The following is a 72,089-nucleotide window of genomic DNA, read 5'->3' as shown; positions in this document are numbered from 1 at the left end:
AAGAGGAGGGGTGAGGAGTGTCCCTGCAGACTGCACAGAGATGTTGAGTCATCGTCATCATCTCTGCATAACCTGTATGTGACCCCGGGAAGGGGGGGTTAGGGGACTTCTGTCCATGTTACCCCCCTCTCCTATCAATCAGAGAGCATACTATACTTTTGCACTCTGATTGTCACATAGAAGGATAATGTAATGCACCCCTGAGTCTTATTAGAGGGCTATTTTTATGTAATTCCCCTCTGAGCATAACCAGGAAGTTTATCGGCGCTTTCACCCAGAAGTTTACCATTGTCCACATCGCAGCCTCAAAATAGTCGCACCAAACACTTACACAACAGATAAACAAAGTCATCAATAAAGTTTACATTTCACCCTGTCCATACCTGATATTTCTAGAGTAAAATACGCCTAAAATATCCGTTATACGCAAAGATAATAGTAATAACGATTATCGCTAGAGATGAACGTATAAATTGCTACAGTTTTATAGGGGTATAGAAAATAATGTAAATATAGATATGTGTGGTATTTATGAACTCCTCACATATTGCAGTTTTTTGGAAAGTACATTTTGTTTGCAGAAAGGGATTGCTTGAGCCGCAATTAAGTGTCAAATTTGAATTTTTGTACAATTTTGTAATCTTGTAATCTCTGCAGCAAAGTTGCATGAAGGTGGTTGTATATATGAAATATTAAGATGTGTTTTTATATATGGTGTGTTGTGCAATCTCAAAAAATTTTGAGTCTGGTGTTACAGCTTGCTAAGGGCAGTATAGATTTTTAACATATTAGTGAATAACAGCAAAATCTTTCTTGTCTACTGTATTTTTGAGAGTCTGAGCTCTTGATGTAGTTAATGTTTGCAATACATATAATATGTGAATGTAAGATTGAATATGAGTTTTAGGTGCACATATGTGTTTTATTGCATTTTTTCAAAAAATTATTTGTGTTTGTCAGGTTAAGGTGGATGTGACTATTGCTAACCTATTGAGACACATATAATCTTCAGGTTGTCTACTTTCAAAAATATATAGGGTTTAGGGGTGCATTTGCTTTTCCTGAATGAATGAGCATGTCGCTTCTTTTTATGGGAGCCGGAACAAATAGCTTCTGGAAAAAAAAGAACTGACCGACTCCCATTGATTTAAATGGGAGCCATCAATTTTGGTCAGGATTTTGAGGCGGATAGGGCCTCAAAATCCTGACCAAAAAACCCCGTGTGAACTTACCCTTAGTGATATGAATGAACTCTGAACATGCTGAGTTCTTATTTTTAGGAGGTTTGGTGCATATAATTTTTTGTTTGGTTTCCACTTTTAGCAACTAATATACTTTTATTTGCATTTTTATTATAAAACATTTTCTTTCAATCAAAATTGCACAAAGGTGCCTGTTCGCAGACAGAACCAAGTGGCATTCTGACAATGATGCAGGTGTCTACTTTAAGGAAATATATAGGTATGGGCGTACATTATTTTTTAATGTTGCAATTTAAGGGTCCATTCATACGGAGTAAACGCGTGGTCATTTTGGCAAAATACATGTGTAAAGAATACACGTGTAAAAATAAGACTCCCATTGACTTCAATTACATTTTTTTACACGTGTAAAAAATCACGTCAAAAAACGCGTAAAAAACACGTCAAAATGCATGTGTAAAATGTCATTGAAGTCAATGGGAGTCTTATTTTTACATGTGTATTCTTTACGTGTGTATTTTGCCAAAATGAGTGCGCGTTTACTCCGTGTGAATGGTGCAAAATTTCTGGAGATCCCTGCCAGTGAAAGGGTTATAAGTGACACTCGGCATCAAAATTATGGCAGAAATAAAATAAGGCAAGAAGTGGTATAACATACAGAAAAGTGTCTAATGTGCTTATGAGGAAGTGCCATGGGGTGAGCCACTCTGTGCATCTTCTGCCTGCCTAGTCTAGTTCTCAGCTGCCTAAATATCAGAAAATAATCATAAATCTGCCCCATTGTTCTGACTGCATCACATAAGTGACAAACAGGTGTGCAGACAAAAGAGAAAAAGGGTTTCCATCCAGGAAGGAATGTCACAGGGATGGGACAATATTTGTCTTTATTATAGCAATGGGCCATCTATCCCTGCAGTCCTATTTATGGAATAATGGTCAACTCTATCTAGACCATGACCTCTAAAGCTATATTGACGCGACAGTGAATTATGGCCATGTGATGTCCGTTTTTTTTTGTTTTTTTTTAATGGACATAACATGGCAGCATTAAATTCAATTCAAGTGAATGGAGATATTCACATGACCGTTATTTTGACGTCTCGTTGTAATGGATACCTCCATAGGTTGTAATGACCTTCGGGTGCAAGATGGTTGTGAAATTGTTATCTCCAAATGACTTTGGGACCACCTAACATGAATTTTACACATTTCACATTCACACTAGGCTATGCTCACATATGTGTCTGAAGCTCTATTCAAAACCACTGTCAAGGAGTCCTTCTAAAATACCTGCATGAGTGGGCATCAAATGAATCATGATGTATACCCTCATCAAACCCAAATGTGTCCAGTTACAAAAAAAAAACGGTTTCGCAGTAGAATGGCACAAAACGCTCACGGGCAGTCACTTTGCAAACCCATTCAAGTGAATGGGTTTGAAAACTGACAGCCAGGTTTCCGTCCCCTGTCCAGTTTCTCGTGGCAAAAGACATAAACCCGCCGGATTGCCTAAAGCGGACACGGGCGCTGGTGTGAACCGGTCCTTACCGGAGTACAATGGCGCACCTCTGGTGGGTAAGAACGCTCCTTTGCCCCCTCTGGACTGATATCCGTCAGATTATTCAGTCGCTGCTATTACCCTGGAGAATGACCCTGCTCCCTTCTCCTTTCTATGTTCCCCCTGTAATTTCAAAAACACACCTGTAGACTACTGGGCTTTATCCTAGTCGCAGCTAGGACTGTAATACATAGTTTGTGGAAATCCCTGTCACCCCCATCTCGGATGTCCTAGCTTCAGGAGATCCTACACATTCATAATATGGAAACCTTACTTTCAGAACAGAAGCAAGATGACAGAGTTCACCAATAAACATGGCTCCTTTGAAACCTATCACCCCATTGATTTTCAGTCTGCCTTTTCTTCTCCATCTTCCTAATCCCCCCCTACCCATCCAGTAGACCACACTCTCTACTACTCTTCAGGTATTCCTCTTTCCCTCCTGGTCTGCCCTCCCCTCCCTCTTCTTTGAGCAAACACCTCAATGGGTTTTTTTCTGTTACAATGGGATGGGCGGTCAAAGCACCCCACTTCTCTCCTTCTGAAATGCTAATATGTGTTTACCTATGTTGTTGTTATTTGCTTTTAATAATCGACTTTTCTGCGACTTAACCTTTGTTTGCTCCCTTGTCCCTCTTCCCTCCCCTTTACTCTCTGTTGTCCGCCAATGTCACTCTCCCTAACCATGATTTCTGATATACTGTATACTGTTTGCACTGTAAGTCGGTTTGATTTGTTCACTATTATTGTAAAACCTCAATAAAATTCTTAATGTTAAAATACCTGCATGTTTGCAGGACTTTTTCATCCAGTAAAATAATGATGAAAAATAACGGATACCAGGTGGACCCCCATTATAGTCAGTAAGGTCCTTGGGGATCTGAGATTGCCCATCATTAAACAGACCCATCTTTTCTTTTTACTACATTCATCTGTTTCGCTGCTGATGCCATCCAAGTCTTACTGTGAATTCCTCTACCTGGTAATAAGTGAATCTTCCTTTAGAACCATCATCCTTCTATATCTCTTCTTGTAATACATTAATATCTGAATATATCGCCCCTCCATCTTATGTTCTTGCAGCATAAAGTCTACATAACAAGCTGTAAATTGTTGTAGTTCTCTTATAACTATGACCTCAAACACCCCGTACATCGCCCATGACCTTGGTTCCACTTCTAGTTCATTAGTCCTGTTATCTTTCCTCTGCTCATGAGACTTGTGTGCAGCCTTTGTCCTAGAAAATGTACACTATACAGTGCTTCTTTAGGCCTCATGAATACAGCTATGAAAAATGTGTACCAGATCGGCTTTCTGTACAGATACATATACTGCATTTGTGAACGCCTGTATGGCACGGCACACTATTTTGGAGCATTTATTATCATGTAGAAGTATACTATGAGCTACATGTACGTACACATCAGGGCCATATGGTGTTATCTACATGTAGTGTAGAATTCTGGCTTCTTTTATATGAGTTCCATTCCGTTGATTATTTTATGAGTTCTGTGTACTATACATACTTCTATAAGTTCCTTATGGTGTTACCATGGCTACCCTATGGGTTTAACGTACTCCATGTCAATAAACATATGGTGGTCTTTACAGATACCATATTTGAGTAGCTCTGCATGAATTTGTATAGAACTGAGTGCATGAGATGTATTTTAATACATATATGTAGTGGATATGGTGTTGGATTTTTGGTATTGTAGATTTTTTACATGGTACTGCAGGCCGCTATGGTGCTTAAGATGTTTCTCACTGCTAAATCACTCACCATCGTACGTGTGTGTCTTGTCTAGTATCTAAGGCGGTGTTTAGTGCTGCTTTGTTGAATTACACTGATCATATTGAGTCATCCTACAGTGTAAAACCTCCATTCGTATAATCATTGCAGTCTAGTCTAGACCTTTCATTTCTTAAGACCATTTTGGTGATTTTACTGAAGGGGACAAACATGTAGCATCATCCCTCCACCATAGTTACAAGCAATGCCAAATTTCTCATTTGTGTACTATGTAGTCATTGTTAAATATTTACTAAATATAAAGCACCCAAAATCTTAAATTGCACCAAAAGACTGGTGTAACTGTCGTGCACCAAATTTATTAGGTGTCCAAGGTTGAGACCACATGTCAGCTAAAATACATTGTAGAAACAGATACAGCAGAAATGCAGTGGGAAAAGTGCTTGTGTTTTTCACTGCTGTTACACTACATTCCCCACCCCAAGTTTATGGGAAAAGTACAGCACTTCTGCATGTAAATTAATATACTGTGTTCTATAGAAACATGCGCATTTTGTAATACAGCATTTTATCTGCTGTTTCTGCCAAGAATCCTATGTATCTGCAAGTTGTTCTATTGTTGTTTGTTTTCATGGATCTTCCATACACTGATAGGATGAAAGACAAAAGATACACTAAAACGTAACTTTTAATAATATAAATAAAAGTATGAAACTTAAATTAAAAAGAATGTTGGAGAAAACCTCCACTAGAGATCCAACCAGCTGCCTAATGCTGGATAGCAACTGATAGTCTGGTGTAGGGCTTCTATTATAGTGAACTCATATAGCCCAGTAGTAGATGGATGATCAGCTGGGGTAAATGCAATGGTTGAGGGATAGAGTGGGGGGGGATATGTTACCCAATTGGGTCTACCCACCTACTGAGTCAGCTAATGGATATATGAATGTGTTGCATCCACAGCAAGACTCAGAAAGAACCCCCCTATCTTTTTAAAGTTATCTCTAGAACCTCGAACTGTATACTTCCCCACCGTTCACATAGTATCATTCACCCAGCACACACTAGCTATGGAGCAATTAGCTCATCATAGTTTCTATCTGTCCCATACACATAGACACATTGGTAGGTTTTCCTAGCCCGCTATTTTGCCTGACGCGTTTCTGCTGTATAAAACAACTAGTATTGCTAATACTAGTATTGCTTCCCCAAGCTAAATTCATTTGGCTTATTTGTGGGCTCTATAGTTTTTAGCCCAGTCAGCCATGGTCTCTGGCTGTAAACCCGCCCCCCGCGCGTGGCCAGCTGTATATAGCAATAGCCACGCCCCTTCACTGTGACGTAAGGGGGGGCGCGCCACTGGTCACATGAGTGAACGCACTTCATCAAACACCGGAGTTAGAGCACCGCCCATCCGGGCAAGTCCTCCCTCCTGGTAAACAAATACGCCTACCGGTGTACATGTTCACTGCCAGATCTCGCCGCAATTTTAACTATGCAGACTCCGTGATCACAAAGGACAAGTGTCCATTAGGGCCAAATACAGTACTAAAAGAGCCAGATATACTCATAAAGAGAAAGAGGTAAGTAAACAACGAGGGACAAGGATAAAGAAGGAGCCACCCTTGATACATTAACCCAAGAGGTCCATAACGTTGCCCATATATACATCAATAAATAGCAACTAGGAGAGAAGTGGGGTGTATAGGTGTTAGAGTATAACCATTATACCCATTAGACCTACACAAAGATTACCAGTAGGAAACCCTTTATAAGGCCATAGCTGTAATAGGTGATATAAAACCAGGCTAAAAATAAGGGGGAGGTGAAATAATCATACCCAAGAAAAGATAAAATAGATATTCACACCCAGAACAAAGGTGACAGTACCCCAGAATATTAGTAACCAAGGGGTCATAAAAAGGTCAGAAAAAACTCATCTCAGTTCTTCCCGCAGCACTTGGAACAGAAAGTTCACTCAGTTTTCCTCCGCGGACTTTCCGTTACCATTATATCTATGGGAAAGCCGCTGGTGTTTCCATAGATATAATTGACATGCTGCGATTTCCAAAACCGCACCGTTTTTGGAAATCGCAGCGTGTCCGTGCTGTGGTTTTAAACTCAAAGTGGGCATGGAATTCACATGAAATCCATCCACTTAGAGATACTGTAAAACGCCGCAATTTTTCCCGCGGTGATTTCAGCCCATGGCACCCTGGCCTGAAAGACTTTTTATGCTTCACTGGATAGGAAAATACCTCAACAAGGGGCAGGTTGTGAGGTATAAGGAAAAGTGTCTAACAAACCTAGCAAGATGGGCCACATAACATGAGATACTGTGATAAATTTGGTGCAATATCCGCTTCTTTAACTTTAGGATTGTATTGATAAATGCATCCCAATATTATGGCTCAGATTTCCTTTCTAAAATCCCATGGCATAACAAAATAAATTTTGTAATATACTTTTACACATTTTGTCTCCTTCCTGTAAAATCCTGCATTTCTTTATTCTTTCACTTGCTTCTCCATTGACATCTGTCACCTGCTTCTTACTCTGTATGGTGTTCAGTCTTTTATGTATGTGTTGAGGGGTCACTTCAAGCAGTTATATCTCGGGTATTATAAAATACAGAAACATGCTTCTGATTTCTGGAGATTGTCATCTTTCATATGACATTAATATTGCAGTTCTGTCTGTATTATTTCCAGAAATATCAACAGTTAAAAATATAGTCCTACATATATGCAGCTACTCCCATTCCCAATTGTGTTGTCAACTGAATCTCTGGAAATATTGCACGTAGCGGCAACCTTAGTTAGAATCTCCGCTTCTGTGTTTTATAATACTTGAGATATAACTGCTTGAAGTGACCCTCCCCTCCTTTCATCCTCATTCCAATAAATCTGAACTCTTTACACAGTGGGAAGCTGGGGACAGCATTCAATATAGCAAGGGAAAGAATAAAGAAACGCAGGATTTCACCGAAAGAAGCCAAAATGTGCTAATAAGGTAGAATAGAAAATTTATTAATGACACAAATACTGCCAGAAAATCCAAAGTTATTAGAAAATCTAGTTACACTATAACTGATTGGAATGCCACCTTGGTAGTGCCTACAGCCCATAAGCTTTCTGTACATGGCTTGGTAACAATGGCATTGTATTTATTTATGCTTAGCCATAACAACACTAGATAGGAATGAAGAGCTGTTTGTTTAAGTAGGTCAGTTATTGCGGGAGTGGTTTAGGTATTTAATAGAACATTCTATATATAGCATTTGGCTTCCCTCGATGTTACCTGTGTTTTATTAGTGAGTAGTCTGGACCAACCTGCAGTGTCATAGTCAATATGTATTGAACATTAAATGGTGGAGACCTGCTCAGACCTGTGAGGTCGAGAGAGACATACAATCACTATGGGGCAGATCACTGTCTTAGCGCTCAGTCACACAATAGGGTTTGATGGCACAACAGAATTTAATGGATCTATTCACACGACCATTGTTTTAACAGTCTGTAAAAGCATTCTGAAAAAAAAAAAAAAAAATAGAACACGTCATTTCTCGGCCATTTTCATGGATCCCTTGATAGACTCATGTCTATAAGGGATCCATGAAAACTGATTACCCTCAGGCGTACACTCGGCAGTGAAAGTACTTTTTACTTGGCCATGGCGACAATCACATTGAAGCTTTAATTTTTCGGAAGCAGAAAACAAAATAAGAGCTGTGATGTGATTGGCTGTTATGGGCAACTAAGTCAGTTTTGCTTTCAGACAGTTTTAATAAATCTGCCCCATTGTTCAATTAACTACTTAACTCCTTAAATGCTGCGAAACCTGGGAGATTAGGCTTTCCTTACTTATGCTAAAAAGTATGAACTACCCAGCACTTACCACACTGTCCAAAAGAATCCAATCAGAATCATTGATTGCTGTGGCCAAGACAGTTTCTTTGTTAGATGATTTCACATGGAAGGGACATGATAAGAATATAATTGTATTATACCTTGTATCGAAAACACTACACCTCCTGGTTCCTGACCTGGATCAGACCATAAAACAATTCTATTATACTATATACTGTATATAGTATAATAGAATTGTATTGTGCTCATGTTAAGTGGTCAGATCATGTCGGGAGGTGTAATATACTATATATATAATATACATAGTATATTACACCTCCCAACATGACGTGATCACTTAATATGAGCACAATACAATTCTATTATACTCTATACACAGTACACTCAAGGACGCTTTATTCATAGGGCAGATGATGCATCTGAATTGGGCTCTATGGTGGTTGGGGCCTCCACTACTGACCCAGATGAGAGGGATAGTCCCACATTTCAGGTGCTGTCCTGGTTTTGGGGTAGACAGGCTGCAATTTTAACGCTATATGCCTCCTTGGAACACAAATAATTGAATACAATGATGGAACATGCAGCTGTCAACTATGTATTCTGCCATTCAGGATACCAAGAGAACAAGGTTATGTGAGTATATCTTTTTTTTTTTTTTTTTTTTTTATTTGTATGTAATATATTGATTGAATGATAGCTGTGGTGGCAGGGGGTATTTTGTACTAGCTACTTTAGGGGACACTATATTGTGGGGGCCAATGAAGGAACATCGAATTAGGTGGGGAGGCCCAATTACGAAACCTTCAAATGGGGCCTACTAATTTATTAAAACTGCCCTGAATATAAAAAACATATTCCAACATGACCCAGCCATTGGATATGATGATAGTACAATTGTATCATACTGTATTCAAAGAACACTACATCTTCCAACTTGACCTGACTACTGGACACAAATAATGGTAAATAGTGAAGAGGTCACAGCACTTAATATCCTCAGTCCCACAAAACTCTTAAATATATCCATATTTAGGCAATTAAAAGTTAAACATTTTTGCAAATATAAGTAATTAATAGAGATGAGCGAGTACTGTTTGGATCAGCCGATCCGAACAGCACGCTGGCATAAAAATGAATGGACGTAGCGGCACGCGGGGGTTAAGCGGCTGGCCTCCGTCAAAGCGGAAGTAACAGGTGCATCCATTCATTTCTATGGAGCGTGCTGTTCGAATCGGCTGATCCGAACAGTACTCGCTCATCTCTAGTAATTAACTACTGTGCTGAGTTTAAAGATTTTTTCTATCTATCTTAGAGGTGGTGACAGTCTTTTGTCTTGATCAGTTTAGAGTGGATACGACCATGAATGCAAGAACTTTCTGACACTTGTCAGAAAACCAGCCATTATATTCTTTTTGTGGACAGGTTAATTATCAGGAAGGGACACTAAATGTATGAGAAGATAATCCGGCCTTAATAATGCGATCATGACTGGGTTTCAGAGTATAGAAAGTTTCTACATTCATGGTCGTATCTATTAGTGACCGATCATGGCAAACGATAGCCACCACCAAGATGATTAGAGAAAATCTTTAAAACTCTGCCAAATTTTTAATTATTTATATTTGCAAAAATGCTTAACTGTCTAAAAAGGTAAATATGGTTTATGGAAATACCCCTTTAAATGCAGTTCACTACACAGTAACATCTGGTCTTTGCTGTAAATACCACATATGATAAAAGCACCAAAGTCGGCATATGTGAACAGAAGCATACTAACTGGAGTAAAACAGTCATGTATTACCCTCAGTCAGTGTGTATGAAGGTGCTAGCTTCAAGGCTGCAGATTGCTTTCCTAAAGAGTCATATAAATAATTGTTCCTTAGCTCTGTCCTGATAATGTTCTGTGTCCACTGCAGATAAATGGCTCCAGCAGTCTAAACACTGAGAAGAGTTTAAAAACAACAGTAACACAGACCAAATACTTACAGCCTCTAAGACCAAAGAGACCTCTTACACACCAGCGGTGTCCATGTACTGCCAGTGGATTTTCACTCAGCTTCTCCATATGTACTCATACAGGGGCATAACTACCGTAGAGGCAGCGGAGGCAGCTGCCACAGGGCCCGGGACATTAGGGGTGACAGCCGCTACCGCTGCATTTTTTTTAAAAATAGGCCGTTACGGGCCCGATTTACTTGCTGATCCTGGCTGGGCCGGGATCGGCAAGTGACACCGCGGGCCCCACAAATACTATCATTATACTTGAGGGGGTCTTTGCAGACCCCTGAGTATAATGATCGGCAGACCGGGAGAGGTAAGGGAATGTAAAAAAACACTGTTACTTACCTCTCCACGATCCTGCCAGGCCTCCTTCATACTTGTCTGACGTCTCTGACATCACATGAACCCGGCCTGCTTCCCGGGTCATGTGACGTCCGACATCATTAAAGAGGGACGAGAGCGGCGGCCGACAGCATAGGAGCCAGGGAACAGGTAAGCAACTGTTTTTTTAAAATGTTTTTATTCCCCCATAATACTGTGTGCAGGGGCCACTAATGGGCATAATACTGTGTGCAGGGCTTACTAAGGGACATAATAGAGTGCGGAGGAGGGGGTTGGTTGAGGTCTTCAGCGTCGGTTGGGGGCAGGGCCCCATGTCAAAAGTTTGCCACGGGGCCCCGCCATTCCTAGTTACGCCACTGTACTCATATGTAGTCATTCAAACGTCAGGAAGCAGCCAGATATCTGTAAGATGCTTCAAGGGATTGTTTATTTTTGCAAACAACCACCTCAAAGCAAAAAAAATTAGATAACGTTGAAAATAATCTTGATGCTTTAGGACGTGCACAGCTTTTATGCAGATCAATGTGTCTGCAGACCAAAAACATTTGCAAATAAATGTTGTTGCACACACCAATTTAAAGAGGACCTTTCATCAGATCGGGCACATGCAGTTTTATATACTGCTGGAAAGCTGACAGTGTGCTGAATTCAGCGCACTATCGGCTTTCCCGATCTGTGCCCGGTGTAAAGCGCTATCGGTCCCGTTACCGTAGCGCTTTAGTGTCAGAAGGGCGTTTCTGACAGTTAGCCAGGGACGCCCTTCTGCCCAGCAGCGCCTATCGTGCTGTACAGTGTGAGCGGGGAGGAACGCCCCCTCCCTCTGCTCCTGGACTGGCTTAGGTCAGCAAAAATGCCGCCCTCCCGAGGCCCTGGCATAGCGGTCGCTTCAGGTCGCCGCATGGGAGGTGCGGCGCTGCCCTACTGTAGTTATGAGTACAACTTCATACAAAAGTCAGGACATGTTGTATTGGAGTCAATTTTGTTTTCCATTAAATATACATTAAATTTAGGGAAGAATATCTCTGACGTATGGCACCCCGTGGAGCACCATATGGCAGCACATGGAAACTCCCTTAATAGAGAATATTACAGACATATGTCTACTTAGGCTTGATCAAAGCTTATGATAGTAAAACCTCTTTAACTAAAACTGCTTTCCAGGAGTATCATCCACATATTAATGATATTTTATAATAATTTCATTAGAAATGAGAATTAAAATGAGTCTGGCATGATCAAAATGCCCCCAAACCAATAATACCATGTACCATGTAGGGGCCTTTAAAAGGAGCAAATATAGACCTTATACTAATGCAGTAAGGCAGAGATGATCCTCTTTTTATGGATTTGCAAATCAGTCTCAAGTGTATCAGGGGTGAGGCTTATTTTACCAAGTTTGACTACAGACAGCTATGATTTAGGCAGAAGCTAGAAATATTTTACATGTTGTGGCAATTGGGGGTAATTTAGCGTCAAAGGTAAGCAGATTTCCTGGATTTACAGAGGTGTTGGTGGCACTGGGGGCCAAATAAACAGCAGATCCGGAGATGCTATCCAAAATAAGTGTTTACATAGAGAGATAAACCTGGCTTTATCAGAAGCTGAGATAAGCTGCAGGCAACAGCAGTGTAATATAGTATGTGAACATAAATTCATAACAGTCATGAAGCTATGTCATTTACTGGGATAAAAAGTAGCCTATGTTTTAATCGAGGTTACAAACTATCTATGTGCCAAATTTCATTGAAATCCGTTCAGTGTTTTTTGAGTGATTGAGGAACAAACACACAAACATCCAAACACACAAATTTAGGATTAGTAGGATAGTAGGAAGATAGTAGACTCTGTAATGCGCCATTGGGATGTGTAGAATTAAACTACGATGCAGATGTGAACCTAGTCTAAGGTGTTTGTCCTTATGGGACTTGCTATATTATTGACGGTTTCTGGACAATGTTTTTGATGTTTAAGAGTAGCTCAATGTCTGGAGTTGATGGCTTGTATTGCAGAGGAAACAGAGAAATATGTAGTGTAATACAGAATAGGGATGTGTGTAATTTGTGTACTTTGCTTACACAATTCTTTATAAAGCTCTGATGTATAAAGCATCAATTGCTGTTATTTCAGAAAATGTTGTAACTAAAGGGCAGATGTGGTCAGGTGAGTGTGTTGCTATTTTGGACAATGTCACTATAGATGATATATGTCTGAGTTCCCAAAAACAGTATTCAAACAACTACTGCAGGAGATCTGGACAGAGTAGTGTTGCCGACTATGCTGTTCTTCCAAAAAAAAAAAAAAGAGACAGAAACAAGTGGAGATCGAATAACGTATGATTCCTTACTCTTAGGGGGCGTTCACACTACCGTCTGTGTCCGACAGGTAGTGTCCGCTCAAAATCTGGCACGGACATTAGGAGCGGACACTAGCTGTGTCCGTGACACCTGTCATTTATTTAAATGGGCATCGGGTGCATTCTTTTGCACTCCGTGCCCTTCCTTCCCTGTCCGCATGTAAAGATGTCTGACTTCTCAAGCGGACAGAAGAACCCTACATGTCAGGTTTTTCTGTCCGCTTGAGAAGTCGGACATCTTTACATGCGGACAGGGAAGGAAGGGCACGGAGTGCAAAAGAACGCACCCGATGCCCATTTAAATAAATGACAGGTGTCACGGACACAGCTAGTGTCCGCTCCTAATGTCCGTGCCAGATTTTGAGCGGACACTAGGAGTGGACACTACCTGTCGGACACTGACGGTAGTGTGAACGCTCCCTTAGTACACTGTTTCCCCATCAGTAAATGGATTAGTTGTGGTATACAGTGAATACTGTTTTCAGATATTCACCCAGATATTCCTGATGGAAAGCCCAATGGAGGCCTATATACCTTTTAAAGTCAAAATGCATTTGTTGCTGTCAAGGAAATCATCTTTTAATTCCTATGCAAATTTGTTGTTCAATGCTCCTCTGATGTAGGTTATTCTCTTGGTAGCAAGATTTCATTTTTATGCAAGAAAATGTATGTATAATATGGGGTATGATTTTTCTTTTTTAATTTTAGCAATTTTATTTGTATATGTCATACAATAGATACCATATATGCAAAATATCCAGGAAGTCCTAGCAGTGAAAGGGTTAAAGTGGGTGTCTAGTGAAAAACATTGATGGAAATGGGCTAAAAAAAAATTAAAAGTCCCTCACTGTTTGTCAAGACAGGGTAAAGAAATAGACCAACAGGAATATGGTAGTGTTGAATCAGGAGCAATGAAGGAGCAGTGAGGTATCACTTCTTTTATGTTAATGCCGGGGCCCCAGGGGCGGAAACACCGCGGGAAAAATTACTGCGTTTTACAGTAATTGCAAAGTGGATGGGATTCTTGTGAATCTCATGTCCACTTTGTGGTAAAAACCGCATCATGGACACGCTGCAATTTCCAAAACCGGAGCGGTATATACGCGCACTTCCCATTGAAATCAATGGGCTCTGTTTTGAAGCGCCGCGCTCGGACACGTGTATACATGTCTAAATGAGCGGCGCGCTTACGCTGTGTGAAGGGGCCCTAAGGCTAAGGCCCCACGTTGCATCAAAAAAAGTTTCCACAATGTGAGGCCTTAGTCTAAGGCCCCACGGACCGGAAATGCCACAGGAAAAATCTCGACGTTATACAGTAAATGCAAAGTGGATGGGATTTATACGAATCCCATGCCAACTTTGCGGTAAAATCCGCAGTGTGAACACGCTCCGATTTCCAAAAATGTTGTGGTTTTGGAAATCGGAGCATGTCAATTATATCTACGGACACACTGGTGGCTTTCCCGTAGATATAACTGTAACAGAAATTCCGTGGAGAAAAACTCTGCGAATTTTCTGTTTAAAGCACTGTGGGAAGAACCATGATGCGTTGCCGCTGCTACGGGTCGTCCCACGGCCTTAGCCTAAAACGATTTCCAGGCTATGTTAATTGATTGATCCTTAGAAAAAATTTTCAGTAGAAGATCAGCGGGGGTCCAAAAAGTGGGATCCCCATGGATCAGCTGTGTTACTTTGACTGCATAGGGCATGCAAGGTCACATTCATTCATTAGATGGCCTGAATTCAGCTCAGTCCCTTTCAAGTGAATGACATGAGCTGCGATATCAAGTACAGCTGCTATATGAACGTACGGTGATGTGCTTAGAGTCCGCATTGCTCACCTAAATGCTGTGGTCTTTGCAAAACAGCTGACTTGTGAACAGAAATGTAACTTGATGCTCTGGGGCCCTAATCCAAAATATGTAATAGGGCCCCCGTTTATATTATACCAGTGTATTCTTAGGGTGAGTTCACACTACGTAAACGGCAGCTTATTTTGAACGTAAAACACGTTCAGAATCAGCGGCGTATAAAGCAGTTCCATTCATTTCTATGGGAGCCGGCATATGAGCACTACCCATAGAAATGAATGGGCTGCTTCTTTCACTCCGAGCAGTCCCATTGAAGTGAATGAGAAGCGCTGCGTGTACGGCTCGGCATGAGCAGAGCTAGCCGTACACGCCAGCACTTCCCATTCACTTCAATGGGAGTGCTCGTAGTGAAAAAAGCAGCCCATTCATTTCTATGGGGAGTGCTCGTATGCCGGATTCCATAGAAATGAATGGGCTGCTTTATACGCCGCTGATTCTGAACGTGTTTTACGTTCAGAATAAGCTGCCGTTTACGTTGTGTGAACTCACCCTTATGCTGTAGACAGGCCATTGGGCCCCCTGAGGGAGCATTCACACGGAGTAACGTGGCGCTGATTCTGGCACGATAACTCGCGTAAGAATCAGCGCTGATAAAAACAGTCCCATTGACTTCAATGGGTTCCGTTTAACGCCCGTAACACATTGAAATCAATGGGAGGCTTTTTAACCCATTGATTTCAATGTGTTACGCGCATTAAAAAGTAGCCATTGAAGTCAATGGGAGTCTTTTTATCAGTACTGAGTCTTACTCTGTGTGAATGTCCCCTTAGGCTCCAGGTCCCAGTAGCAATTGCTACCTGCACCCCCTATAGCTGTGCCTCTGCTGGTGAGGATCTAGGGTGTCAGACCCCACTGATCTTTGATTGATGAACTGGTCTAAGGATAGGTCGTTAATTAATAATCCTGGGAAACCAAATTAATGGAGCTCTTAGCCACTATATTTTCCTGCTGGACACCCCTTTAAAAGTCCATACAGTTATAATGTCCTGCCTCCCGGCTTGTGTACTCTTCCCATAAATCTGTTCTGCATCCCATTGTATTTTACACAATGTCTCTAACCATGACACTGAAAGTCTTCATTTACTCTTATGTGAAGATAACATTGGTGTTCTGCAAGGTGAAGCATCACTGATGGAATCTATGTAAGACTGAGTCGTGTGTTTAGTAGAGCGAGTACATTATTAGTATTCTCTGTGGGGTACAATGGATCAGTCTTCTACTCACTGAAAGTCCCATGGAAGGCTCTGCCTGTGATTCCCCAGTCATACCAGCTGCCATCCACTGGGATCCCACTAATGTTATCTGTTATTGTTTACAAAGCTGGGCAAAGTTTCCTCCCGAATGGCCTAGAATACAAATCCCATAGATGTTGTTGTGTCTGCGGTAGTGATGGCACCTGAAGCCTTCCCTCACTTCTGTGGTATGAAATCCCTTGGCTGTAAATGGCATGTATCCTGTGGGATGTGGATGATACACCTGGTGGTTACATAATTTCACTTAAGGCCGTACTTAGCGTTCCCTCTACTAAACCTATTCACCTGCCAGCTTTGCTGGAGGCTCCCCTGGGGTCTCATTTCTTTCAATGAGTCTGTAATGTGTTCCTGTAGCGCTCTGGCTGCCATTAACCCTTGATGGGCATTCAGTGAGTTGCAATGAACTCAGCCATCTAGGTTTTGTTCTAATATTATGGGATGTGTTATGAATTTATTATCAGAGTGTTGATCATTGTAAATACTCCTAGAAGACAATAGAGTGCCTTGTGTAGGAGTCATGCAACAGTACAAGTACCTTACGATGGACAACTCTTTTTCCGCCACTGCAAGTGATATTCCCTTTAAGACCGGGGCTACATGGCAACATAAGTAACACAACCAAAGACACTTGTGCAGCTTGCAGGCAACATTTTTAATGCTGCAAATTGGGTGTAAAAACCCCCTCAGCCAAATCACAAGCACATGGAAGTCACACACAACTGTCATTGGAAGTAGAGCCACACGGGTCATACAATGAAAAGCCACGACTACATCAGCTGAGCGACTTCTCCGTTACTTACTGTCACACAATTGTTTTTAGAGACGTGACTGAAAAGTTGCATGCAACATACAACCAAGTGTTGGATTTTGGGAGAATGTCGTGTCGCTATCGCACAAAGTTGCAGGTCATAGACTAACAGTAGATGCAACTATTCTGTGACTTTTTGTCATGCACTAACGTTGCCATATAGTCTTAGCCTTAAGGATAATGTGGTATAGTCAACTGCAACCAATATTGCTGCAGGTTTCAATTGTCATTACTGTGGTCACGCCAGGTTGTAAGTGAGACCAACAAACAATTACTGGATGCAACATCACAATGCGATATGGCGAGCCTCATGTTCAGTCTATGGCTACATGGTGATTTTGAATGCGACTAAAGATCAATGTGTCGCCCTCTGACTTCTTCACTCATGTTGGTGAATGGCATCGCCCTATGGTCTCAGGGCTTCCACCACAGCTAAGTCAAGTGGCGAAAAAGTCAGGCAACATTTAACTTTAGTCATGGTCACAATGTAACTCCATTAATATGAGTGAAGGAGTCACCAGATGACCTGCGACAGAAGTCACGGCCGAGATTGGTGTGTAGCCTGGCCTATAGGGAACCATGGGGGCCGGAGAGATTTGCCAGTGCTGCAGGTGACATGTCCCTGAGAGCCAGCACTGACTCGGGGCACAGGTGAAGCTATTGGCGGGAGCTAACCATGTAGACAGGGCTCGGTTTGAAGAGGGCGCCTGCCGGAGCTCCAGGCCTGACGTCTCCTCGTCATGTGAATCGCAGCAGTTTCCCAGAGTGCAGCTTTGCCCCACCCCGTGTCTCAGCCCTCATTTCCAAGCCGTGAGAAATAGGAGCAAAATACTGCAAGGAGCAGCAGCAGCAGCGACCGCGGCGGTGGTACCCCTCCTTCCTGCCATCACCACCCAGGGACTGGGGCACCCCAACATCCCCCCCGCCCCCAGGGACACCAGCCGGGGGGGAGGAGGACAAGACCATCCACAGCAGCAGCAGCAGAAGAAGACGAAGGGGGGGTCCTGCAGCAGATCGGAAATCCTTCCTGGAGACACCCCAATAATCAGGATTATACTACTACCAAACCCCCCTTCACCTCAGTGGATTATTCTACAGGAGCTGATTTTAGGTGCTGGTGATGTGCACCCATTGACCCGGAGGACCCCGCCACACCACTCCTGACCCCCGTCCTCCTCTCTCATGGTCACCGGGCCCAGAGGCACATTACCGGGGCTCCTCGGTTTGGGGGTCCCTGTCCGGGAGAATTGATTAACTCATTGAGGGACAGGCCACCCCCCACGTTCTGCTATTTACCTGGCCGCGCCCCCTACCGGTGACATTGCGGGTTGCCCCCCTCCCCCTCTTTTCCTGATCGGCTGATCAATATCGGGGTGCTCCCCCAGTGTCCCCCCCACCGTGTGATCAGACACCGAGAGGAGGAGATACCGGGCCACCATTTTAAGACAGGAAGAAGCTGGAGAGAGGGGGAGGCACCCTGACATCTCCCCCCCCCCTTCTCCTCGCTTCTATTAGGGGGCCCACCGCCGCTGCAAATGGTTAATTTGGGGGCGTGTGACCCCCGCACAGCTGTCATTCATGATTGACAATTCCAGGGCTGATTAGCGGCCTCATTTATTGTAGCCGGGGCGGGGGGGACACAGAGGCCGCTCCGTCCGCTTTTCGGTTTTGTCGCGTTGTTTTATTGGGGAGGGGGAGATTTTTTTATCGTGTGTCGTTCTCGGTGAGCGAGAGGGGGGGAAGGGAGGGCTGCGGCCTACTTGTTTGTTTTGCTTCCTCCGGCCAGAGCGGGTTTTCCTGAGCGCGCAGGCCGGCCTGCGGGTGGCAGTGAGCGGTCAGTGACGGGCGGAGTGCTCGGTGTGCTTGCGGGGCCCTGACGAGCTGCGGCTGACAGAGGTGGAGGAGGATGGGCTGTCTGGGGAACAGTAAGACGGAGGACCAGCGCAATGAGGAGAAGGCGCAGCGGGAGGCCAACAAGAAGATCGACAAGCAGCTGCAGAAGGACAAGCAGGTGTACCGGGCCACGCACAGACTGCTGCTGCTGGGTAAGGAGGCAGGGTGGGGCCCCGGGATCAGCGGCGACCTCCTACAGTACCGGTGCTCTGGGGCCTACTAGCTCCTGACACTACAACTCCCAGCATGCTCGGGCTAGTGGGAGTTGTAGTGTCAGGACAGCTGGAGGGCCGCAGCTTGGGCTCAGTGAAGCTGGTGGTAAATGCTGTGGTACCCTGAGCATTGGGCGTCCAGTCACCTGTGTGTATGTTGTTACTTCAGGGGGAATGTTTCCATAAGAATCCTCTAATAGAGCACTGACCCTTGTGTCTATGACCCATGGGCCTCCCCTAACAGCTCATGGGTGGGTAAGTGACTGTCCATTATCAGAGCCTTACCTAGACCACAGAAAGTTGTGTGCAGTAGATTGTCATATGGGATGCCGATTCCTTGCCACTTCCCCATATGCCTGTACAATTGGCATAAACTGGTACCAGATGCTTCTGCCAATGGCTCCCAGTGAATAAAGGATTGGGCATGGGGAAATCCAGTATGGCCTGTCCTTTTTGTCCCCTAACATTGGGAGAGCTTTGACATCCCATAAACGTTAGTCCACCAAGCTGACTGGCTCTTGAAGTTTACAGTAACTTGTCAGAAGTATTTCTGAAACTCTTGCCACCATTGGCTGTGTGTTTGGCGGCTTGTGTTGTGTTGCTGTGGAATGGCTCCTCTACAAGCTCCATTGCCTGTCTAGGCGGCTAGTCTGACAGGTTTAAAGACTTTGTCCATCTCTTAGGTTCTGCTGGCATCCCTACTCCTCCAGTGAACAGGTGGCTGCCTGGTTACTTGCTGTTACGTTTCTGTAAGGTGCTGAAGTTGCTGGAGTCTCCATGGGATGTTTTATGTATCTCCTATTGCTAGAGAGCTGTCTTCTCTGCCGTAGTAATCGGGGCAGGCCACGTCTGTATGGGTGACATTGCTTGTATATTGTAGTTGTCTGTAGTAATCGGGCCACGTTGGCTTCTATGGATAACTCCACCAGTTTTAGACTGTATACTTCTAGCCCCTTCTTGTTATAACTGTTTTGTATTCTGTGGTACGTTTCATCATACAGCAGTGTCCATGACTTTTGTAGGCTTGTCAACCCTGTCCATCATGACACTTATTGACAGTTTGGAGGTCCAGTCACTGTGTAGTAGTGAATTGTCAGGGAGAGCTCGGTTCTTAATACATTGGTGATCTGAAAGTTACATTCTGTGACAAAATGCCTCCATTACAGGCCCATAATGTCTCTTTATTTATTTATTTATTTTTTTTTCATGCTGTATTTCCATTTAATTGACTCACAAATTAGTGGCCCAAAGATCTCTGCTTTATAAGTCGTGGCACGTCTGTGGTGAATACCAAGTAGACTTTCTTGGTGGACTGTGTTTCCTTGGGTATGTATGTATCTGGGATGCTTTTCATTTCCCATAGTGACATTGGACTTTTTTTAGGCTTATCCTATCTGCTGCTTGGGTCAGTTGCGTTCCTAGCACTATGTGGACAAGGTATTTAGAAAATTGTTGCTAGCACTTTCTGGGGGGGTTTTTTCCTCCAAGATCTATGAAGGCTTTTATTTATAGCTGATTGGAGTCATATTGGCTGCTAAGGTCTAGAGTAGTTGGTCCTTTTTGGATGTCTACATAACCAGTGTTTATGGAGTGGTCATTCACATCTGTGACATGACTATAATTCTTGGCTCTAGAAAAAGTTGGCTGCACCTGGTCTCCTCTTACTGTAACTTAGGATACAGGCAATGCCAGGAGGAAAACGGCTAACATGTCTTGAGATATGATTCTCTGGGTTTTCCTATTAATGTGTGGATGTTATTTTTCGGCTTCTAAATAATCCTGCTTTATGGAGCGGACAAACTGTCTCCTAAAGTCTATAAGAACTAGTTCACCTCTAGCTTACGAGGTGAGCCATGCTGAATATATTGTTTCCAAATACTTAGGAATTACTTATCCTGTGAATAGGCAATAACGAAGTATTGTCAAGGCTCCAACTGCTGGGGCCCCCACCCATCATGAGAATGGGGGTACTGTTACCCAAATTTAATGGGATGGAGGTGAAGTGTATGTGCTGCCACTACATTTATCTCCATGGGACTGCTGAAGAATATAGCATTCTGCAATGTCTGGCAATCCTTTCCCATGTTGCGGCAGTGCTAATGCTTGTCCACTGCCCTAGTCAAACAGGACAATGTGGGACCCCCTGTTTTTGTTGAAGGGGTCACCATTGCCCCCACTGATCAGACACTTATCACCTATCCTATAGATCAAATATCAGCAAACTTCCGCACTCCAGCTGTTGTAAAACTACAACTCCTAGCATGCACACTTGCTTGTCTGTTCTTGGAACTCCCTAAGAAGTAGCCGGAGCATGCTGGGAGTTGTAGTTTCACAACAGTCGAAGTGGCAAAGGTTGCTGATCCCTGCTGCAGATCTTTGCACAACCTCTTTAGGTTACATTTACCTTTAAGTAGTATGGTTACCTTGTGATTAGGCTGCTGATAAATTGGGTTTCTTTACAGTCTTTCTTTCCTCTAATAGTTTTAAGATCTGCAAGATTGTGCAGCAGTATAGCTGCCCTGCCATTGGACAACTGTCAGCCATTAGCCTGTATGCCGAAGTTAAGTGAGCAAAGGAGAGCGTGCAGAAATCGGCTGTATTCTTTGTTGACAGACGCCATAACATGATTTTATGTTGTGGTTTAGTGTCAGAATATTCTTGTGATGTGTAGAGGGTCTATACTGTAAATCTCTAAAAAGCTATTTGTTTCTGTTTGAATGTTGTTGGGCTACGTTCACATGTATCAGAAGCCCCAGAATCCATTTTGTTACATTGATGTAAGGGGGGAGTGGGGTGTATGCAACTCTGTTGCATACCTTGGGATCTGACAAACCTTATGTCATTTGCGCTCATTTGCCACCATAGATGTTTGTCATGTAACAAACCTTTCAGTGCGTTGTGGTTTCCCTTAATAAAGGCACATGTGAACAAAGCCTTTTATGAGTAAAACTCCTCTTCATAAATAACCCTAAAAGGTAAACCGTGTAATTGGAGGACTTATCTGAAGTGGACAGCAGATGCCAGAACTGGCTGTTATATCTCCAGTTATTATCCCTATGTATGTCGAAAAAACATTAAATAGTACAAGATGGCACAAAACTGGTGGACAAGAAACGCCAAAGTACCATAAACTACACTTCACGTCACAGGCTGGCTTTTGGTTTCTGTGACTTGCTCACCCTTGTAGAGGAAGTTATATTACTAGTTTCTGTGCTTTAGGGAGCGTTCACACTACCATCGGTGTCCGACATGTAGTGTCCGCTCCTAGTGTCCGCTCAAAATCTGTCACGGACACAGGGTTTTTCTGTCCGCTTGAGAAGTCAGACATCTTCTCTTGCAGACAGGGAAGGACGGGCACGGAGTGCAAAAGAACGCACCCGATGCCCATTCAAGTGAATGACAGGTGTCACGGACACATCTAGTGTCCGTGACAGATTTTGAGCGGACACTACATGTCGGACACCGACGGTAGTGTGCAGTGTATTAATGCTGTCAAGTTGTGACAACAGGAACTCAACAATTTAACCTGGATACCAAAGACATGTCAGTGAGAGAACCTAAAAAACCATGATGATTGTGGGAAAGGAGGGAGCGGGCCTTAATGTGCCTTAATGTCTCGTCTTGTGGCTTGGGTACCTGCCATATAACTAGTGATTCCCAGTGTGCCATCCTCAAGATTCCTGGGTTAGCCTTTGTCCCCTAGCTCTTTGTCACCGCATGCTATGATGGGATAGAACAAGGTCTCCTGCAAATTTTCCATACAGATAAGTTCTCTGGTTCAAATGGCTCCTCTTAGATTCAGATGCTTGTCTCATATTCTGTTTATACAGTAACTGAACATTTAGAAGTGAAGGTCTATCGCTCTTTAATGTATGGTGGTATTGCCCTCCCCCAAATAGATGTTTGCTTGCTTATGCCTGGTATAACAATTCACTACAGCTCGGTCCCATTCTAGTGTATAGGACCAAGCTGTGACTGGTAGAGAATAAGGGAGTTGGCACAGCTTAAGGTGGATGCTGCAGTGGAGCTTCTGACATTTGCCCTCCCAAGGACAGGATATACGCTTCAATATCCCAGATAACCCCAGTAAAGAGAAGACTAGTTTTTTAAGGACCACAGAGTTGGGTGTGAACAGAGGGGTGCATGGAAAGGCTCATTTACATATACGTTTAAAAGGTAATTCATTAAAACAGGGGGGTCTTTTAACAAACGATTAAGAGGCCCTGAACAGCCTTTTTAAAGACAATTCAGGGATGTATTTATCTAAAATGGCAAAAATCCTGTGATGGAGCCCCTATTATCTCCCCCCCCCCCCCCCCAAAAAAAAAAAAAAAAAAAAAAAAATGGTGCCATGTTACTGAACTACAATATACAGCTCATAAAGGGATTTAGCAAAAGGAGTCTGCATTCCATTATGTGCCAGTGTCCTGTAATGACTAACCCATCAAATAAGAGTATCTACGAGTCACTCCATACAGGGTTAAACCAGATTTGGCTGATTGGTTTGTGTTGTTGATGTGATTTTTAATGGCCATCCAAAATCTTGTCTGGCCCGTCTTAAGATTCTTTTTAGACCACTCTTTGAGCCAGATGTAATCCAGGAGTAGGTTAGGCTCCATGGTCTGTTCTCTTTGGACTCCTTTTTATATTTTTAATTCCTTTTCAGTTCACTTTTGGCTTAGAGAAAAAAAAAAAAAAGCTAAAGAACATTTCCAAAAGGAGAGTGTATGAGGCGACCTTAAAACCATTTTCAGGCGGCACCAACTCCTGGTGACCGTTTTTGTTCTTAGGCTTGATTCACATTTATGTTTGGGTTAAGTTTAGGGGTCCCCCCAGATGGAAACCTAATGTGCATAAAAAAGCAGTTACCTTAGGAAACCCACGGATCCCACAGACTATAATGGGGTCTGTGGATTCTGCATGAAAAATGCAGAGAGAAAAGTGCTCCTTGCAGCACTTTTCTCTCCGCATTTTTCATGCGGAGAAGGGAACGGAATGCAGATGTGAACCGGGCCTGAATTTAATATTCAACGAGGGTGAGTAGAAACATTTTATAAAGACTTGAGATGACTTATAAAGATTTTGCAAAGATCTTCAACCAGTTGTAAGACATCAGCATCTTTGTGCCGTCCATTCTGTAAGATGATATTAGTGCTGCATTTGTTGCTTGCCTGGTTCCTGATCCTAACTTCAGGATTTTTATCCTCGTATGCTCCTGAGATTACATATAGAATATTCATTTTGGCCTGTGACCTTTCACATATTTGTTTTTCAGGAATTGTTGGAACAATTCTAAGTGTGAGAAACAAGTGTGAAGTTACACAACGTAAAATACAAAATATGAACAAGTCCTCGAAATTGTGAAGTCAGTTGCTAAGAGCAAGAAATGGTATAACTTGAAAAGATTCCTCATTAAATGTCCCATGGCTCCATCATCCTCTCTGAGGGTCCTTGCCAGTCCTTCAGCAATGATGTCTTGTGACTGGTATACATGACATTGCTGCAGGACTTGTGAGGACTACCAGCAAGGGATATAGCAGGCAAGTCACTGCCTTTAAAATTCCGGACAACCCTCTTTAAGAATTTTGAAGTGATGGCTGACTAGGATAGAGTAGACTTTGTGCCAGTCCTTATGTAGGCTCTGCCTTTTAAGAAATGTCTATCGGCTCAAAGCAGGTCCTGTATTTTGACATGTATGTACATGATGGCTTGGTGGACTGTAAATAAGGTTCCATAAAACTGTAGTAATACAGAGCAAATAATCTTATGAAAAACTTGAAGGACTCTTGCTCACAACTTAGTCCCATCCATGGGAAACAATCAATGTGTGGGCTGAATGTCCAGGACTGAATTGGGTTGCATGCATAGGAGTCACTGCATCATGGTCAGCTATCATACAGTGAGCTCCCAAGCAGCCCATTCTCTACAGTAATGCACATAATGCTATTAGTTCATTACTGCAGTGTTCGAGAACTCATTGTATAACTATGTACGATGTATTGACTCGTGCCCACAGCCGAGTTTGGTCCGGGTACTACGGTACCCACATGGATCATCTTTCACAGATTGGATTTGCCAGTGTTCAAGGTCACGAACCCCTTCCCTTAGAATGGCCCATTGTGCCTTCCATTGATCACAGTGGTGTTAGAAATGTTCCCGGCCACCTTTCTCCTATTAGCTCCACTTGTTGTCTCTCGCTATAGTATGTTTAGCCTGCCCACTGTAGTCTGTGGCTAAGCATGTAGCTGCCAGGGAAACAGTCGGTAGTAAGGAGGCAAACTAGCATTTATCTTTCCCTTTTGCAGTGTTGGGACCACCACTGCTTGGATATTGTTAGCGATGTAAGTTTATAAATGCCTATTCTGAGCCAATGTATGCTGAGCTCAGAGTCACGAGCCATCTCTAATGCCCCGCCTCAATTCTGTGACGCTAACTAGTATGCCAGGGTTACATGGGGCAAGGCTGAAGCATCTTTCCTTCTTAAATTTGTGAATTAAGCATGAGCCGCCTGACAGCAGTTACTCTTGTGTGGAAATATAAGTTCTAAGCCTTCAGGATAATGGATTCTTTGTGATTATTTTAGTCATATAAAAATAAAGTTTCCATCATGGAAATACTGAGGTAAAGAGTCAAAAGATGAGCTAAGGTTTACTGAATAGATGTATAGCCTATATTAAATATTTTTTTTTCTTTTCCCCTGTTGCAGTAGGCTTGGTTCACACTTCCTTTAATAAAAAAAAATATATGTGTATATATAATTTTTTTTTTTTTTTTTTTTTATTTTATTTTTTTTGTCCTGTTGTGAGAGCTGAGACAATAACAGTGGCCAATTGACATTATTGACTAATAGGGTTCGTACATATTAAAGGACCTCATTGACTAATAGTGAATTTATAGGGGTCTGATAGGAAGAATGCTGTGCTGTTCTTTGCTCTGAGATGCAAGTGTGGACAGAGCCTTAGGGGCGTAAGAATGAGACACTGAATTTGATGCAGAATCTGTCTCCACTTCATTTCAATTGGGAGTCAGTACCTGGTTGTGTTTCTTGGTGTGTGTCCCCCTTACTCCCTTCTTTAATCCAGCACACTGTATGGACCTGGATACTTCACTTAAAGAAAAGCATTTTTAGATGCGGTTTCTCAAAATGCATTATTTTCAATAGATTTTTCAAGGCAGAATCCATCTCCATGTTGCTGTCTTTTGTTTTTTTTTCCTTCTTCTAGCTGAACAAAATCAGCTACAAGAATAAAATCTGCAACTGACTCCCTGAACTGGCATATGAATGTACCTTAATGTTGAGTTCGCACTGAATTTTTTGGACCGGATTTTGACACGGAATCTGCTTCAGAATCCAGCTCCAAAAAAGCTGTTCACCTCTTTTCTCCGCTGGCTTTTTTCTTTTCCCGCTCGTAGAAAAAAAGAATCAAGCTGCCTTATCTTGCCATGAATTCCGCGGCTGAATCGTCCGTGGCACAAAACGCCCTCCTAACTAGACCCATTTATTTGGGCCTAATCTGGAGTGGAATGCCACGACTGGATGCCGGTACTGCACTGCAATCCAGTCATGGCTAGCCGTGGGAGCCGTTTTTTTGGAGGCGGATTCTGATGCGGCTTCCACGTCAAAATCCAGTCCAAAAAACTCCATGTGAACTCAGCATAAGTGTGCTGCTTGTACTTAAGGCTGATTCTGCCTGAGATCTCTTATGGAAGTGAATGGTTGTTCTGACAGTGCAAAATTTCATGTAGATTTGGACACAGAATTTGTCAAAATCTGCTTTTGGAATTTGGTCCTGCCCAATAAAAGCAAAATACAATGACACTCTTTTTAATCCAAATTCTGCTTCAAAATACTCATCCGTTTTCCTGAAGCAGAAATTTTCTACTTGACAAATTCATTGTCAAACACATCCTACATGTGAACACCCCCTAAGTATGTATATATTCAGTGTGCATGCCATGGCTTCCTTGTTTGTGATCAGCCAGAAGAGAGCTGGTCCGCAGAACATTCCCAAGACATTAGAACTCCAGAATTACTGCTAAGCATTATGGCTGCCTTCTACACGATTGTTCAGTGACTCTCAGAATGCAGCAAACATCTATATAACCCACCTCTTCCACACTTACAAGAGAAACCTTTTGAGGATAATGTGACTCTCTAAATTTGGTTATTAGCCAGCTGCATTACCCTACAAGAAAGTGTAACTAGTCCTGCTTTTAAAGCTGCAGAGCTTTTTACGCCATAGAGCAGTTATATACTATATCAAGCCATGGACCTATATCAGCAGGATGTTATCAGGACAGGCTTTCATTCTGTAACTTAATATAAGCAATGATCTTGAAAATGCAGAGGTGCTAAACCAATGGGGCAGATTTACTAAGCAAAACTGAGAGGAATTGTGGACCGGATTGTGACGCTGGATATGTCCTGCATCAGACTTATTAAGCATTGTACCAAGGAGGGGTTGGGGCATGGCTAACAGCTAAATGCACCACAGCCATAAAATGTTAATGGCGCCAAAAATGGCGGTGGGGAGATTTATTGTATATTTTACTGGTTTCTTGTGTAAAAGTCTCAAATTTTAGTGTCGGAAATGCCAGTCTTGCTAAATTTCCCCCAGTGTCTATATTTATGAGCGTACACCACTGAGGTAAATTTGGCACGCCTGTCTGCCTGCCTAATCTAGTTCTAAAGGAGTTGGCCACTTAATCATTATTTTCACAGATGAAATATGCTGTAAACTAACTAAAGTTATTTGCACATCAGTTCTGATGTCCTCCTCTGACAAGTGTCACCCCCTTTGTCTAGTGGGGCCTGGTCCTCAGAGAAGCATGTGTGCCCAACATGGGCCTGGTCCTCACTCATTCATCTGTGCCCAACATGGGGAATGGACTGTCATGTCCTCTGCACCCACCCCATAAGTGATCACAAGGGGTGTCCCTTGTCAGAAAAGGAGATATGGGCTGATGTGCAAACATTATATTAGCTTTTAAGCAAAATTGGGAAAGTACAAAAAAATGACTTCTTGCAACAAATGAAGCTATATTTGCTGGTCCACCCCACCACCACTTTCGGCAATGAGCGGTCAGTGCAGTCCCTGTCCTCTCATAGAAAGAGTTAGGTGTTAGGTCTTTTCATCCGTAAATCCTATGAATTTGGAGGATGGTGTCATATAGCTGGGCACTAGTGAATGCAATAAACTCCAACCTAAAAATGGCTGCTAGTTCAGTTCACATCATTTTTGGTTTGGGAAGTCTAATGTGCTGCTGTGACGTGAAGGAAGCTGCCCCCCTCTGTCTACTCACTTGCCACCTACCCCAGTGTAGGGTCTCTTTGTGTGGGTCCATATAGGTGTGCATAAGGTGTTACACTGCTTAAAGTTGTAGGGCTGCCATGAGGTGCCTTTGTACATACCCAATACATGGGTACATAAGTAGGTGCTGTGTTATGGACAGCCATATGCATGAACACTCAAGTATTGTCTGATCCCCATTTTACCTGAGAGCTGGTGTAGGTGTCACCTCGGAACAGCTGGGGTAAGATTTGGGCAGATGCACTTGGGGCTGTAGGAAAGCTGGGTAGCTTGAGACAGTGACACTCCTGGTCTTGTCATGCAGCTAGTGACACCAGGCTTGTTACATGATGGGTGAGGAGTGTAAACAACCACACCTGTAAGATATGTTGCAAGTCACAACTTCATTCCTGAGAGTAAAACCAACTTTAGAACAAATGGTTTCTTTAAGGGATTGTGTAGTGTATATCAAAGGTATCCCCTGTCTACTTATCAGATCAGCAGGGGACTAGTAATGAGAGCAGGGGTCCCTCACCCCAACCCTTAAACATAAAAGTGGCCATATATGTGTGCTCACCCTCCTTTTACCTCATTGACTACCAAAAGGAGACAAGGAGTAGTGGAGTATAGGGGTGAATCTATATAACGTATTTGTTGTATAGCACATACTCCTTTTAATATTTAGAATGTAATTTAGTCCTGCAGAAACTGACGTCTTCCGTCTACCCCCGTGCCCATGCCTTCTATAACAGGTAAGGGGGGTTCTTTTTACCCTGTGCTGCATAGTATTTTGGTAATGCTTATGTTTTGAGGTTTCCAGACCAGTGGTTTCTACCTCTGTATGGTGTTGAGGCACCTCATGCAAAGTCTATTGTCAAGTTAGAAACTGTTAGTGAATCAATATGTGCAAGTGTTTGTTTGTTTTTGGGTTAATAATGTAGATTGTGAGCCCCCATATAGGGCTTACAATGTATGTTTTTCCTTATCAGTATGTCTTTGTAGAAGGGGAGGAAATCCACGCAAACATGGGGAGAACATACAAACTCCTTGCAGATGTTGTCCTTGGCAGAATTTGAACCCAGGACTCCAGCGCTGCAAGGAATGGTGACACTACTTTGACACTTGCACAGAATTGTTGCCAAATTGACAGTGATTCCTGTATAGAGATGAAGTGGTAGAATAATAGAATGGCTTTGTAAGTTGTAACTCCTTTTAGAAAAGTAAGCATCGGCACAGGTTTCCTTGGTAAAATCCAATGACCATCTAGACCCAATGCATGTGAATAGAAAACCTGATTGACCCCAGTAACTGATGGTTAATCCTTTTGCAGATCTGTGACAGAAAGCTGGGTGCTGGTCACTGACAGATCCTCTTGTGAATGTGTCTGATGCATGTGAATACCCTCTTTTGGTACAGAGACACATTGTGGGGGAAAAAGCAGCCTTTGGTCTTGCACAGTCTTCAAATGGTTGGCTTCTGCACTGTGTTCTGGATGAAACTGCTGAATACCGGCAAATCCACATAGACAGTCAATTAGAAAACTAAGGGTCTATAATCTGGCACAACACAGTGTGAACACCTTGTCTAGTCTGGTATGAGAAACTTGTCGCTGGATAGAGCTATATAGGCCACTACCCTGTAGGTAATGCATTCAGCTCTGCATTATCATCAGCTGAACTATTGAGTTGTTACAGCTCTTCTTTCTTTAACACACACACACACACACACACACACACACACACACACACACACACACACACACACACACACACACACACACACACACACACTTCTCTGTCCAGCCAAGGATGCATGTGTTCTAATTGGGAAGAGATGAACAAGCTGCCTCTAGACACCTCAGGCATTGCTTAGTCTCCCGTTTAGCCAGGCATGTGAGACTCCAGCAATGTGTTCCTCATCTCCTTCAACATCTGCCATTGGAAGAGTTAAGGAGACTGGTTGGTGTAACCCAGCAATGGCGTACTATTCTATTGGATTAAACAAGTATTTCATGTCTTTTAGGGCCCCTTTGCACAGCCTTTTGCAGGGTAGTAAACCTGGTCCATGTGACTACTACATTTCTAAGGGTAATAACTTGCAACATCATGGTGCTTTATGATGCTGAGGTTTCCAGACAGATGGTCATTCTACTGTCCTGTGCTCACATGGTGCGGTGTGTGGGGGACATTACAGCTTTGTCCCCTGGGCTGGTATTGCACATGTGATATAGGCAATAAAAATCTGCCACCAAAACGACATGTATGATTCCTGCCCTAAAATGTTCTTCAGTAATGGTAAGCACCATTGGGGAATTAATGTATTACAGTTAGGGCCAGAAATATTTGGACAGTGACACAATTTTCGCGAGTTGGGCTCTGTATGCCACCACATTGGTTTTGAAATGAAACCTCTACAACAGAATTCAAGTGCAGATTGTAACGTTTAATTTGAAGGGTTGAACAAAAATATCTGATAGAAAGTGTAGGAATTGTACACATTTCTTTACAAACACTCCACATTTTAGGAGCTCAAAAGTAATTGGACAAATAAACATAACCCAAACAAAATATTTTTTTTTTTCAATATTTTGTTGCGAATCCTTTGGAGGCAATCACTGCCTTAAGTCTGGAACCCATGGACATCACCAAACGCTGGGTTTCCTCCTTCTTAATGCTTTGCCAGGCCTTTACAGCCGCAGCCTTCAGGTCTTTCTTGTTTGTGGGTCTTTCCGCCTTAAGGGTGCATTCACACTGAGTAAACGCTAGCTTATTTTGTAGAGTAAAATTACACTTGTAAATTTTGCTATCCCATTGACTTCAATGATATTTTTTTACAAGTGTAAAAATACGCCTGTAAAAAATACGCCTGTAAAAATACGCCTGTAAAATGTCATTGAAGTCAATGGGATAGCAAAATTTACAAGTGTAATTTTACTCTACAAAATAAGCTAGCGTTTACTCAGTGTGAATGCACCCTAAGTCTGGATTTGAGCAAGTGAAATGCATGCTCAATTGGGTTAAGATCTGGTGATTGACTTGGCCATTGCAGAATGTTCCACTTTTTTGCACTCATGAACTCCTGGGTAGCTTTGGCTGTATGCTTGGGGTCATTGTCCATCTGTACTATGAAGCGCCGTCGATCAACTTGGCAGCATTTGGCTGAATCTGGGCTGAAAGTATATCCCGTTACACTTCAGAATTCATCCGGCTACTCTTGTCTGCTGTTATGTCATCAATAAACACAAGTGACCCAGTGCCATTGAAAGCCATGCATGCCCATGCCATCACGTTGCCTCCACCATGTTTTACAGAGGATGTGGTGTGCCTTGGATCATGTGCCGTTCCCTTTCTTCTCCAAACTTTTTTCTTCCCATCATTCTGGTACAGGTTGAGCTTTGTCTCATCTGTCCATAGAATACTTTTCCAGAACTGAGCTGGCTTCTTGAGGTGTTTTTCAGCAAATTTAACTCTGGCCTGTCTATTTTTGGAATTGATGAATGGTTTGCATCTAGATGTGAACCCTTTGTATTTACTTTCATGGAGTCTTCTCTTTACTGTTGACTTAGAGACAGATACACCTACTTCACTGAGAGTGTTCTGGACTTCAGTTGATGTTGTGAACGGGTTCATCTTGACCAAAGAAACTATGCGGCGATCATCCACCACTGTTGTCATCCGTGGACGCCCAGGCCTTTTTGAGTTCCCAAGCTCACCAGTCAATTCCTTTTTTCTTAGAATGTGCCCGACTGTTGATTTTGCTACTCCAAGCATGTCTGCTATCTCTCTGATGGATTTTTTCTTTTTTTTCAGCCTCAGGATGTTCTGCTTCACCTCAATTGAGAGTTCCTTTGACCGCATGTTGTCTGGTCACAGCAACACCTTCCAAATGCAAAACCACACACCTGGAATCAACCCCAGACCTTCTAACTACTTCATTGATTACAGGTTTACGAGGGAGACGTCTTCAGAGTTAATTGCAGCCCTTAGAGTCCATTGTCCAATTACTTTTGGTCCCTTGAAAAAGAGGAGGCTATGCATTACAGAGCTATGATTCCTAAACCCTTTCTCCGATTTAATGCGGAAACTCTCATATTGCAGCTGGGAGTGTGTACTTTCAGCCCATATTATATATATATATATATATATATATATATATATATATATATATATATTTGTATTTCTGAACATGTTTTAGTAAACAGCTAAAATAACAAAACTTGTGTCACTGTCCAAATATTTCTGGCCCTAACTGTATATGGCAGTTTTGATGTCCAGCACAGGGACTGCTAAAGTTATGAAGAGCATTGCCTCATCATGAATTGGGCACCTCCTCCATGTGCCTTATGTATGTGGGCCAGCCCCGGAACTGGTGTGGATTATAACGGCGTTTACATTTTTGTGGCGTAAATAATGATGGCTGTGGCACAGTGGCCCCTGCCCTATTCTCTTTCAGAAAAGTGGTGATACCAGTGCAAGAACTTTCACAAGTGGCATTAAATGGTCTCTATTCACCACTTTTTTGGCATGACACAGCATCCGTAGTGAATTAATTGCTATGTTATTCATCCTATTGGTTACCTGTGACTTATTTGGCTATGTCTTCTGCATGTCTGCTGAAAATCCACAGCAAAAACTGCATGCATAACGTGGTGCTTACCCTTGAAATCTCAACAAAGTATGAGATTTATGATCTCTCTACTGATGCTGTTGTGCTGTAGACTCTCCACTGGTAAATCCATCTGTAAGATCTGCACGTTATATGCTACCTCTGCCTTTGTCTATTAAATATGAGAGCAGGGCCAAGTCATGATAGTCAGACATGCATGTGTGATAGTCATACAATATGCGCCATACAGTTGTACTTGGTTTTTGCATTCTCAGCCTCTTCACTTGAATGAGACTGAACTGTGGGCAGGAAATGTGATCGAGGAAAAATGCTACTTCTGGAGTCCCAGGCGTTGAACCCCTTACTGATTTGATTTATTTTTCTCTCCCCAGTTTGACCTTTGCTATGAATAGGTTATGAAGGAATTCATATTGTGGGTAGTATTATTTTGTGTGAACCCCTAGAAAAAGCCCATAGTGATGTTACCCTTGGTCAGATGCCAACGTAACCAGTCTCCTACTTGGACAGAGGGTTGTAATGTCCTAGATCTGCAGAGTGTGCATTTTTCTGTTCCTTTCTCTGCAGATCTGCCACTTTCTAGATTGTCAAATGTTTTTCATAGCAGAAGAATACATTTTGCATAGATATAATATGCAGCACTTTCTGGTCACTTGGTGTTCTGGAGATGAGCCTTCCATGTGCTGACCTTTGTTGTGCACAGCAACCAAACAAAGGGGACAGTACTGCAAGGTGGAAGGATCGGGCAATATCCTGAACCAATGGTGACAAGGGGCATGTCTGACTACTTCAGATTGCCTCTAGATACTGTAGCTGACCTATAGTCACAGCTCTGCTGTAATAGAGTAGAGTTGAAGAAGCCACAAGATATGGGGAAACTATCTAGCAGGGAATCATCGCCTGTAGATTGACTTGTATATCTGTTTTAAAGAATGGGTAAGGGGGGATGGGACCTTGGTCAAATGTCTAGCTATTTGTAGGAACACTGCTCTCCAAATAACATGGCTGTGGAGCCATACCTTTACAGCCTTTGATGGACACATTTACCATATTACATTTTATTTATATAGCGCGCAACATCTTCCGCAGCGCTGTACAATTTGTAGGGTTCAAGTACAGACAAAAAGATGCATTACAAAGAAAGTCACTTCACCCAATGGGACTGAGGGCCCTGCTCACAAGAGCTTACAATCTGAGGTAGAGGGGGTGACACATAACATAAAACTATATGAGCCATCACCAGTCGTGTCCTTTAATGTGCAGATGGTGCCTGGACGTATAAAGTTAGTCTTATCTAGTTTAGAAATGTTATACACAAGTAAATGAACTGTCTTGGCGCCCAATAACTTGCAAATATTGGCCTTACACATTAAAGGTTGGCTGAATCCTCTTCATCTCGTGGGGGAAGAGGGAGAGTGGGGTATTGCAAAGTTGTTTAGAGTATCACATACACTTCTAGGTTAGATCTTCCAATCCCACTAACCTGCCTAGAAGAGAGATGTTAAGCTGGTCATACACTTAAGGTATTCTGCAGCTCCTTGGCAAATTCAACTTACCATAAGTGTGACCAACAGTCATCAATTTTTTTTGGCAGATTTAACCAAATTTAGTTGAATCAGTCAAAGGTCTGCAGATGAATCTTGTGTACAGTTAGGAATAGGCATGTTGGTTTTCAACATGCCCAAGCCTTTTCACATTGAATGAAACTTGCACAACTCTCAAAGTGGGATGCGTGGACTGACCATTCATAGCCTGTCCTTAGGATAGGTCATTATTTGAAGATCAATTAGGTTCAGACACCCAACCCCTAAACTCACCAGGTGTTAGCTTAGCTTATGGCACCAGAACCGGACTTCTCCATACCCTCTGCAGTGGCCATGCTGCATTATTTGAACAGGATTTGAGCTGTGCTTTCAGGCCACCACACAGTGTACAATGCCATTTGCCTACTGCTCTGTACACTCCTGTAACCAGCTCATCAGTGAGTGGCCTAGGTGTCTGATCCCTCTGGTATTTGATTAAAGGGGTTGTCCAGGAAATACTGTTTTCCTCAAGGAGGCTGTGGAAGGTTGCCCTTGTGGGCTTGTTCTGGCGGAAGACATTGCCACACATAACCGCATGTGAGTGATGTCCTGATTGCTTTCACTCACATGCGGCAGAGGCTTCCACTGGAGACGTGTGAGTGTGTCGTGGTTTTTCCCTTCACCGACCACCTTTCAAAAAACTGTATTTCCTGGACAACCTTTGTGATGACTTATTGTAAAAGTGTTTAATAATAATCTGGCTACAAAAGGAACGATTTTGTACCAGACTGATGCAGGAAACATGCGGAAGGATTCTCTTCCCCAGACATATACGTTCATTGTTTGCTAGTAGCAGAGCCCTTACACTTTATAGAACGTGCCGTGCAGGAGGAACGATTGCTAAAGTTAATGTTTCCTTGCTATATACTTTAATTTTTTGCAGGGAATCCGGTCTTTATTACATACGGATGAACAATGATGGGGGTTTTTTTGTGTTTTTTTTTCTTGCTGAAATCAGTGGATCAATCGTTAAACAAGAAAACAGTTGTTCATCGGGGGTTGTCGTCACTATTAGGCAGGCTGAAAACCGGATATGAGTGCTTGTTCGTGCGTACACTGGCCTGGTAAATGACCCTGTCTTATAGGGCCCTAAGAATGGGTTATTAGATATCTGTCTTGGGGAACCCCTTTACCTGACTTTATTTATTTTTTTGGAAGAGAACTGTATCTGAGACCTTGGCCCTTTCAGGCGACTGCTTCCTAATGTGTATGCTTGGCTGTGGTAGAGCTGTGATCTCTAGAGCATATTCTGTAGCCTGTCAGGTATGTCGAGGCTCAGTCATAAGGTCTTCCTGACTAGTTTACCTGGATTCTGTTACACAGTGAAAATGAAAGTTGTCTGAGCTGAAAATGCTCCTTTTTATTTATTGAATAGACTTGTGTATCCAGTTCTTTTGAGTCAGGATATAACTTTGTGCCTATTATGCTTTGCTTTGTTTGTATGGATCGCTTGCATTTCACTGGCTTATTTGCCGCTTTCTTTTCTGTGTACTAATATTCCGCTATTCTCTTTTTAGGTGCTGGAGAGTCAGGGAAAAGCACAATTGTGAAGCAGATGAGAATTCTCCATGTGAATGGATTTAATGCAGAGTAAGTACAATCTACAAGTATGGATCTTGATATGTGGTGGACCTGCTAGGGCCTTTGGCATTGATGACATCAGTCTCGCACATTAGTGGCTGACAGCCTGAAAGTCTTTGTCCTGTCTTCCTGTATGTTGTTTGGCAGGATTGTGTTATCCTAAGAAAAGGGCCTATCTCCAAATAACAACTCCAAAGAATATTAGGCCTTCGTGCCATTCTTTCTTATTCAATTTTTTTTTTTTTTTTTTTAATATAGAAGGAATAAGAAGCCTATAAAACACGAAAAAGTGCTGAGAAATAAATTACATTGGGAATGCAAGTGCTAAAACAGTTGGGAATGGTGTTAGATTAAAGAATGCTGTTATTGATTTGGGTTGGGGGCTTGTCTGTAATCACAGGACCAAATTTGTTGGGCATTCCTTCTTGGTGTAGGGGTGTGAGTGGAGAAAGTCCAACCTTCTCTCATTATCTCAGTCCTTGAATCTCATTCATTGAATTTCGCAGTTGCCCTAAGTTTCCTTCGTGATAAGTGGTTTGCCGCAGACATGCAATGTTTAGATGCCTGTTGGTGGGCTGTCTTTCTAAAATGGAGAAGTCTTAGACTAGACAACTTATTTTATTGCAATGTTGAGATCTAGACTCTGCAGCAACACTGCTAATGCTGTCTTCAGAATCTTTATTCTTGGCCACATTTTAGGGCGCCTCCTTACTTGCAGGTAAATGCTGACTCTGCACAAGTTTCTGATCCCGTCTGACATGACTTGCAGGATGTTGCGTTTCTCTTGGACTTTGCAGTCATTTCAAGTCACAAAACAATCTTAGAAATTCTGTGAATGCTTTATGTTGTGTATGAAGCCTCTGCGGACTGATAAGTCACTAGTATGTATCCCTGTTAGTATGCATGGCTTGTTCCCTGTGAAGCTATGGCTATATACCCTATTATATGTCTTTTTTTTTTTTTTTTTTTTTTTTTTTTTTTTTTTTTGTGTGTATGTGCTGAACATTCTGTTGGTTATCCACATATAGAAGTATATGTAATTATGTGTGTATTTGTCTTCCATGTTGCATTTGTTTGTGATGGTTACTACAGACAAACATATGACTTATGTTATGTTGCACACCTCAGAATGCCTGTCTTTCATGGTGACAGCCCTGCTTGGACTGTAACAGTGGTGGTGTGGTCCATGGGTGTAACTACCAAGGTAGCAGCTGTCACAGGGACATTAGGGGTCCGGCGGCAACCGCTACCGCTGCAGATTTATTTAAAAAATAAAATAAAAAAAAATAGGCTACCTGCTGGATCAACTCCAGCACGTAACTGGCCCTATTTATTGCAGCACCAGGTGCTGCCTGAAGATGACAGTGAAGGAGGCAGCTCCTCTCCTCTCTGCATCCAATGTTTTAACGGTAGTTAAGCCAGCAATTGGCTGCCTGCTGTCTGGGCCCCTGCCTCCCGGCACTTGCAAGGTGACAGCGGGCAGGAGAAACTTCTATCTCTTGCCCGCTGTCCCAAGCCATGTGCTGGCATCTATACTAGTAGGTTACAGGACCTGTGACGGGGGGGGGGGGGGGGGGGGGTCTGTGGAGTCGGTAGGCCCCACCGCTGACTCCAACTCTTTAATACAGTCCTGACAATGAAGATTCCTTGTGACTATGCAAAGAAGACTTGAAGGTGCTAGATTACTGAATTCTGGTTCTTCAGGAGGCTAGAGTAACAAATTGCTCCTTCTGTCCCTTGGTTTTCAGACTGTTCTGCTTATGACCTCATGATTTCCTTGACTCTCTGCCACATTTAGACAATATAGTGTTGGTGTTGCTGGAAATTTGTGTGTCTGGATCCAATCGCTTGCTTTTGTTAGGTTTGCTGCTTGTGTAGTTTTTCTTTCTATACAATTGTATAGTAGTGTTTGTGATATAGTAACATTGGTTATTGGTGAAGGTAACCTGATACATGGAAAATGCACTGTAATCTGCATTTACCATGATATAAAGCTGTAGGAGCTGAGCAGATTGCTAGAAATTTTTTGGGCAAAGATTGCACATCCTTTGTAGTTTAACCATTTCTCTCTGCTCTTCCTGTGCTAAGAAGGCCGATCTATGGGTGTCTGACAGCTATCTTTGTATGTGCAGTCAGTGGGGGGGCTTCTGCACATCTCAAAGACCAGAGCTATAAATGGATAAATTAATACAGCCCTCTATATAAGAATCTTCTCTGTAACATCTTGCCTGTAGATTAGACTGCATTGTCTATACATTACACTACATTTACTGGGGACAGGAATCTAGGCACGGCTGAAGAACTAATGTGCATGGGGCACTGTAAAACTGGGTGAACAGCATGTTGCATTTAATAGGTTTCTAGTTTATATACAAGTAAATGTTTTGGTATTACACTATTTTTTTTAGATTAGGCTTAGATAGACAAATGCTTTCTTGCCCTGTCTCACAGAGGCGAGCATTCTTGGAATAAGATGGGCCGTCCTCTCTCCTGAGAATCTGTATTCTGTCTGTATACAACAGGACAGGTTGCCATAAAATATCCTTGGTGTGCTGACCATACACAGTCTGCGGCATGGGTTTAGCAGTGTTGAAGCGTTTTCTAGTATTTGGGTCCCTATAGTTTGTCAGGTTACTTGTCAGTTCTCCTTATTTCTCTGCTCTATAGTAGTACGAGGGACTAGGCGATACATTTTTAGTTTAGTTTACTGCTTGCAGGCCATATCGGTGAAGCTGAATATAGACTTGAGCTGTTCTTGGTTACTTTTTTTGGCTTCCATGTAATTGTTATGGTGTTTTTTTTTTGTTTTTTTTTTTATATAACATGTTTTGTCTTCTAAAGCTTAGATTGTGTCTGTATTACCACATGTAATTTGCGCTGTTCTCTATCCAATTCATCTCAGCGAGTACCATGTTGTGAAGGCAGACTTAATGGTAGACTATGTTCTATAGGATAGGCCATCATTTCCACATCTGAACTTTTAGTGCATATCAATATTCTTCATAGCAAAATAGGGCTGCAGACTTCAGGAAAACATATTAGGACTAGGTTAAGGCTTAGGTTAAGGTTAAGGCTTGTTGTGGCTTTAACGTTATTTGTTGCTTATGTCAGGAATAGCCCCCTGTATATCTGCCCATCTGGCCTCCATTGAGTGTGTATATGGAGTATATAGCGGAAAGTGTTCTACACTCCTCAAGAAGGGGAAGCTGCATATGGAGAGCCCATGTGATTGGGCCCGTAGTATGTCGCAGCCATTTTTTTTGGAGGTATAGGTGGAGATATCTTGCTCTGCTGTGAGGAGCCTCAGCCGTGCCCCAACCTCTCAGTCCCTACACGAAGCCATAGCATTGTGTATAAACTTCTCCTGGGTTGTTGTCTGCTGTACAGATTGGTTTGGTAGGTGTTCGGGCGTCTTGAGATATCTTTGTGGCCAGTATGGTGCAAAGTGGTTTGTGTTGGGCTTTGTTCCACAAAACACATACGGACTGTAGAATGTCTTGCCTGTATTATCTGGGTAATCTCACTCAATAGTCCATTCTTAACTAGGCATCTTGGAGATGATCCTTGTTTTATAGGGTTTGTCCAAGTAACTTTGTGCCTTTCTTAAAGTAGCGAAATTGTGCTGCTTTATTGTATTGCCTTTTTCCATGCCATATGTCCCTTATATCACTTTGCCTATTTAGCAGTCCAGGCTTGTCACTCAGCCTTTATTGAAAGGTAGTCAATTTATGTTTAGTACCGTATGTGGCTAGCAGAAGAGATGTGTGAAGATTATGGTGGTGGGGGAAGGGGAGAGTCTTGACTTCATGACATCTATTAAGATTTTAATAAAATCCAGGAATGTTCATGTAGCCGGAATATTCTACACGCCTCTCGCTGTTTACATGAAGTAAAAGCCAAGTGAAGATGCGATAATGAACATTGCCAGTGCACAATGAACAAACTCTATTACTTTCTAGTTTTGTCTCTGGCCGATAGGGTTAATACGTTGGCAGCAATTGTGTTCTTTTCCCCCAGTGCACAGATTGATACCGTTTTGCCAGTAGATTTGCCAAGATAGAAGTTTCTGTGTGTCAGTGCCGGCTGCGTCCTCCCACTTACAGTGTGTTTCTTCCTCTGTTCCAGCAAGTCTCTAAACCTGACCATACTAATTGCCTGCGCGTTTCTATGTGCAAGGGAAATGACTACCTTATTAGGTCATCGGATCACGTGACTGCCCTTCATGGCTTGCTGTCCCTGTGGATGTAGATGGGACTGCTACATACATGGCTTTCACTATTGTGCACAATATAGCAGAGCTGCATCTGCTTTTGTGGCTCTGATGCAATCCTGTTATATGGGATGATGAGTGTTTGCCTATCAGGGGTTAGTCCGACATTCAGGCAACTGGCAGTTCGGGCAGGGGGTGAATCCCTCATATAAATGGTCATTGGTTGTCTGCTACATTTCATTTTGATTTATGTGGCATAGCTAAGGAAATTGGGGGATTGGGTATGCAATTGATTTTCCACTTCTGTCCCTTTTTCATGTTTCTTAGTTGCAGTATTTCAAGGCGGTATTCACAAACTACTACCACAGTAGGTTTGCGACAGTGCTCATAGTTAGGTCTTAATATAAAGACTTTTCTTATGTGCCCCATTGTATGGACCACTAAATAAATGAAATCTACTTGTGGTCATGTGCTCTGGATTATTGTAAGGCTCTAGATATGAACTGGTTTAAAAGGTGGTGTATATACATAACAGTGGATGGGTATTTACATCTGAAGATGCAAGTTGATTCTTCTGATCGCAATGCAAAATCTTTAAGAGACCCTGTATTTGTCAGTCACTGCTCCTGCATGCCCAAGCATATTCCCCCTATGATAAGGAGTTAACTTGTAAGCTTTTTACTTGTAAGGAGGTCTTTTCTGTATATAGTAATGGCAATTTAGTTTAACCTTTATGCACTTTTTAGGCCAGGGTCCCACATGGCATAAATGCTGCAGTTTGTCAAAACAAAGTGGATGGGATTCTTGCAAATCTTATCCCCACTTTGCTGGAAAATACATGCAGCAGAAACGCTGTGATTTCCAAAATGTTGCCGTTTTGGAAATTGCAGAAAATCTGCAGAACTTTCTGCACAAAACCTCTTTCTGTGATGAGCGTTACGGGATACCACGTGGGCCTTAGTCTAAATGAGTTTGTTGACGATTAGTGAAAATGGGCCCACTGTGGAAAAACTCCAGATTTGAGCTGCTGGGCCTGGTTGTGTATACAGAGCAGGGAGCAATAAGTGAGATCTCTGGGTTACTTTTAGGGATCCTGATGCGATTGTTCCTAACATTTAAATTATTTTGGCTGATGCTTTCTTAGGATCAGATGTTTTTTGGTTATTGTAGATTCCAGCTTTCTTTCGTACATTTAATTGGTAACCTGCTTATATTCGCTTGTCCTTTTAAAATGAAAGGACAAAGCAGCACTTTTAATAAGTCTACAAACCAAACTGTCCTAGCAACCAATCGCAACACACCTTTATGTTTCAGGAGCAAGCTGTGCTGTGATGGGTTGTGTGGCCAGTTTTAACTTTAGTCCAGTTTAATAACACTACCCCAAAAAGTCAGGATGGGCTTGTAATGTAATTTATATGTATTTGTTTTTACAGAGAGAAAAAGATAAAAGTTCAAGATATAAAGAATAACATTAAAGAGGCCATTGAAGTAAGTAACAAACCAGATAAATCATGCACTATTTCAGATTATTTGAATTTTCTTCCCTTGACTTTAATAAAAATGCCTAAATTTCCTTCTATTTTTAGACTATAGTAACAGCAATGTGCAATCTGTCACCTCCAGTGGAGCTAGCGAATCCAGACAACCAGTTCCGAATTGATTATATCACAAACTTACCGAGTCACAAGGATTTTGACTTTCCATCAGTGAGTATCTGCTTGACCATATGGCACACACAGACTGCACAATTCCTGGCCATACATACTGCTCCCGACTACCCCATGAATAATACACCCGTTTGCCTTAAGTGAATGTGACTTTCTTTGTGTATGGTGGGAGGATAAGCATCTCACAGGCTGCTTATCTGCAGGTAGAATGGCTAAAATCAAGTTCTCAATGGGGTCTTCTTTGAGTTTCTACACACCATAGGTCCTTGACCTACATTAGTGGCTTGCCCATTTAGGATTACGCATTTAAATCTCACCTTGAAAGTTTTTGCCGAATCCAAAGGGCCATGACCCCTGTTTTGGCACTGCTGAGAATAAAGATTTTTTTTTTTTTTTTTGAACTCCCATAGATGTGAATGGAGACCCTAACATGTTCAACCATCTGTCCAATGTCTGCAAGGCTGAAGTGTGACATTTTTATTAAATCTTTTATATTCATATGGATGTCATATGCTCATTCTGTGACCTGTCGTGTTTGTCATCACAATAGGACCCACTTTGAGGAAGTTCAGACTTGTGTGATACTTCTCAGTTTTAGTATGTGACCAGTCCTGAAATATCACATTCTTGATATGTCAGGAACAGCGACTTTAGGAAACCCTTAGCTCATCTATGGGCTATACATGTCCCGTTGAACAAGACGCAGCGGCCTCTCATGTTGACTTTCCACCATAATTGTTGTGTTTTGCCCTTGGTTTTTTAGTGTGAACCCAGGAAACGCTTAATTAAGTTTCCCCCCACAGTGGCTCCTGTTAGCATTTGGAGTCTGAGCACCCAAAAATTGAAGACTTCTGTCTGCTTGCCCCTGTAAATTCTTTCAGTAATATACAAGGCAGGTCTAGTCTGTCACTCTACCCATAAATGGACAGCTCATTTAGTCCTTGGATGTGGTAACAAAAGAAAAGTACAGGATTGTGCAATTCCTGCACTGAGGTGTGATGTGGGAGATTCTTTTCTCCTGCTAACAATATGGCAGGGATGGCTCCCTGCTGCTCCGAAGTTAACCTGTGTATGTACCAGCCTGCTTTATAGCGGAGATTTCACATGTCTTTTTTTTCTGAGTGACTTGTCATTTGCAGTCATACTGACCTGCTGGATGAATTTAACATTGCACGATAAGGCTTAAAAAGCAGCTGATGGATCTGTGCCGTGATCTGTGGTATGGTCTGGGCAATCATTCATCAGACGCAAGTTTATTTGGCATTATCCACTATTCCACTATAGCGCCTTGTCTAACAGGGCAAATCGACTTTGTGATGGTTATCTGACATTAGGTGTCGTCATGCTCATTTGTCTCTTGAGAAAAGACGCAGATATTTTGTTGAAACTGGTGCTTACAGGTATCTAAATTCTCTAGTGCATGACCAGCTTAGGCTAGGTTCACATCTGCATTAGAGTTTGTCTGAGGGTCTGCATGGTGACCCCCAAACAGAAACCTAATCCGCTTAAAGTAGAAACCCACGGACCCCATAGACTCTAATAGGGCCTGCATGGTTTTCTCTCCGCTTCTGCCCGAAAAGAGTGAAATTCAAAGTGTGGAATGGGATCCCTGTATGAAGATCCAATGCTGGTGTGAACTGCACCTTACATGGGTTTTCAGAGACTGAAATATTGATGGCCTATCAATGTATCAGATTGATGTAGTGGGTGTTGCATCTTCTTCCCTATTTGATGGCATCATGTTTATCGTGTGCTGTGCTTGAAATTTGGCAAACACCCAAACCCTCCAGTCTCTTTAGACAGCTGCTCTGTGCATGTCCCAGGTTGGACATCCACTGATCAGATATTGATGACTCCATGGTAAGTATCGGTCATCACTATTCATCTCCTGCAGAACCTCTTTAATACAAGTGGCAGGTAACTAAAACCACTCTGTAGTGTAAAACCAGCTTTTATATTGGTAGTGTCTATCTTGTTCTTGGAGAAGAGAGAATCTGTAGGGTGCATCTAACTTCTCATACGCATGCAGAGAGGATAGATGCTGTTCCGCTTTCTGTAATGTGTACTTAGTTTCTTTCCCATGCATTGGCACTGTTGTTCCTGTCCTCGTGTAGGCCCCATAGCTTCTGTGGTAGGTCATTGAACCTTGTTTCATTTGTATGGTCCCTTGCGTTGTGTATACAAACAAACCCATGATCACACATTCCAGAGTGAATCTTTCTAAGTTGGAAGCTGCACCTTGTCACTTGACTGGCTTTAATATTTCCACAGGCTACATGCTGGCCCTGTCCGTAAAACCTTCAGCCAGCACCATCGCTGACAGTTATCCTCATTTTGAGGGAATTTCCTCATAGCTGTCTTATACCGCTGCTGTCTTATACCGAAGGCTGCTATTTGTTAATATTAAAACTTGGCTGTGTAACTATGACTTGAAGCCTATGCCATAAACTCTATGTATTGAACAGGTTTTTTTTGCAATGTATAGTTGAAGGGAACGTGTCGCCAACTTTGTTACCTTCAGTGATGGACTCCATGATTGTGTTGTACATCATGACTGTCAGTATGCAGTAGTGTTTTTATTCTAATAAATAAATATATGGGCTTCTGAGAAGCAAAGTGCTGTGTGAGATGCCAATCCTCATATCCACTGATTGACTGCCTTCTCCCTAAGCACGGTAATGGTGAGCAAGCCATCAAGCAGTGGTGACTACACATGCTAACAAATAGTCCCACTTTTGTAACGTAAGCTCCTGGCACATACACTAAATAGATCCATACCCCCCAACACACACACACCCATTACTCACTCACCCAATAGAGGCTAAAAGAATCTATGGCATGGCAGTGTTGTTAACTAGAAAAGTGGTATCTATTATGTGTCTGAATTTAAGGATTGCAATCTGTTTTGTATCTAATGTATGCACCATAACATAATGTGAAAGTAATATGCAATAATTGGGTTGAGTGCCACTATTTTATGCTGTCTCCATAAACCTCTTATGCTTGGGGTCCACCTTGCAGAAAAGCTGTGTTTTTGTTGCAGATTTTGCTGCAGTTTTTTGAGCCAGGACCTGAAGTAGATTTTGTAGAAGAGAAATGTATTATTACTTCCTCTATATTTTCCATTCCTTTCAAGCCACTCTTGACTTTCACTTAAACTGCACCAAAATCTGCAACAGAAAAAGCTGCTTTGCCGCATTGCGGGACCTTAACCTTAAAGACTAATTTTCACCTCCTGGGGCACATGCGGTTTTATTCATCGCTAGAAAGCCGACAGGGCACTGAATACAGCGCATTATTGGCTTTCCCGTTCTGTGCCCCCGTTGAAGAGCTATCGGTGCCGGTACCGTAGCTCTTCACTGTCAGAAGGGCATTTCTGACAGTTAGTCAGGAACGCCCTTCCTCACAACAGTGTCTACGGTACCGGCACCGATAGCTCTTCAACGGAGGCACAGAACAGGAAAGCCAATAATGCGCTGTATTCAGTGCCCTGTCTGCTTTCTAACGGTGTATTACACTGCAAGTTCCCCAGGTCTTTAAGAGGGAAATCCAGTCAGTGATCTCATATGTTGATCTTTGAGAATTTTATTAAAGCGATCTCAGGATTTAGACCACCTTCAATTTCTAGAATTAGAGCTCTGATCTTGGAGACTAAACTGTTTGGAAATCTGAGCTCTTCATCTGTGACCCACCTGAGGATATTCTTGACAGGATTTGCTTGGCTTTCTGCTTTGTAACACAAGACTAGGTTATATGGTGACTTTTTCAAAGATCACTGTGTCGTCTTGTAACATCACGACTAATGTAAGTGAATGGGGTTGCATTGTAAATGATCTCATTATGTTTTGTGTGTTTGCAAGCGACTGAGTGTTGTGGTTGCAGCAACCTTGAGGTCAACCCCTTTCACCTGCATTACTGGCGATGAAAGATGCCCTGTAGGCTCAAGGTGTATTCATGTATTAAAAAGTGATGGCTGCAGGTTTAATGTAGTTTTGTATCCCTTTCAGTTTTTGCCATTGCTGAATTATAGCTCCTTGCTGTACAGCTAGTTCTGCGGCGCTAATTTTTGAGATCAATGAGATTTTTAGCAGTCAGACCCTCGCCCACCCTATAGTGATCAAGTATTGTAGCCAATAGTCCATTACTTTATAAAATTAAGCTGCCCCTTTAACACCACAAGGTCTCCATGCTTAGATTACTTTGTCTTTTCCTATGTAACTAGTGCGTATATTTTATGGCACTTAGAATTGTATAATTGTGCTTTGCACCCCAACCAAATTAATGAACAGCGATATTTGCATGTAGAACCAAACCGTACCCCCTTGTGGTTGTCTAACCATAAATTATCATGACTTGGGTTAAAGCATTGCTGCATTCCTCTCCAGAGCTTGGAAAGATTATAAGCAAACGTCAGTTCTCTATGGTGGATCTAGTTTTTCTAAACAATCGCACAGGCTTGTGTATAGGCAAATGTTTGACCCCCTAACAAAGCCACCTTTAGAAGATACCGCACAAGAAAAGATCTAAATCCTCAATTTTCAGTGCGTATCGGTGTCAGGAGCTCTGGGATCACAGAGGGACGTGGCTCATAGATAACAGAAGTCCTGCAGTCATTGATACTCCCATTATTAACTAGCTGCTATAGAACTGCAAAGTTGTAGCCTATTGCTAGATGATTTTTTTTTTTTTTTTTTGCTGTGACACTTGCAGTATAAATCCAAGGCTGAGCCCTGGGGGTTCTGCTATGGTTTGCAGTTTAATTTAACAAAAAAGTGCATTAGTTTTTAAGTTGTTGTGGTTTAATAAAGTACTGGAAAATAGGAACTAAAAATGAAAGGTCCCACAGGTCTTCAAACTTTTTAGGAATGCTCTTTTTTTGTTAGAGAGAGATGGATGGATGCACTCTATCTGCGGCACAGTATTAACCCTGGTTTTAAACTCACCCTAGGAGGGTGAGGGTCCTTCCAATGAGGCAATCTGTCTTGCCTGACATTGCAGCAGTGCAATCCCAATTGTACATACAAGGCTTCAGTTCAATATTTCCTATAGATCCTAGTAATTCTCCAAAACCCAAGTCTATGGTACTTGCTTATCTAGTCCATCAAAGATGAGGGTTCCTGTATACTGTCAAAAATCTACCTTCATCTATATCTTTCATTATGTGATGGGAGATTATGGAATTGATACCCAAAAACCACTTAATTTCCTGTAATAGGTCCCAAAGACTGAAAGGTGTTGCCTTCAGCAAACATTGATAGTGGAGCAAAATGTCGCTTTGTTGTACTATTGGATCATGAAAGGGAGGAATGGGAGTCTCCACCAAAGGACCCTGTCTAACTTGCCGCTCATACACTTTATGCGTTTGTGTGAAATTAGCCTTCCCAATACTTACAACCGTGTGTAGACTGCTGTCTGTGATTGAACGGCTCAACCGTTTCAAGGGGCAGCAGACAAATGTCATCTGTGAGTCGCAGAAGCACGGCTGCAAAACTGGACAGTCCAGTTTGCACACGGAACCGTGTAAAGCGCACTCGTGTGCCGACTGGAATGTATGGGACTTTTGCGCTATCAGGGTTTTTCCTGGATGAACTAGCACACTTTCGTCTGCAAGAAGCCTTAAACAGATCGTTTGACATATAATTCACATTATAGATTGGAAGTCCAGAATTGTATATTTTTAAGGAGCTGGGCAACAATGGAGACACCATACACTTATAAATAAATCCCCCTAGCTTACGGAATTCCCTATAATACTAATTTCAAATAGAGTATACATTATAACCCACCATTCCTATAGTCTCCATCTTCCCACTCCAAGTCTTGTGAATCACAATGTGAGACCAGCTATCTTGCTGAGGTAACAAGTGAGGGAGTTTTAGTCCTCCAGCCTTTCAAGTGCTGAAGCTGGGCAGAGAGAGTGAAGCCAAGAATTTGGGACAAGGCACCCCCCCCCCCCCCCCCCCAATTCCACCTTGGGCCTTTGTAGGGCTTCTAATCCAGATACGATTCTGAAACTTCCCTGAATGTTATGAAAAATTGTAAGGGGCAACCATATTGAAACATTGTGTAGCGGATTTGCGATATCCATGTTATTTTGGTGAATTTCATCCTGCCCACTACACTAAAGGGAGGTTTGCACCAAGCCATTTTTTTCTGAAGCCTATTTAGCAATGGTTCTACATTTACGGACACCAAATCCTAAACTTTACAGTTAACTTGTATACCCAGGTACTTAAAACTGTGTACTGTCTGAGGGTGATCTGCCTTAGCTGTTTTGTTGTGGGGCTGTGGTCGCACCAAAAGGAGGGAGGACTTCGACCGATTAATAGTCAAACCTGGCAAAGAGACAAATGGTCATAATGATCCTCAATGGGAGGGGTGGGGTCAAAGCAACCACAGTGCACAGTGGACCACACAAGTAAATACACTGTATTTGATGTGGCAAAGATCTTCCAGGACCTTAATGCCCTCCACAGTCTGGGGCACCTGAAGGTTTAAAAAAAGTCTCCTAAGGGCTAGTTCACATGGGGTATGTTGGGCTGGATTTTGATGCGGGATCCGTGTCAGAATCCGGCTCAAAAAACCGCCTCCCATTGAAATCAATGGGAAGCGACATGCCCTTTCTTCAGGCGGAATCATCCACCTCGTGACGCCTCCCTCCCAACTAGGCCCATTCATTTGCACTGCAATGGCATCCAGTCGCGGCAAGCCGTTTATTGGACCGGAGTCTGAGGTGGCCTCTGCGTCAAATTCCGGTCCAAAAAAATCACGTGTGAACTAACCCTAAGATTTGTTTTTGCCTATTGGGCATAAAGCCTGTTGAAATAACTCGGGGTTGTTGTTTTTTTTTTTGTTTTTTTTTGAACGTTTTTATGAGGTTTCAGAATTGACAATAATCACATAATTTATAGAATGCAGCAAACTGCCCACACTAAAAGCTGTCTGACATGGAAGTCTCTTGACTAGTCATGAAATCTTTGGCTAGTAGTCCATCCACTCCTGGTGACTTGTGTAATGGGTGTCAGAGCCTTGTCTAAAAACACTGTATTCTCTAGAGATGGAGACAAGGCCAAGGCATGTATCTCCCTGTCAGGGACCTTTCCTGGACATGTGTGGAGCAGTATGTGCATCTCTAAACATTGAACACAATGCATTTTTTAAAATTTTATGTAGACTTTGAAGCTAAAGCCAGAACTATGTTAAAAATGTGGTCTCTATCCTTTTGAATCAGCACTTTTAGGCTAAGGCCATATAAAATAAAATTCTGCAGTATGTTTCCTTAGCCTTACAATAATTTACCCTTTGCTCAAACTGGGGTTTTCAGACATGGCAAAGTTTTGGTTTCATGCAGAAAGTTCACGATTAATGTTAAAAAAGTGTCTGTCTTCCAAAAGTAGTGCCGCACCTGGTTGTGTTTCTGTTTTGTTTGTTTTTTTTCTTATCCCATTGACATTGCTGGGATTTTCTCCATGACTGCACACGTGTGTGTCCCCATACCAGACTGGGATGTAATAGCACAACATTGATGTTCCAATAAGGCAACACAGGTTTGGGTTTCAGAATCTGAGAACCGGGACCTGCCTAGAAGGAGTTTGACCTATGAAGAGAAAAGACTGTCCTTTCATGACTGTATGTCCCATATCCAGATTTATCAAATGGAAAGAGTCTTCGCTGAAACTACAGGAAAAGAGGAAGGTCTTATTCTCATAACAGTATCACTAGATGCATGGGTAAGACTTCATTAAAGGGATTCTATCATTAGAATTCCATTTTTTGATATTAACACATAGGAATAGACTAAGGGCAGTTCACACAGGGATCCGTGTATGCATATTCCGTCGCGGCTTTCCGCTCCGAATTAGGCCTAAATAAATGGGCCTAGTCCGGAGGGTCCTGAATCAGACGCGGCATCCGCCTGAAGAAAGGGCAGCTCGTTTCTTTTTTCTGCTAGCTAGGACAAACCGCTAGCGGAAAAAAGAACTCTAGCGGTCTACAAAGACCTCTATTGTGAGGGAGTGGATTTTGAGGCGATTTCCGTGCCAAAATCCGCCACCTCGTGCTCTGTGTGAACGAGCCGTTGAGAGGCTATTTTTCTCCTACTTTTAGAAGTCTTCTCCGCTCCACTGTTCCGGTGATATTCCCGGTTTTCTGCGGTGTTCAAATGATTTTTCTCGCAGCACTGTGGGCGTCCCCAATGCTGCTTGAAAAATCTCCAGCACCTCCTCGTCTTCTTCTGGAATGCCTCTTTGCTGTGTTGTCATAATTTGGTTTCTTTTTTTGAGGGGGGGGGGGGGGAGTGTGCCCACTTGTATTCCTGTTTATTATGTCTGTGGGCTAGCAACTGAGCAATATTTTGCCTTTGTTTCTAGAAAGTATAAAGAATAGCACCAAGTTACCTGTAAGGCCAGTTCTTATTTTTGTTACTTCATTGACGTCAACCATAAAATTATTAGACTCTTACGGAACATGCACATTAGATTATGAGCGGTTGCGATGCAGCAATCCAATAGATCATTGGATAATTGGTACGCGCTAGGCCACTATCATTTACCACTAAAATGTCCCTTCAGGGGGTAGTTTAGTGTGGAGTCGTGCATGTTGGCTTGCTGGCCTAAAGGGGTTATGTCCCTTACAGAGGTTGTTTTAGTGCCTGTTCGGGATCTGTGATCTTACTTTATCCACTGTCGACATGTTTTTCACGGGATCACCAATTCAGGCAGCCAATGATGGAGTTTATTCTGTTCAGCCAGTGTTAGTAGCCCATCAGAGAATGAGATACCAGACATGTGATGTAGACTGATCTCCGCAATGTGTTCATACAAACAGATGATAAAGTTAGATGCATTTGGCTAGTTTGCTCTCATATTGAGTGACTGTCAGCTGATGGCCACAACGTGTTTTCTGGGAGGGACAGATGATATCTGATCGCTAACAATCGGATATTTATTCACTGCTTGTTGTACTTAACATTTCTGAGAAATTACATAACTTGTAAGTCTGCGGAATGAAAGTTGGATCGCGTACTGAAGGCTTTAGATGCCATGAAGCCAGTATGTAGGACTCCTGTGCCAGCATATAGTAACAGACAATAGAAAATTGCTTAATATTGGCTAAACATCAGCAAATGTGAGCCAATGGGATTTGTCCATCCTTATGCTGAAAGCCAGTGGCCATAGAGGCAAGTTGGGAGTCCTCCTATGATGATTTTCTAGTGGCATCTTATCATTCTGTAAAGAAGACTTGCACCTTGTGATACCAAGCAGCCATGCCTGTAGAATGATGAATATCTGTCCTGGATTGTACTGAAAAAATATAAAAAGCACAGTGTGGTATCTGGTACATTAATGTTATCGATATAGAGTCATAGACAGGAGAAAAATGGCTGCTCACCTTCAGGGGTTGTGATAGGATCACAGCACCCAGATGAATGTATCACAAAGGCGTCACGTAAAGCCAATGGGAGCAGCAGGATCAAATCCGTCTTGAAGACCTGACAATCGAGACCAATAAGGACCCAACAACCACACAAATCTTGCTCAGAAAAGGTATGGTGAAGAGAATCCGCACTCACCCAAAGCTTGGATAAGCGTGGATTCTCTTCACCATACCTTTTCTGAGCGAGATTTGTGTGGTTGTTGGGTCCTTACTGAGCCTGGATTGTACTGAATCACTATTGTAGACTTCGTTGATTTAATTTCTTGCACCAATCCTTTTTTTATGGGTTTTGTCAGTATTCTGCATGAAATCAAATTACAGTCAATGGGGTCTGCTGATCTCCGTGTTTAACTGTTTTAGCAGTGTGCCTTTTCATCGCCCAGGTTTCCTGACGGACCTAGACATCACAGAGCCAGCACTAGGGTGAGCCTAGCATAAGAGGTTACAGCAAATGGTAACACTGGTACTTTGCTTTATGTTTTGGCAAGTGGCTCTCCTGTTGTGGGTGGCTGGAGTCACTGACTAGACACTGTGCCCCTAGCAGAGTGGGCAAGTATTTGGAAAAGGAGGCAAGGCTTAAAGATCTGTGTCAAACTATAAAATCCTAAATGCCGTACATTTTTCACACTTTTCCCTTGATCAATTTCGTATTTATTTATTTTTTTTGTCTGCCTGATCAAGGTATGACCCCACGGAAGCTTACATGTAAATTACCGCTGATTCTCAAAGTGGGCAGTAACCTTTTTACTTGGAGAAATCGGAGCTGGTTTACATATCCGATTCTAGGGGGCCTTACCTCTTAGGCGGAGTGCACACGGGGTATTTTGGTCAGGATTTTGAGGCTGTATTCGCCTCAAAATACTCCACAAAAAGACTGCTCCCGTTGAAATTGGAACAAACGGCTCCCGGAAAAAAGAACAGGCATGCTCATTATTCTTCTTAATCAGCCTGAAGACGCTCCCTCCTCCCGACTAGGCCCATTCATTGGGCTTAATCCAGAGCGGAGTGCATGACGTGGCTACCTGTTTTTTTTTAGTCTGGAAACTGAGGTGGCCTCCACCTCAGTTTCCAGACCAAAAAACCCCATGTGCACTCAGCCTTAGGAGATTGATTGATTTAGGTTCAGAAAGCTTTTGAGTGGCCTACAAATGTTCCATAAAAAAGCATACATACAATAAATGCCAACAAATGCCAAATTTTAAATAATGAATTAGGAGAGTAAGGGTTGGATTGGAGGGGGATAGCAGGAAGGGTTCGACCAAAAAACAAACAAACTGGCGAGAACCACTAAATCTGGCACTTATGGGTTTGTCCATAAGTAGAGTGGAAGACTTAAGGGGGAGGAAGCACTTTGTGCTTGGTGACAGATACGCTAAGATAAAATGTCTCCCTAAATTTTGGCTCCAATTAATAGGTGGCACTGACTAATCACAGTGCCCCTTGTGGAGCAGGAGGGTAATTATTTTTCTTGCTGAGCTGTAGTGGGTCGATTTACAAACTGTTAGTTGTGCTGCAGCCTTCGTAGAAATAATAGCCACATGCAAGCTGCAGAGGGGACCCTGCAGCTCAGTGCAGCCTGGCTGTCCCCATGTAAATCTACCTGTAGCGTACTGCTGTATTTAAGAGGGGGGGAATGACCGACAGAAAGATGTTACTTCGGCACACGTTTAAATTCCTAAGCAGAAGTTCACATAGAAATGTCGAGAGCAAGCTATCCACCTACGCTTTTCAGAACACTCATACCAGTTTAACCAGTGCTGCAAGGTGCCAAACTAGAAACCATTTTGAAGAAAGCATTCTTTTACTGGAACCTCTCTCCCCTCCCAACACACAGATTGTTTTTGTCTTTCTTTTTAATCTGAACTGGACTGTCCTGCACGTTAATCATAGGAACGTTTCCCCTCCCCCTCCCCGCTGTTCTGAACTTTACAGTAGTGTTAGAACAGTACAGTCTGCTCTGGCCTTGCTATTTTATTGGTTATGATCATAATCTTTGCAGCAGCGTTCCCTTGGCACGTGACAAATGTGCTTATGCTGAATGACTAATTCCTATGCCTGAGCCCAGGTGTACACACAGATTATAAACACCCCATAAACAGACTGTGTAATTCTAGTCACCCCTCTCTAAACCTGCTGTTGGTTACAGTCACAGTTTTTAGGTGGTCTCTGTGGATGACATCAATGCCCTGCGTCTCCTTTGATGGGGGATGCATACACTCCACATCCAGATTGTCCAAATGTTTACATCGTTTTGTGATCAAGTATATAGTAAATCATGTAATTCTCTTGCAGGAATTCTATGAACATACAAAAGCACTCTGGCAAGACGAAGGCGTGAAAGCCTGCTACGAAAGATCGAATGAATATCAACTAATCGACTGTGCACAGTAGTAAGTGTATCCTCAACACCACCATGCACATATATTTATCTCAATGCATGTTTGTTTTTGGATCTTATAGGGGTTGTGTTGAGGATAAGGCTTGCCCCTTATCCACCGGGTAGGCGATAAGTGTCTGTTAGTATTTTAGATGCCGTCTGACCAGTCAAAATTTGCTTGTATATATGTATATATATATATATATATATATATATATATATATATATCTCAAAAAGGTAGTGCAGCAACAAAGGAAACAATACAAAAATAAATGCCTGGCTAGGCTTTAACTAAACATATAATAGGTTACCTCCCCTAGAATAACAGAAATCCAAAAAGCCAGTTGAGTCATTCAGGACACAGCTCCAAAAATATGACCTCTCTCTTTGGCTCTCCAGCCAAACTCTTCCAAAGTTTTGCTGTTGGAGCAACTTCTTAAGCCTCCTTGATGAGCAGACTCTCTGCAGCTGAGTTTCTGCCAGGACATCCCCAAGGTGTGGACTGGAGGGGGGTCGAATGACAGGTCCCACTACCAACCTACCTGTCATTCCTAAAAATCCAGCCTAGTACTGAGCATTTACCAAAATGCTCAGCAGACGAAAGTTGCGGTTTGCTTTTAAAATCCATTCAAATGAATGGGTTTTAAAACTGATCCCTGGGAAGCCGCCCCCTGTCCAGTTTCTCCGGGGCTGAGGACAGAAACCCAGTGGAATGACAGCGGACACGGGTGCAAGTATGAATGCCCCTAACCAGGAAGCGTCTCTAAAAGATCACCTCTAAAGACCACCCTCTTTATCTAGAACATGGTTCCTGTGAGAAATTCACCACCCATCTGAGATCTATTTCTTTTCAGTTATGGGTGCTAATCTCAGAGGTTGCACTGTAATGGCAGGGTGTATACTGACTAGTACTGGAGCCAAAGGTTTTAGACCATTAATAGCAGTCTGGATTTCATTGTATAATATGTTTGTTTTTTCCATTGTGGCTCGCCAACCACTATTTTATTTTTTACAATTGTAAAATTTTCCATTTTACAATGACTTCAAAACTTTTTTCTTTCTTTGGTTCCATGGCTGCTTTGGATGGTCTACAAGTGACTCTTTCAGCCTGTGGCATCAGAGATGTAGGGGGCTGTGGTAGGAGGTAATTCAAGTACTAAGAACACAATGGTGCATATTGTTTCAAGATCCTGGTCTTCTTGCGAACGCTGTCCTCCTGCCTCCGCAAATAGCTGACACATTCCGGCAGTCCCACTTGTCACAACAGCCGTGTCTTGTCTCTCTGTTAGACTATTCGTAAACCGGCATACTGTACACGTGTGATTTGGTAATCCAAAACTAAAGTCTTCTAAGATCTAGAACGGTTAGTTTGTGAGGCAAAAACCCTAAAACCATACACGTTGTGCTGTAGCTATTAGTGCTAAGTAACCTATCTTGGGGAAGATTCTTATTTCCAATGTTTTGAGCACAGATCTCGTGTCATGTTTCCAGCATTATGAAAATGGGGAGGAGGGATATATTCCCACATAATCTGCCACCTTGCTTTCTTCTATTGGAGTCAGTCAGGTGGCCCATGTAAGAGATGATCTGGCACTGTGACTAGGAGGAAGATGCCTGCAGCATTAATATGGTTTGTAGCACCTCCTATAGACACTATATCTGTAGCAAAGGCCTGCCTATAGCATACTGTTATTTAAGGAAATAAGACCTGTGTTAAAGGGGAATATATCCCTAAAACAAGTGGTCCGGTTGTTATTAATCCTTATGAATATCTTCCATCTCGTCATCCATAAATTCATGGGATGTCTCCTATTGTGGATGAGTCTTTTCTTCCCACCATCACAGAGCAGCTTTGTTCGGGTTGAGCAGTTTGCCATCCATCAGAAGTGAAAGCCTTTGCTTCCTCAGTTCTACAGAACCTTTGGCCATGGTCCACAGTGCCAGAAGGGATCTGGGAAGTTGTTCATTAGTAATGAGGATTAAAAATGAAAAGGTTTTATATGTATGGGTTGGGGTATACCATAGACTTCTATAGATAAAGATTTGCTTTGAGGAGGAGATGTTTGAATTTACTCTGCCCCCTTCCCCTGCAGTTTAAGTTTGGGGACCCTGCATTTAACATGGATATTGTGAAGCTATGTGCATGGAGGCAGTATTTATAAGTCTCTGAACTGGTGCTGCAGTGTCCTTGGGTAAGGGGCCAAGCCAGTGTTGCTGTGTATTGCAGATTCCTGTTAAACACTGGATACAGAGCAGTGACTTTTGTCCTTGCAGGAGTATCCGATCTGTGTATAAGGAGTGCAGACTTGATTAATGCTGGGCTCCAGTGTCTACAGTTGGTATTTGGGTGGATCATATGCTGCACTGCCCCACATGATGATGTAATGACAGCTGATCACTGCCCGGTAATGCTATTGGCCACTGTCCTCTCCACTTTTCTCTGCTTCCTCCTCGTAGCAGGGCCCCAGCTAGGGAGGCTTCCTACCCTGCAGGCTGTGAGCTTTATGATGCGTGCAGGAGATATGGTGATTTACTGCATTGCCTGTGTCTGCTCTTATCTCTTATTAAACATTTACATACAGCTGACATGGGGCGCTGCATACAGTATCTTTAGTGCACACAGCAATGTTCCTAGTGCTGCAGAGGGTGGATTGAGTGCCATCCACTTGGAGGGTATAATCTCTATTGCCCAGGGTGCTTATCTTATATTGACCATGCTTCCAAATAAACTGCGTTAAAATGCAGCAGGCATCAGTTTGAATTGAGCCAAGAACGTGTGTGTATGTATGTATAATTTCACTTTAATCTGGAATTGAATATTTGTGGGAATAAGGCTGGCTGTGAAGCTAGTGCTTTGGATTGGACTGTTTTCTATCTGGTATGTGTATGCTACTGAAATGATGGGATGTGCATACCTGCATGTTTCCGCCTACTGCGCCCTGGTTCTTTTTGGATTACTTCGAGAGGGGTGTACAATGGTGTAAACCTATAGTGGGGGGTGGGGGTGTATGTGGACTGACTGCTTTCTACATTTTTGTGTTGCCTCTACACTTAATAACCTCCTGTTGTAATCCCAAATGCTATGGCGAAGAAAAGTACTCATGCTTTATACCGCATATTAGGCTTTGTTCACACAGTGCAGTTTTGATGATTAGATGGTGTATTCTTTGTAGGGTGTGCTGCTATGCTTTAAGCTGTTGCTTGTAGGATGTTACTTTTTATTGGTTTGGGGTAACCTTTTTACTGGATTTAATTGGAAACCGATCCCATTCCCCCTCAGCAGCCCTGATGTCTCAAGATGCATGTAGACTGGTTAAGTGGGAAGTGGTGGTGTTTCTGGGACATGAGAAGCACTTGACCACTGTAGTGGGTTCTTAGATTGTGAGACTGGTAAATGTGAGCTTCCCATCCGCTGAGACAGGGCCCCTCCTTCCAAACTGCTTGTGTAAACTAGGAGCAGCAGAGCTATTTATAGCCTGGCTGCAGCGATGGAGGGTGGGGGGAGTGGTGGAGGCTGGGCCCTGGGTCATGGAGGAGGGCACATGAAAGGGTGGTTCCTCTCCTGCTCGCCGCCGGACGTTCTGTGGAGGGGAAATGGCATCAAAATGACTCTCATGGCATTGAATGTGCAGTGTCTTCCCCAGCTATTACATGCTCTGTCCTCAGCCATCACCACCAGAGGCTTTCACACAGCTTTTCTTCTTCTCTGCTCACTTTACACTTACACAGTATATAGAATAAATAGTAATCTGTCATGGAGATTGGCAGGTTTAAGAGCCAGACACAGTTTTTAGTTATATGTAAGACCTGTCTGTGGGCCACTATGTGCAGTCTATTCCAGACTATATTGACTACTTCCAATTCTCATGGATTTACCTTGTTAATGTTTTCTGCTCCATCTTTGTGGTGTCCAGCATGGATGTGACTACATACTGTCATCTCTGGCCCTCCCAGAGGCACGCACTATAATTTTACGTATGGTGAATTTGAGGTTTGCACTTACTTTACAATCCAGAGCTCCTGGACACAACTTGTGAGGAGAGAAGATGGAGGGAAAGCCTACATGCACTCTTTGCAGCAACTGTTTACTGAATTTGCCTGCAAGGACATGGGGCCCCGCTGAGGAATTCATCAGACAGACCTTGCAGGGTAAAGCTTGTGTTAGTCCCCCACCCACCGTGAAAATTAGCACTAGGTTTATAGGTTCTAGTGTCATTCTTATCTGGGGCAGCCGGGCAGGCCCTCTTACAGATTGCAGGTATAATAAAGGTAAAATATTTATTTTAAAAATCTTGGTCCATAGCGTGTAAAAGCCTGGTCATTTTCAGATATCCAGAGCAGCCAGCCATGGGATCTGTACATTGCTTACTCAGACTTTACTCATGTCATTGTATGTGCATGTGGTGGGAAACTCTAGGAAGAGAAGACAGAAGATCAGTGTGGCTATAAAGCAGATCTGTCTTCTAGCCTATAGTTAGAGGGCTTGTCATCCTTCTGTGCAGCTTTAATGCAGCAATGTATTGGACTAAGATTTAAAAAATAAATAACTCTTACCCCCTTCATTCCTGCATCAGCTGCCATGTAATAGCTGCTACACCTGTACGGTCATGTTTTTTGGGGCTGTTTGGCTGCGGTGGTGGCCTGCCTTAACCACAGGCCTCAGTGATGGTCTTTTTGGGGTTGGTTTGTTTGTAATTTAGTCTAACATATTGATCCTTTAAAGGAAGTCTGTCAGATCCAAAATGGCTGCTAAGCCAATAACCATGCCATGTAGGGCCTTTTAATAGTAGTAGATACCTTTTGCCCACAAACTCTGTGGTAGCTTCAGCCATATTCTTCAGAGTGACCTGCTGGGGGAGTAGCATACCAGCCAGGGACAGAAATAGACTTGACAGGCTGGTTAGAAGGGACGGCTCTGTCCTGGGGAGCCCCCTAGGCCCAGTACAGGTGGTGGGTGATAGAAGGATACTGTCCATGGTGAGCTCCATGCAGAAGGACAACTCCCATCCCATGTATGAGACCATGACAGCACTGGGCAGCACTGTCAGTGACTGATAGCTTCACCCCAAGTGTGAGAAGGAGAGCTATCGGAGATCCTTGCCCTGGTGTCAACTATGTGTAGGTAAATCTGGAAAATCAAACCCCACCCCCAGTGCACTTGGCTAATTTACATATAGTACCCATAAAAAGAGGATTCTCTGTATTGCTACATGGGCCTGTAATTACAGATGTTTGTGCTCCTAGTAAAAGCCCACACATACTTCACCTTTTTGGACTGAACCAGACAGGCTCCCTTTTAAAGTAGAACTCCCTCTATAAATCCTCTGGCCTGTTAGAATTGCTTAATGCAAATTGTAGTAATAAATGTCTTACTGGTGGCTGCATTTCTTAATGTTTCCTGGTCCACAACTGAGTCATGTGGCCAATATCGGGCTGGTCCACACGAGGTTCTGCGTCACTTGGACAGATATATATATATATATATATATATATATATATATATATATATATATATATATATATATATATATATATATATATATATATGACACATATTACACCCATGTCACAATTACTATGTGGGGGCCACTGTAAAGCATTATATATACTGTGGGGGTCCACTGGGGAGAGCATTTTAAAGGGTGAGGCTTGTTGAATGGCGAAATTATTAAATAATAAAAAAAAAAATTAACCTTTTTCTTTCTCAATGGGACAGAATTACTAAACTGTCTTTCTGTAAACAAAACTTAATTGCCCCCAGCAACCAACAACAATGCAGCTTATATTTTTCAGCAGCATCATACAAACTGAAAGCGGCTCGGTGATTGGTTATCAGTTTTTGTTTTACAAAGAGAGCCCGTTGACACATTTTCAGTCTTTATATACATCTGTAACCACCTTTTGCATGCCATGCAACATTTACCTGTGTGTATACAATCTCTGGAAATGTGAGCGTAAAACAGGTTACATAATGGGTCTCATGCTTAAGTGAAAATTCAGTGTTGCCTATAGCAACCAAATGCCCACATTTCCCTTAAAGCTCTTCCTATGATGGTCTGACCTAGAGAATGGCTCCCCCATTATAAGAGGTCTTCTAAGTAGACACTGTGACACACAGTGGTGACCCTTGGCATCTGCTGTGGATGTGTAGACTTGTTTATGGGGTTTACCTAAACTACTGTGTTTTCACAGCAAAAAAAGTTACCGTAAGTGAATTGCCACTTTAAAACTGCTGACTGCTCAAAATCCTTGTTGCAGGAGCTGGTGCGAGGGGTCCCATCCCACAAGTGAATGATGTGGAAGCTGCTGCTAGCATTTCCACAGTATAAAGAGTGAATTGTGGGTTTTGGTGAAGGGGTGGAGGGAGCAGTTCAATGGTGTGTCTTTGTTCTGCCGCCTGGCCCCGCTCCAGAGATCTCTCACAAGGTTTCGTGCTGACGAGCTATTTATAGTAATATGGCCCCATTGTCATGACAACAGAGCTGGAGGCCAGGGCGCGGGCAGCTATTTCTGGACCATTTGTAATGTAACACTGGGAAAGTTAGATTATCCTCTCAAACTAGTCCAACTTCAGATAACAAATCTGACTCCCCTTCACTATTCGCCTCCATTCTCACACTGATCTTTGTGCTTCCTCGACTCGCCTTGAAACTTTTTGTAAGGTCCTGGTTCGGACAGGTGATGCACACTTAGTTGGGTTCCTCCGTCTAGGTGCTCTATTGCTATCGCTCGAAGCTGCGGTGACTTAAACTCCAGATAGCTTTGCCCCTCTGCCTCAGTGTGGGAGGAATGTGCGCTACATCCAGTCATATGAATGCAAAACTTCTAGTTTTGTGAACAGATAGGGTGCCGCCCATTATCAGAGTAAAGGGTGCTTTGGTAAAAGGATATTCCTTTTGTGTGCAGACATCTAGTTTTCAAGTACATATACAAATGTTCTCCCTTTGATTGTAATTTTGATCCACAAGCCGTGAAACTCTTCTCCGGTCCGTCACAGTTAGGATCTTTTTCTGACCACAATTTTGTTGTCCCTTCGCCACGTGTATTATACCACTGCTTGTAGACACGTTAAACAGTCCGCTGCGAAACTCCAACAAATCCAGTAACTTCACTCAACGTATATGGCCATGGGCACAGCCATACGCTATTGCCCCTTTTTGCCACTCTGTCACTACTGCCTTATGATCACGTAGAGGCAGTGCGAGCACAGTTGAGCACGTGACTCAACTGCTGCTCCATTTATTTATTTATTATGCTTGCTTATATAGCGCCATCATATTCCGCAGCGCTTTACAAACATTGACAGTCACTGTCCCATATAGGGCTCACAATCTAAATTCCCTATCAGTATGTCTTTGATGTGTGGGAGGAAACCGGAGTACCCGGAGGAAACCCACGCAAACACGGGGAGAACATACAAACTCCTTGCAGATGTTGTCCTGGGCGGGATTTGAACCCAGGACTCCAACACTGCAATGCTAACCACTGAGCCACTGTGCTGCCCCAACTGTACAGGCTTAAAGATTCATCTGTGCTTGCGCACAATAGTGACTATAATTTAAAAAAAAAAAAAAATTCTGATCTTCTGTAGTGTATGTAACTGTTAGACCACAAAGTTTGTGTTAAGCTGGAATTTTTAAATTAAAAATTATGCTTGCATTTGTCTAGGTATTGCTTGAATTTCCATCTTATGATTTCTGGGCTCTTGGTCGCACATGCTCAGTAGCTATGCCTGCTAAAGTAACCTTGTACAGGGACAGTTGGTAAGAATCAGGAAACTCCTTACCAGCCCTGGATACATTAGGTGATTATACGGAGAGGGAACCAAAGAAGCAGCAGCGTGTGCTTATAACAAGCAGCATCTAGTTGTGCTACCGTAGTGTGATTGTTTTCAATAGTGTTAGGGGCGTTCACACTACTGTTAATGTCCGCTGCTGTCTTCCGTTATAGGATGACAGCAATGGACATTAAACTGTCGCAGAGAAAGGTCAGACTGTCTGTTCCCATTGACACTAATGAAAACATGGCGGACACTATATTACATTACTTTGTAATGGAAGATGAACATAAAGTCCTACATGCACAACTTTATCATGTGTTACAAATGTGATGTAATGGTGTCCACCATGTTTACATTGTCAATGGAAACGGACACAGAATCAGTCTTATTGTTCTCTGCAGCAGCTTAATGTCTGTTGCTCTCATCCTATGATTTGAAGAAGCAGCGGGTATTAACAGTGCTATTGTGAATGCCCCCATAGCAGTGTTGAAGGTAGCTCTGTACTGCAAAACTCGTCATATAGCCCTAGACTAAAATGGAAAAGTCAGAAGAGCTGACGGGACCTTTTTAAGATTAGTACACCTGAACAGTGGTGGTTTGCCATATTGCATCTCTCAAAAGATTGCCTGGCTGCACTGAGTCCTGGTAAGTTGTTGTTCACACAGTCTTGTTTGTGCAGCTGGAGTGGGAAGCCATTATCAGCTGTCAATAGTGATCATTAGATAAAGGAGGCTTCCACCCAAAAGTTATTTGGCAAAGATGGAGGTCATGAAGAACTCCACCCTGTATGCGAACATGCCCAGAGACTCACTTTACAGTGATTGACAGGTTAAGTATTTGCACCCAAAGCTGAAAATTGGCCTTTTAAAGTAATAGCCGAAGCTCTTCTACTACTTGTTCTTCAGTTACTTTGTATGCCATTGTGAAAGTGAAAACCTTGTATTTGTTGTGACTTTTTGCTGCAAATTACTACAGTGATTTAGATGTTATTTCTATGCGCAGGACTGTGGAGTTGGAAGGTCTGAATCGGGCTGTACTTGTCAATGTATTCTTTTTAGCAGCATATCTGTTAGCTTATGTATATACACAGTTTATTCTGCCGCATGAATGGTTAATATGATGGGATAGAAAGAAGTCAGTCTTGAGGTTTTGTCTATATAGTATGGGTTTATTTTAACTTTTTTTTTTTTTTTCTCCCTATCTTTCAGTTTTCTAGATAAAATTGACATTGTGCAACAGAATGACTATACACCAACTGATCAGGTAAGTGTGTACATTATGTATTGGCTTGCGTATTGTTTAGGTAGCTATTGGCTGGGATGGATGGTATTTTGACTGATTTTTTTTTTTTTTTTTTTAAATTTACTTTACCAAAAAGCAACCAAAGTATGCGGGTGTCTCCATCCCAACACATTACTTTACCACAATTTTTGAAGAGCTTTAATGGCAAAAATTCTTTAGGCTAGACCTACAAAGAGAAAAAAAAAAAACCAACTAATCTGTACTTTCTTCTTGCTGTAGGATTTACTACGTTGCAGAGTCCTGACATCAGGAATATTTGAAACCAAGTTTCAGGTTGACAAAGTGAATTTTCAGTAAGTAATAGAAATCCGTGCTGCATTGGCGTTTTTATGTGGCCCTTTAAATCACAATTTAAATATACAATTAATAAAGTTTGTCTAAATGAATAGTACAGGCAATAGTAATGTGTAATATATTGCCTCTTTCTGCTCTTAATAGATAGTTTCCCTGCTCCCCCTTTCTTAAAAGAACTTTCACTGAAAAATCGCTATTCTGTCTTAAGATTGACTGCAGACGACTCCATGTCTAGTGAGCAGGAAGTGCAAGAGAAAAGGAAGACATTAGGCTTAGGTTACATTCATATCACATTTCTGATGTCTGTTCAGCATATTCATTTAACAGATTTGTATTTGAATGGTAAAAATTGATATATGTATCTGTTTTTAACATTGTTTTTTTAAAAATAAATAAATAAATAAATAGTCGAACAGGGCCATATCATCCCATATGATGCTCTAAATACTAGTTTGTAGAGATGGGTGAACCTCACAAGATTAAGTTTTGACAAATAATTGTGCGTATCACCCTCCCCAAGTTTATTTCGGGCACTTCAGCATGAATCAAAAATGCTATTACACTCTTTCCCCTCAGACCACAGAGTATAAGTGGGGGAGGCCTGGGGTATGAGTAAAACTAAGTTATACTCCCCTTGATTCACCTCTCCTGGGCGTTTGGTAGCCAGACATCTTTTGGCTTTTTCCAAGCTCCTGGATGATGATGATGCATGCCCTAGGGAGAATGCTGAGCCCTGTGATTGGGACTATGCGATCATGTGGTGCACACTGTGTCAAAGCGCGCCCCATGTGACTGCAGAGGCAAGGTGAGTATAATTTATTTTTTTTTGTTTTGTTTTAAACTCTCCTTACCTGGGCCTCCATCTATACTCTGGGGTTTGAATGTTTGAGTGTAAAAGAAAAATTGTTCCAAATGCATGCACAATCCATTCACATTCATTATACAAGGAATGTAATGTATTAAAAAAAAAAATTAGCAGTTTTTGGGGGTTTTTTGTCTGCCCACTGACAGATACTATTTATACTGTAAAAACATAAATGTAACAGTGAATTAGTGGTATCAATGTACACTTGCTGAAGTTTGAGAAGAATAGAAATTTCTGGTTTTGTCAGTCAATTGATCTGGTGTGGGGGGGGGGGGAATGTATCAACCCATGAAAGGGTACAAATGGATAACGTTCTTATTTTTTATTTTTTCTCCTCTTTGGATGGAACAGAAAACCTGGTAACAAATGGAGATGTGAATTTTGTCTTAAAGGGGTTGTCCAGGCAAAAATGGACAACCAGTTTATGTATTAAATAGGCAGGTGGTCCGGTTTTCTGGGTCCCGTGATGACGTGTGGCGGAAGTCCTAGCCACATGCAACCGCTGATACAATCCGCTGCCTCAGTGAAGGGCTTGAGATGACCTGTGATGTCACAGGTTAGGGACTCTACCTGATTGGCCTCAGCAGTAAAGCCTGGACAACATCTTTAAAGCTTCCTAAGAGACTGCTGAGATTGTCTGCATCAATTGGTAACTAGTATTAATGTTTGCCAATGCTTTAAGTTTGTATCTTTCTTTTAGCATGTTTGATGTTGGCGGACAACGTGATGAACGCAGAAAATGGATCCAGTGCTTTAATGGTAAGATTAAAAATGCCTTGCTTAATTTCCTAAAGTATGATAAAATATCAATACAAAAAAAAAATCTCTCTTGAGAAAAGGTCATGGATTTGAGAAGCTAGGAGGATTACAGATTTTGTGTCTTGCACAGTTAGTCACGTGCTACCCTACACAAAGTGATTGAATTGTATTTCAACCACAACTTTGCTGCAACTGTTTCGTTGTGGCCCTAACCTACAATAACACCTGTAGACGTAGAATGATTTCACCTCACTTGCTAGTTATGCATTTTATTTTGTTCTGTTTCCATGTCCCTACAACCAATCTACAATTACTATGGTCAAAGTAGAACTAATGGTCCAAGGTGCAGAAGGTTTGCTAAGGCCCCACGTAGTGTCTCGCAACAAAAAAGCTCTGTGGGAAAAACCATGGCAGCACCGCATCGCAATTTTTCCCGCAGCGCTTTTCACAGGTTTCCTCTGCAGACCTTCTTCATCAATTATATCTATAGGGAAACCGCCAGCATTTCCATAGATATAATTGACTTGCCGTGATTTCCAAAACTGCAACTGCTTTAGAAATCACAGCGTGTCCGCTGCCTGTATTTTACCGCAGTGTGGGGATGGGATTCGCTAGAAGACCATCCACTACACAGTGACTGTAAAACGCTGCATTTTTTAATGCAGAGTTTACACCATGTTGATGCCCAGCCTAAAGGGGATTTCTCATCAGAGCAAACTACCCTCTATCCATAGGATAGTGAATAACTTACAGGTAAGTGAAGGTTTGACAATGAAAGTGATTGGGCAATCAGTATTGTACTTTGTCTACTTATGATATTCCATTTAGAATGAGGGCCAAAAGTCCTCTATTTTCCTGATCAGCATGGGTCGCACAACCATGATCAGCAATTTACCCCCTTTAATGCTCTGGCAATTTCTGTCCCTGTGCTAACAAACTTTTTTTTTTTTTTTTTTTTTTTTTTTTTTTTTAATAAATTAGATGTAACTGCGATTATATTCGTGGTTGCCAGCAGCAGCTATAATATGGTGATCCGGGAGGACAATCAGACCAATAGACTCCAGGAAGCACTAAACCTCTTCAAGAGCATCTGGAACAATAGGTATTGTATGAACCAGATGACTACCTTTTCCTAGGTGTCTGCTTTATACTTAAAGGAGCTTGTCAATGTAAACATTTTAAGTGTTCTTTATGGACAAATTGCTTTTGACCCCTTTTAATCTGCCAGACTTCAAAGGTGCTACTAAAGAATGGGCCTAGTAGATGCAGCCTAACCTGGTTGGCCCGGTCACTGCTGTACAATATTCCAATACGTGGCCAACCACAGCTTTCACTAGGAAGTTTGTTAAAAGGGTTAAAAAGTCAACTTCTTTTAGCCTAGATCTGCACAGAAGCATGCATAACTCCATCTTGGCTTTATTTTTTTTATTTATTTATTTTGCTAACCAAACTGCAGCTTCTACATAGTTGCTTGACAGCAAGTCACAGTTGTATTTGGCCTTGAGACTTGCTGTCACAAAGTATAGATATAGCCTTAAGAACTACTAACGGGACCCTGCACATCATAAAGCCAGTTACACACAACCGTGTACTAACCAGCTGCCGTAAATGAACAGCATGGGAGGCACATAGGGAACACATGGATATCGTCTACGTGCACCCCTTTTATTCAATGAAAAGGGGCTGCAAAATTGGACAGGAATAGAACCTGTTCCATATTTTGTGGCCCAGACTGTTGGCCCGAGTACAGTGCCATGTATTTCACAGTTATGTTTAGGGGCCCATAGAAATGAAAGAATGTCCGTGTGCTATCTGGGGAAAAACCCGGATAGCACATTGACCATTCATACGGTCATCTGCAAGGTGGCTAACTGATTTTGTTATAGGTCTTACCATAATGTTTCTTGTCTAGAAGGCCGTATCTGTAGACTCTCAAAATAGTCTCCTTTATGTCCATCTCTCTACAGGTGGCTACGGACCATTTCAGTCATTCTCTTCTTGAATAAACAAGATCTACTTGCAGAGAAAGTTTTGGCTGGAAAATCGAAAATTGAGGACTACTTTCCAGATTTTGGTCGATACACCACCCCAGATGATGGTATGTGATTTCTTGGCACCCTTTTGTAATGCATTAATTCAATTGCCATATTCTGTACTTGACGCTGCCCAGATATTTGCTAACTGTACTTTTGGTAAGCAGATTTTCTGTCTTCTATTATTTCAGCAATTCCAGAACCCGGGGAGGACCCGAGAGTCACAAGGGCCAAGTATTTTATTAGAGATGAATTTCTTGTAAGTTATCAATCTGTTTTCTCTTCTAGATTTATGCACTACAAGTGTGTGTGTGTGTGTGTGTATATATATATATATATATATATATATATATATATATATATATATATATATATATATATATATAATGTATGTACATATAATTTTTTTTAATTATTCAATCCTACATACCTAACCGTTTTAAAAGCATAGCATATAATCTGCCAAAATAAGAGAACACACTAAATTTTGCAATAACCGTAATAGACTACATGCTCAAGGTTATACAGTACTATATAAGCGATACTACAAGACCGTACCAACACTGATTCAAGTAAAGTTTTATATCCTGAGCTGTATTGAACGTGACAGGTAAGTGCTGATAATGTTAATATTGTGTTGTGCAGAGAACCTGCGTGTCGCCATTGAACACTGGCACTGAATACTATAATAAAAGCCCCATGAAGTCAAACCTAAGGGCTAGTTCACACGGGGCAAGTTGTCAGCAGATTTTGACGCAAAATCCGCCTCAAAATCCACTGCTCCCATTGACTTCAATGGAAGGTAGCGGAAAAAAAGAAGCGAGCTGCCCCATTTTGCCACAGCTCCGGCCCGGAATGCCGTGATGGGATGCTGGTGCACTGCTATTATTTACTATTATTCCCTTCTATGAAAACCTGGGGTTCTCAGATTTTTATTTTTATATAGAAGGGAATGATCATTTTTAACTGGCTACAGTAAAGGATATTTTTAATGAGGTGTTTTTTTTTTGTTTTTTTTGGGGGGGGGGGGTGTTGAAAGTCCCCTGTTAAGTGCAACAGGTTTTAGTTTTTAAATTGAAGGACTGACTCAGAGGTCAGCAGCCTTTGGCATTCCAGCTGTTGTGAAACTACAACTCTCAACATGCTCCATTCACTTATGAGACTGAGTTACTGATCTTGGACCATAATTGGATTGGTGCAGTTTTGTGTATCTTCCTTCACATAGGTGCTTAGGATTATATTTCAAGTGTGAAATATAGTTTCTAAACAGTTAATATAGGTATGGTAGTGTGTTTTGTGTACATGTTTATAAACCTAAATTATTCTGATTTAAATGTTTATTTTGTTTTTTTTGTTTTCCCTCTACAGAGAATCAGTACAGCAAGCGGGGATGGGCGGCACTACTGTTATCCTCACTTCACGTGTGCAGTTGATACAGAAAATATTCGAAGGGTTTTTAATGATTGTCGGGACATTATCCAAAGGATGCACCTCCGTCAGTACGAACTGTTGTGATGGAGATAATCTAAAAGAAAATTCTGTTCCCCCTTTTTTTTTTCTTTTTTTTTTTTTCCCACCCCATTTTGTTTTTTCCCTGGACTCTTAATTCAGTAAAAATTAAACTACAAAGATCCCCCCACATACAACCATAAAAACAAAAGGGGTGGGGAAATAATCCACCCATGAAGGGATGGAAAACTGTGTGCAATCTCCCCTTCTCCGGCTTGCACCTGTTTTTGTTTTTTTATTTTTGTTTTTTGGTTTAATTTTTTTTTTTTTTTTTGGTTCCTTGCTGTCGGACAATTTGTGGAACTGTTAGCTTGCTGCCCCTTACCCCACTCTGCCCTGAAACAGCACGGGCTGGCGCCAAATGAACCTTTGACTTATGGACTCCCGTACTTAACCCTGATGCCCCACCCCTTTAAAAATGCCAATGTTAAATGCAGTGCGTGTGGAGGATTTTGACTTCATATAATGTATACACATGTGTCTGGAAGAGGTCTGTGCAGTAGGCTGGAGACTGTACTGATTGTTTCCATCCCTCAATACGGCCTAATTCTATTCTCCTGATCTTCACCCATTATATCAACTTTGTATTCCTTCACTGCATTGCTGACCGCCAACTGAGAAAGGACACTTGACTCTTGACTGTAATATTGTGTCTTGATATTACAGAGCTGGGAGGCTCTCTGCCATCACTGGGAGGGCAAGTGGCAAGAGATTTTATGCCTTTAACAAGGGTGCCATTTATTTTTTTTTTTTCCTTTTTTTATTTTTAGAAAAAATAATAAATACTTGGATATGACTTTCAACATATCGACGTATTTATTTAAAAAAACAAAAAAAATCTGGACATTTGTGCTGAGTTAGCCACGCTTTATTTTTTTTTTATTTTATTTTTTTTCCCTCTCTACCCACTTTGTCCTTTAAACAACCTTGTGTGATCTTTAAATCTTCAATCCTGAGCAGAATGTTAGACCTCTGTCCTCACAAACATGATCACTCCCTTTCCTTCTGTACAACACCCTTCACTTTCTTTCATTTTTTTTGTTTTGTTTTGTTTTTATTTTACTGCTGGATTATTCTTTGTACAGAATGTAAAATGTATTATTTTGTACAACTTTATTGAAAAAAAAAAAAATAACTTGTAGAAGAGCTTTGTGCCTTGATTTTGGCTGTGCCCTGTACAATGAGCTAAGATGTAAGTATGTCAGATTACTCTGTATAGCAATGTCACCTTTGCCCCCTTTCCCTGTTTACCTTCCTCCGTTCGCTCAACATGGAGCAAAACTATTTGTAGTACTAGTTATTTTTATTTTTTTTTATTTTTTTTTCCTTCCTGGTTTACAAAAAGCTGTTGAGTAAAAGATACAGCAAATTGTACAAATGTTGCAAATTTAACCACTTTTAAAGTGGGTCTTTATGATGTGACCCACTGTGGCTTCATCGTGCTTTTAGCTTAATCTCATTTAAACATCTATCCAAGTGCAAAAACCTGGCTTGTTTCTACATAAACCAAATTTTGCTACAAATAAGTACTAGTGCTTTTATCCTTCATCATAAAATCTTATTGGCTACTTCATCACAAAACTGCAGACTAACTTGACACCTGTTTACACACACCTGTCGATTACACCGTAGCACTTAAAGAGAATAAAAAAGCATAAATTTGTCTATGTACAATTTAATGTGTTTTCCTGATTTCTAAGATTGGTGGCCTACCCTATCCGATAACAAGGACCCTGCAGATCACTAGTAGCGGGGCCGCTCCTCACTTGTAGTGGTGTATAGGTACTGCAGCACTGCTTCACTGAAATCTATATGGTAAGTGAGCAGTATGGCTCTCCTGCTGACTCTGTACTGGTTATCTGTGGGGGTTCGGGTGTCGGACCCCCCACAGATCTAATAATTTTGGTCCATCCCAAGGATAGGCCATCAATCTTAAAAACCGGGTAACCCCTTTTAAAGGTATAGTTTCACTCCCACCCCCTTCCCTCCCGTTAGAAGGTTAAGTCGTTCCTGGTCCTGTTCCTATAACTCTCATCTCACTTAAATACATCTTTCAGGAAATGTGGCTGTCCTTATTCTTGGAGGTACCCTTTAGACTTACTGTACATATGAAACAGCTGTCAGCCAAATCTGGGTTCAGCTTTGAGCCATCTCTTGCCTTAATGTTAGCATTCTTTTATATTTGGGACTCTTCCCCCTTCTTTGAGGGATAGTTTGGATGTCCCCTCTGTACACACTATCCTGCTGCATAATACCACTGAACACTGATTTTGCCATGGCTTGCAGCATATATGAGGTATGCCATGATACTTTCACAGTTTAAAGAGAACAGTTGGTAGCAGTAAGAGCATGACCCTATCTCCCAAATACTCCGCTAACAGCACTGATCATATATCGGGAGAAAAAGGGTTCGGACAGATAAAATGCAAAAGACCCTTGCTGCTTCTTGACAGTATCCATAAGCTGAGGGTCATAGTTTTTTACTTTTGGATTTAAAAAAAAAAAATAATCTGAATTTCAGGTTCACAGACTTGACTATTTGCCTTGTGCTCACACTGTTCATGGTTGCTTGTTGCCACTACTTTCTGAGCTTTGTACATTGGCTTAATGGTTTTCCTGTTTTACCATATTTATTAGACATGCCCCGTATTATAAATGAATTGTCTGCCCAATTTTCATTCTTCCTTTTCAGCTTAAAACTATGCATCCAAAAACTTCCTTACAGAATTTGTGGGAAGACAGGAACACTCCAGGTCTACAAGATTCCCCAAGAAACATTAAAAAATAAACAAACATTGACAGTGAACATTTAATTGTAGAAGAATCTGCATGTGAGGGGTAGTCAGAAAAAGCCATGTCTGGGGTTTCAATGATGTAGACCACAAACAGGAACTGATGGACCCGTTTCTGCAGCGGGGTTTTTTTTTTTTTTTTTTGTCAATTCACACACCCATCTTGGATTTTTTTTGCAATGCAGGTGGTGAGGTTAGCACACGGTCTTTATACAGATGAGAAAATCCATGAGCAGTATTGCAGCTCCTATGTAAATGGTAAATTGTTCCCTACCTTATACACAGTCCAGTTACATTAATGTGACCACCTGTCAAAATCCAGAATAACCACCTTTCACAGAGCGGACCGCTCCGAGACCTGCAGGAAGATAGGGGTTGTTTACTGGGATGTTGAGCCATGCCAACTCCAGTGTCTTGGCCAGCTGTGCTAGGTTACGCGGTTGAGCATCCATGGCGCAAACAACCCGATCGAGGTAGTCTCACAGATTTTCGATTGAGTTCAAGTCCGGGGAATTTGCTGGCCAAGGGAGTATGGTAAACTCATCTTGTTTTTTCTCAAACCATGCACGTATACTGCGAGCTTTATGACACGTTGCATTGTCCTGCTGGTAGATGCCATCATCCTGAGGAAAAACATTTCGCGTGTAGTGGAGGACACGGTCCGCAAGGATATATGCATACTTGTGTTGATCCATCATGCCTTCCACAATGATGAGTGCACCCAGATGGCTGATGACACGTGCCTTCTGCGATTGGTTATTTAACGTTGATGTCAAAAGTAGGTGGTAGTCACATTACTATAACTGGACTGTGTAGTAGTTGGTACACTGTGTCTAGTCCGAATTATGATGTACTTTATTAGTATTCTTCAAAC

General features: G+C 42.1%; 1 protein-coding gene across 1 annotated transcript; it reads left to right on the top strand.

Moving 5' to 3' along the window:
* Window positions 1–17,788: 17,788 nt before the first annotated feature.
* On the top strand, window positions 17,789–70,032 carry GNAS (GNAS complex locus). The gene is made up of 12 exons (XM_075277041.1): window positions 17,789–19,055; window positions 36,129–36,201; window positions 41,836–41,890; window positions 41,989–42,108; window positions 53,797–53,894; window positions 62,870–62,924; window positions 63,183–63,256; window positions 64,823–64,881; window positions 65,863–65,983; window positions 66,849–66,979; window positions 67,106–67,173; window positions 68,283–70,032. Exons 1-12 carry the CDS (start codon window positions 18,917–18,919, stop codon window positions 68,427–68,429), a joined length of 1,140 nt encoding a protein of 379 aa, XP_075133142.1. The 5' UTR covers window positions 17,789–18,916; the 3' UTR covers window positions 68,430–70,032.
* Window positions 70,033–72,089: the final 2,057 nt, after the last annotated feature.

The sequence above is a fragment of the Leptodactylus fuscus genome, chromosome 6 (genome assembly GCF_031893055.1).
Source record: "Leptodactylus fuscus isolate aLepFus1 chromosome 6, aLepFus1.hap2, whole genome shotgun sequence".
Lineage (NCBI taxonomy): Eukaryota > Metazoa > Chordata > Amphibia > Anura > Leptodactylidae > Leptodactylus > Leptodactylus fuscus.
Note: the sequence above shows the minus strand (reverse complement) of the source record. Positions and strands in the feature narration are given on the sequence as shown.

Bases quoted from the DNA above. Each gene is read 5' to 3' on its own strand.
- GNAS (XM_075277041.1), top strand. From the start codon at position 18,917: ATGGGCTGTCTGGGGAACAGTAAGACGGAGGACCAGCGCAATGAGGAG. The intron at 53,895-62,869 runs GTAAGTGTATCC...CCTATCTTTCAG, and splicing joins CTAATCGACTGTGCACAGTA to TTTTCTAGATAAAATTGACA. The intron at 67,174-68,282 runs GTAAGTTATCAA...TTCCCTCTACAG, and splicing joins TTATTAGAGATGAATTTCTT to AGAATCAGTACAGCAAGCGG.